General features: G+C 44.9%; 1 long non-coding RNA gene across 1 annotated transcript; it reads right to left on the bottom strand.

Moving 5' to 3' along the window:
- Positions 1-22,700: 22,700 nt before the first annotated feature.
- Positions 22,701-63,326, bottom strand: LOC137377888 (uncharacterized). The gene is made up of 3 exons (XR_010976505.1): positions 63,232-63,326; positions 33,319-33,361; positions 22,701-22,745 (listed from the first exon to the last, which is right to left on the bottom strand). It is a non-coding gene; the product is annotated as an uncharacterized lncRNA (long non-coding RNA).
- Between the last annotated feature and the right edge of the window lie 8,763 nt (positions 63,327-72,089).

Genomic DNA, 72,089 nt, shown 5'->3' with positions numbered 1-72,089 from the left:
GTACCTCTATCTCACGCTCGCTGTTGGGAGGCCTGTAGTACAGCCCCAACATTGTTACCGTACCCTTCCTATTTCTGAGTTCTGCCCATATTGCCTCACTGCTCGAGTCTTCCATAGTGCCCTCCTTCAGCACAGCTGTGATATCCTCTTTGACCAGTACTGCAACTCCTCCACCCCTTTTACCTCCCTCTCTATCCCGCCGGAAGCATCGGTATCCTGGGATATTTAGTTGCCAATCATGCCCTTCCCTCAACCAAGTCTCAGTAATAGCAATAACATCATATTCCCAGGTACTAATCCAGGCCCTAAGTTCATCTGCCTTACCTACTACACTTCTTGCATTAAAACAAATGCACCTCAGACCACCAGTCCCTTTGCGTTCATCATCTGCTCCCTGGCTACTCTTCCCCTTAGTCATGCTGACTTCATTATCTAGTTCCTTACAGGCTTTAGTTACTACCTCCTTACTGTCCACTGACCTCATTTGGTTCCCATCCCCCTGCCACATTAGTTTAAACCCTCCCCAACAGCGTTAGCAAAAGCACCCCCAAGGACATTGGTTCCAGTCCGGCCCAGGTGTAGACCGTCCAATTTGTAATAGTCCCACCTCCCCCAGAACTGGTCCCAATGTCCTAAAAATCTGAACCCCTCCCTCCTGCACCATCTCTCAAGCCACGCATTCATCCTGACTATTCTTTCATTTCTACTCTGACTAGCACGTGGCACTGGTAGCAATCCTGAGATTACTACCTCTGAGGTCCTACTTTTTAACTTGGCTCCTAACTCCCTAAATTCTGCTTGTAGGACCTCATCCCGTTTTTTACCTATATCATTGGTGCCTATGTGCACAACGACAACTGGCTGTTCACCCTCCCCTTTCAGAATGTTCTGCAGCCGATCTGAGACATCCCTGACCCGTGCACCTGGGAGGCAACATACCATTCGGGAGTCTCATTTTCGACCAGAGAACCGCCTATCTACTCCCCTTACAATCGAATCCCCGATGACTATATCCCTTCCACTCTTTTTCCCGCCCTTCCGAACAGCAGAGCCAGCCACGGTGCCATGAACCTGGCTACTGCTGCCTTCCCTTGGTGAGCCATCTCCCTCAACAGTATCCAAAACGGTATACCTGTTTTGGAGGGAGATGACCGCAGGGGACACCTGCGCTGCCTTCCTGCTCTTTCTCTGCCTCTATCTGCATTAATCTTCTGCTAAAGCAAAGTATGTTCATCTCTGTATGCAGATATCAGTCCATGGCTACTAATTAGGGCGGGGGTGAGGGGGCGCACAAAGCAGCTCTCCTACAAGCTGAACTGCCTGTTATCCCTTTATTTTCTTGTTCTACTTCCAAATAGCTCAGATAGGGGAATTCCCATTGGGAAATCCATTTGTGCCAGTCATGGCAAAAATTAAATAATTTACAACAATTAGTACAACAATTCAAGAGTACCAAAGTGCCAGCAGGAAAATATGAAAAATTAAGATAGGTGTTTAAAAATGGCTGAAATATACTTACCATAACAGTAGTGTAACGTTTCCATGACCTTCTATATAAGTATCACTGTCTAGCAACTGTGCGCGATCTCTCTTTATGGATGTGATTCAAATCTATCAATCTGGTGGGAAATGATGTGCAGGATGGGCTTGCTTCAGATTAATATTTAAATGAAGCACCTTCCAGTTTGAGCTCACAGCTTCCACAGCTGCTGATCCTGCTCCCAGATGCAGTGTCAAAGTGAATTAGACCTTCTTACATGTTTTCCACTTTGGAATTCTTGATTTATGCCATAACAATGAAAATACAGGTTTTCTTGTCAAACAGCTGTTCTACTGGATAATGTAGACATCTTCAAATTATAAGAAGATTAAGGTAGAGTTTCATTACAATATCAGGGAGGAGCAATGGAAATTTAATAACAATAAAGGTTACTAAGGAATTTGAACATCAGTGTTTGTATAATGAAACTATTTATTTGTTGTATTTATTACACCTGTCAGAATTTTAAAAATTACTGCTATCGTTTAGCTCATTGGGGCAGGAATTTAAATGGTATAACGGAAGTGCTTCTATAGTTCTTGTTAATTTTTTTTTAGGACGTATATTTAAATTGTGGAGATGGATTCATTGGAAGGCTGAAGATTTTATAAATGCTGGACTTTGTTCTGTTGTTGACAGTTCACTGAAAGGACACTGAGATGATGTTTGAAAACAACCTTTGCTGGAAATCATGTGCTTTAAGCTCAATAAACAACAGAATCCTTGGTGACCAGAGAAGCCACATGTCAAGATTTAAGGAGGTCAAGGGGTTGACTTTCTGTTTGTGGTTTTGCTTCTGAGATATTATTTTGGTTCAGTTGGGGTGTGAACTGTTTTGAAGATAGTTGGAGATCAACTTGCCAAGAAAAAAAAACCCAGCTCACCTTTTCTCTACCTCTCTAAAGAAACCCTGGAAAGATCCAGTGTGGGAAAGCTAAACTTCCTGGTGCTGCATCTCTCCTGAGAAGCTGGAAAAACCTGCCAGATTAAATCTCAACGCCGCCTAAAAACAACTGCTTTAGAAAAGATCCCAGTGACCCGTCACCGTATACCCAGATGCCAGACCGAAAAGGACAACTGACTTCCTTCCATATCTTCTCTTTTTTCTTCAAGAATTAGCAAGTATTTGGCCAAAGTATTTTTTTCTGTAACAGACCACTGCAGCGAGAATTTCTGTATTTTTTCTGTGTGTGTTGGGGGGGAGGGTGGTAGGGTGGGGGAGTGTGGAATTTAAAAAGGGAACTTTCATATTTCAATTTGTATGTTAATGCTTTGCTTCATTACTGGATAAGTCTTGTTTGATAATGAACTGATAATTTTGTTGTTTATTAAATAAACCTGGTTGGTGTATTTTATTCTGGGATAAAAGAGTATATGATTGACCGAATCAGTAACTGGGTAAACATTTTAAAAATATATGTTGTGACCTGTATTCCTCCCACCTCAGTCGTAACAATGGGTTGATTCAGTGCTCACCATCCTTCTGCAGTGTGATAATAAATGATCTCTGAAACCTACAGCAAACCCTGGGAAATCGTCTGTTGGAGGTCCCTGACAGAAACCAGTGGAGCTGTTCCTACTCACAGGATAATATCTGTTTGTCACAGAGAAAATTGTGATTAATTTCCTGAGATTGCTGAATACTACAAAAGCTGACATTAGGTACTTCAGAGAATTGGAAAAAGGTATCTTTCAATGAATTCTTTTACGATCAGGTTGAAAATCATTCTGGAATAGCGTGTGGAATGAATAAATGTTTATTTTATTTTTTTCGAGATACATCACTGAAACAGGCCCTTCGGCCCACCAAGTCTGTGCTGACCAACAACCACCCATTTATACTAACCCGACACTAACCCCATATTCTCTACCACATCCCCACTATTCTCCTACCACCTACCTACACTAGGGGCAATTTACAATGGCCAATTTACCTATCAACCTGCAAGTCTTTTGGAGGTGGGAGGAAACCGGAGCACCCAAAGGAAACCCACGCAGACACAGGGAGAACTTGCAAACTCCACACAGGCAGTACCCAGAATCGAACCCGGGTCGCTGGAGCTGTGAGGCTGCGGTGCTAACCACTGCGCCACTGTGCCGCCCCACGTTGGTGTCTGTAAGGGATTGGGAAGAATATAAAAATAAGGAAAGTTAAGTTTGAGAAGCCATTTGCCTACCCAATATCTTCCCTTTAGTACCCAAGTCTTCTGTTTTAGCATAAACTCCATTTTGAGTATTACTAAGGATGGTGGCATTCGTGGAATGGAAATTAAATGTGATGGCATTTCAGCCTAACTCTTAATGCATGTCCATTTCTGCCTCAACTTCTGTCCCAGTTTAAATAGTCATAGTGAGTTCTGCCACAATATGAGCAGAGTTTGGGAGTTCACATGCCTGTGGCTAGAATTTGAGGATACTACAGCAGATAGTTAAAAGTCTGAAGTTGCCTCCAAAGCAGAGCTGAGCCACGAACAGTAGATTATAAGGTGAAATCACTGAAGAACTTGGCAATGTAGTCCAAATGAAATGGAACATCACAGTAGAAGAACAACCAGATCCTGTGGTGCAGTAAGAGAAGTCCTATTGCATGAAGTAAATGCCAGGTGTGCCACTCCATTGGGAATTCCAGAGCACACGTCCCAGAAGATAACTGGTGCGATCTCTAAGAGGTCAGCAAGAGTTAATGTAGTGTCCAGTATGCAAATAACTTGGATATAAATGAGGATTCAAAGAGAACATTAAAGTTAAGGCATATAAATAAATAAATTCTAATATCTATTTTAAATTTAATACTTCTATTAAATTTATATTTATATCCTTTGGTCACAATTACCTGTCTTAATTTTGAAGTAATATTCTGGCTTTACTATAACTGTACATTTAATATTTTGTATTTCTCAGTAACGTTCCCCCCGCCACCCTGCTAACTATTTTCTTTCTAGACTATAGAACCACAGTTATCATTGGGTCAAAGTCCTGGAACTGCCTACCTAACAGTATAGTGGGAGCACCTTGACCACCACGTTTATACACAAAGTTGTCAAAATGCTGAATGTGAGATTTTCAGTCACAAGCTTTATACCTGAGGTGTTATTGTGAGGCAACACTATAGAGACTGCAGGGGCAGACTTGGTCATTGGGCAGGATGCAGGATGTGGGGCTCCGTTGGGGAACGGTTGGGCAAGGGGTGAGAAGTAGGGATGCCTTGAGAGGAGTCCCTACCATTATGTGCCCTTTATCCATCTTCCCTCTCATGGTCCTCCTCCGTTTCCCTGTTAGCAGAGAGCTGGAGAGCATGTTTCTAGTTTTCAGTGGCGCAGTGGTTAGCACTGCAGCCTCACAGCTCCAGCGACCCGGGTTCAATTCTGGGTACAGCCTATGTGGAGTTTGCAAGTTCTCCCTGTGTCTGCGTGGGTTTTCTCCGGGTGCTCCAGTTTCCTCCCACAGCCTAAAGACTTGCAGGTTGGTAGGTAATTGGCTATTATAAAATTGCCCCTAGTATAGGTAGGTGGTAGGGAAATATAGGGACAGGTGGGGATGTGGTAGGAATATGGGATTAGTGTAGGATTAGTATAAATGGGTGGTTGATGGTCGGCACAGACTCAGTGGGCCGAAGGGCCTGTTTCAGTGCTGTATCTCTAAACTAAACTAAACAAGTCAGGGCTTTGCTCCATCCTGTGTGAAGTGGCCGTCAGAATGTGCAGCCATTGGTCTGGGCCAACATGCAATCATTTGCCTGCTGCATCCGATTCTCCATGCAGGTGGTCACTCTTTCCATGGAGGTGGTCATCAGTGGAAGTGCCTGAGACATCATGACACTCATGCTAGAGATGGACTCCTCCATTCTCTGCCTCTGGAACTGCCGACAGAAGCACAGACATTTCCTATTGCTACTCCACAAGTTCCCTGTTCGTGGTTGACCCCAGAGGCTCAACATCTACATCCAGCTGAGCAAAGCTTGGAGTGCCCTGTGCCCTCCAACAAGGACTCTCCACTGCTGTCTCTGTCTCCAGCATCTATTCCCCTCATATGTGATGTGTGCCTCACCATATGACAACCTAGCTATCTCTACTCCAGTACCCACTGAGGTGTGTGTATCTGCACTGTTGGAAGGTACGCATGAGTTATGTGATGGTGCATCCTCAGTCCTCGCCCTTCTCTGAAGACTCCTCGGCCTCCTCCCATTACTGCTCCTCCATCACCCTTGAAGGACCTGTGGAAGATGAAAGACATGAGTTATTGCTGACATGGGGAAAGGGTTCAAATTCTACATTGTGCACATCATGACATTTCAGCTAGTGGTGACATCAATTCAGCATGAGTGACTGTTATGTGCCAAGTGGCAGTGTGGCATTTAATGCTGTCACCAGGTCTGTGGGTGACCACCCCCCCCCCCCCATCTCTCCATCACCTAGGCCCATGAACTGTGCTACCCTGTCAACCTCTAAAGCATGTTCTTCCACAGCAGTCAATGTGGCTACAACTGTAGGTCCACCCCTGGTTCTCTACCTCTCTCTGGAGTAGTGCACCCACTTATCCTGCAATGAGAGAAAGCAGAAAGTTATGAGTGTGAGAAGTGGAATGGAATGGCAACACTTGTGGGGAGTGATTGTGAGCAATAGGTGTGTGATATTAATATGATGAGGGTGAGTGTCAGATGGGGAGGTGAGGAGGTGCCTGGAGAAAGGAATAAGTGCAGCTCCACAGTGTGCTGGTTTGAGCGGTCCTGTGCAGCAGAATGCTGGGGAAGTCAAAGTGGGGTGGCACCTGAAATTGGTATGCCATTCATCTTTCCTGTCCTTGTTAGGTCATTGAACCTCTTGCGGCACTGTATCCATCTGCAAGAGTCCACACTCCTACAAATCACCATCTCTGATAGGCGGCGCAGTGGTTAGCACTGCAGCCTCACAGCTCCAGCGACCCGGGTTCAATTCTGGGTACTGCCTGTGTGGAGTTTGCAAGTTCTCCCTGTGTCTGCGTGGGTTTCCTCCGGGTGCTCCGGTTTCCTCCCACATGCCAAAGACTTGCTGGTTGATAGGTTAATTGGCTATTATAAATTGCCCCTAGTATAGGTAGGTGGTAGGGAAATATAGGGAAGGTGGGGATGTGGTAGGAATATGGAATTAGTGTAGGATTAGTATAAATGGGTGGTTGATGGTCGACACAGACTTGGTGGGCCGAAGGGCCTGTTTCAGTGCTGTATCTCTAAACTAAGCTCCAGCCACACCTTTTGGTTGTGTGGCTGGCCTCTTGCTCCCATCTGTAGGAAACAGGACCTCTCCTCTGGCCCTCACCACTTCCAGCATTACCTCCAGGGAAGAGTCAGAGAACCAGGGGGCAGCCTTACCAGGTTTTCTTGCCATCATTCTTCGTCCTGCAGCCTTCACAAAGAATGCAGAATACAATCATTCTGATTCCTGCCAGGGTCCCTCCAGATAGAGAACCTTCTATTGACAGCTTCGGGCCACCTTCACACCTGTCCTTGCACTCTGTCCTTGGTCCGGAAACCTGGAGCAGGATGCTGCGTCAAACAGCCACGGCAAAGCCCTCTGCTGAAACAAACAGGTTCCTGACCCGCTGACGCCACCCACTCTGCAAGTGGGTCTGCTGAAATAAAATTGCACCCAAAGAATCTGCAAAGGGACATGGACAGAATATGTGAGTGGACAAAAAGAAGGCAGATGGAGTATGGTGTGGTTATATGTGAGGTTATTCACTTTTGTGGAAGAATAGAAAAACAGAATATTTTTAAACAATGAGAAACTATTAAATGTTGGTGTTCAGAGGGATTTGGATATCCTAGTACACAAGCCACAGGAAGTCAACATGCAGGTACAGCAAGAAATTAGGAAGGCAAATGGTATGTTGGCCTTCATTGCAAGGGGGTTGGAGTACAAGAGTAAGGAAGTCTTGCTATAATTGGACAGGACTTTGGTGGGACCACACCTGGAATACTGTGTCGAGTTTTGGGCTCCACACCAAAGAAAGATATACTTGCTTCAAAGGGGGGTTCAATAAAGGTTCACTAGATTGATTCTTGGGATGAGAGTGTTGTCTGATGAGGAGAGACTGAGTAGGATGGGTCTATATTCTATGGAGTTTAGAAGAATGAGAGGTGATCTCATTGAAACATGTAAGATTCTGAGAGGGCCTGACCCTGTGAGTGCTGAGAGGCTGTTTCCCCTGGCTGGGCAGTCTAGGACTCAGAAGCATAGTCTTAGGATAGGGATCAGCCATTTAGGACTGAGATAAGGAGAAGCTAAGCAAACACATGAGAAAGGAATAGAAGGTTATGCTGATAGGGTTAGACGAAGAGGGGTGAAAGAAGGCTCGTGTGGAGCATGAACCAGTTGGGCTGAAAGTTTCTGTGCTGTACATTCTATGTAATTCTGTGTACTAGTCCTGAGCTCTCTTAGTCCTGATTGCACTCTCAGTGTCACACTCTCCACCATCAGACCTGCTGCTGCTCTGCTCTAGTGGCTTGAACACATGGGCTGATTTTATAGGCCCTGCTGAGGCGGGGTTGGAGGTCGGGGGTCCCATAGAACCACGACGGGAGGCGGCAGGCCCGTTGCTGAGTGATTTTGCCACGAAAGGGCCTCATCACCCCACCGCTGCGATTAAACCAGCAGCAGGGGTGCCTCCATCACACAGGGTGGTCGCCTTGTAATAAGAGGTGCCCTCCCTGTGTGCTTGGGGGTGAATCCCTCCTCTGTGCGAAATCTGTGACCCATGGAGGACCCCCATCAGCAAAACCTCCACCTCCATGGACACCCCTCCCCCTGCACTGCACGCCCACTCTCCCACCCCCAAGCGCTTCACCATGGCCTCCCGGACTGGCCCCAGCGATCTCACCTCATCTACCCGAGGTCCGGGTCTCCAGTGCTGGGCCTGGGTCCAAGACCTTTGCAGGGGAGGCGGTGACATAGTGGTATTGTCACTGGACTAGTAACCCAGAGACCCAGGGTATTCCTCTGGGAACATGGGTTCGAAACCCACCATGGCAGAAGGTGGAATTTGAATTCAATTAATAAAAAATGTGGAATTTTAAAAAAAGCTAGTCTAACGATGACCATGAAACCATTGTCGCAAAGACTCATCTGGTCACTAATGTCCTTTAGGGAAGGAAATCTGCTACCTTACCTGGTCTGGTGTACATGTGACTCCAGACCCAATGTGGTTGACTCTTAAAATGCCCTCTGAAATGGCCTAGCAAGCCTCTCAGTTGTACTTAACTGCTAAAAGGTTGATAAGGATGAAATTGGACAGACCACCCGGCATTGACCTAGGCATCGGAAACGACATCGGCAAACCCAGCCCTGTCAACCCTGCAAAGTCCTCCTTACTAACATCTGGGGGCTTGTGCCAAAGTTGGGAGAGTTGTCCCACAGACGAGTCAAGCAACAGCCTGACATTGTCATACTCACAGAATCATACCTGACAGACAATGTCCCAGACACGGCCGTCACCACTCGGTATGTTCTGTTCCACTGGCAGGACAGACCCAGCAGAGGTGGCAGCACAGTGGTATACAGTCGGGAGGGAGTTGCCCTGGGAGTCCTCAACATCGACTCCGGACCCCATGAAGTCTCATGGCATCAGGTCAAACATGGGCAAGCAAACCTCCTGTTGATTACCACCTACTGCCCCCTTCAGCTGATGTGTCAGTACTCCTCCATGTTGAACATCACTTGGAGGAAGCACTGAGGGTGGCAAGGGCACAGAATATATTCTGGGTGGGGGACTTCAATGTCCATCACCAAGAGTGGCTTGGTAACACCACAAATGACCAATCTGGCCGTGTCCTAAAGGACATAGCTGCTACACTAAGTCTGTGGCAAATGGTGAGGGAACCAACACGAGGGAAAAACATACCTGACCTCATCCTCACCAATCTGCCTGCTGCGGATGCATCTGTCCATGACAGTACTGGTAGGAGTGACCACCACACAGTCCTTGCGGAGACGAGGTCCCGTCTTCACATTGAGGATATCATCCATCATATTTTGTGGCACTACCACCATGCTAAATGGGACAGATTTTGAAAAGATCTAGCAATGCAAAACTGGTCATCCATGAGGTGCTTTGGACCATCAACAGCAGCAGGATTGTACTCAATCACAATCTGTAACCTCATGGCCTGGCATATCCCCCATTCTACTATTACCATCAAGCCGGGGGATCCATCCTCAAGAAGGAGGTAGATATAGCTCTTGGGTCTAAAGGGATCAAAGGGTATGGGGCGAAAGCAGGAACAGGTTACTGAATTGGATGATCAACCATGATCATAATGAATGGCGGAGCAGGCTCAAAGGGCCGAATGGCCTACTCCTGCTCATATTTTCTATGTTTCTATACTGGTTCAACAAAGAGTGCAGAAGGGCATGCTAGGAGCAGCACCAGGCATACCTCAAAACAAGGTGTCAGTCTGGTGAAGCTGCAACACAGGACTACTTGCATGCCAAACAGCGTAAGCAGCATGCGATAGACAGAGCTAAGCGATCCCATAACCTACGGATCAGAACTAAGTTCTGGAGTCCTGCCACATCCAGTCGTGAATGGTGGTGGACAATTAAACAACTAACTGGAGGATGTGGCTCCACAAATATCCCCATCCTAAATGATGATGGCGCCCAGCCCATTAGTGCAAAAGACAAGGCTGCAGCATCTGCAACAATCTTCAGCTAGAAGTGCCGAGTGGATGATCCATCTCAGCCTCCTCCTAAAGTCCCCAGCATCACAGATGCCAGACTTCAGCCAATATGATTCACTCCGCGTGATATCAAGAGACAAATGAAGGCATTGGATCTGCAAAGGCTATGGACTCTGACAACATTCTAGCAATAGTACTGAAGACCTGTGCTCCAGAACTTGCTGCACATCTAACCAAGCTGTTCCAGTACAGTAACAACACTGGCATCTACCCGGCAATGTGGAAGGTTGCACAGGTCTGTCCTATACGCAAAAAGCAGGACAAATGCAGTTCATAGTGGCGGTGCAGTGGTTAGTACTGCAGCCTCGCAGCCTCACAGCTCCAGCAACCCGGGTTCGATTCTGGGTACTGCCTGTGCGGACTTTGCAAGTTCTCCCTGTGACTGCGTGGGTTTTTGTTGGGTGCTCCGGTTTCCTCCCACAGCCAAAGATTTGCAGGTTGATAGGTAAATTGGCCATTATAAATTGCCCCCAGTATAGGTAGGTGGTAGGGGAATTGAGGAAAGGTGGGAATGTGATTAATGTAGGATTAGTATAAATGGGTGGTTGATGGTCGGCACAGACTTGGTGGGCCGAAGGGCCTGTTTCAGTGCTGTATCTCTAAATAAATAAATAAAACCCTACCTGGCCAATTACCACCCCATCGGTCTACTCTCAATCATCAGTAAAGTGATGGAAGGTGTCATTGACAGTGCTATCAAGTGACACTTGCTGAGCAATAACCTGCTCTGAGACGTCAGTTTGGATTCCACCAGGGCCACTCAGCTCCTGACCTTATTACAGCCTTGGTTCAAACATGGACAAAAGAGCTGAACTCAAGAGGTGAGGTGAGGTGACATCAAGGAGCCCTAGCAAAACTGGAATCAAGGGGAAAACTCTCTGTTGGTTGGGGTCATACCTAGCACAAAGGAAGTTGGTTGTGGCTATTGGAGGTCAATCATCTCAGCTCCAGGACATCACTGCAGGAATTCCTCAGGGTAGTGTCCTTGGCCCAACCATATTCAGCTGCTTCATCAATGACCTTCCTTCAATCATAATATCAGAAATGGGGATGTTCCCTGATGATTGCACAATGTTCAGCACCATTCATGACTCTTCAGATACTGAAGCAGTCCATGTAGAAATGCAGCAAGACCTAAACAATATCCAGGCTTGGGCTGATAAGTGGCAAGTAACATTCGTGCCACATAAGTGCCAGGCAATGACCAGCTCCAACAAGATAGAATCTCACCATCTCCACTTGACATTCAATGGCATTACAATCGCTGAAACCCCCACTATCAACATCCTGAGGGTTACCATTGACCAGAAACTGAATTGGAGTAGCCATATAAATACCATGGTTACAAGAACAGGTCAGAGGCTAGGAATCCTGCGGCAATTAACTCACCTCCTTCCCAAAGCCTGTTCACCATCTACATGGCACAAGTCAGGAGTGTGATGGAATACTCTCCACTTGCCTGGATGGGTGCAGCTCCAACAACACTCAAGAAGCTTGACACCATCCAGGACAAAGCAGCCCGCTTGATTGGCACTCTGTCCACAAACATTCACTCCCTCCACCGACGCACAGTGGCAGCAGTGTGTTCCATCTACAAGGTGCATTGCAGCAATACACCAAGGCTACTCGGGCAGCACCTTCCAAACCCACGACCTCTACCACCTAGAAGGACAAGGGCAGCAGATGCGTGGGAACATCACCACCTGCAAGTTCCCCTCCAAGCCACACATCAGAGTTGGAACTATATCACCATTCCTTCACTGTCACTGGGTCAAAATCCTGGACCTCCCTTCCTAATAGCACTGTGGGTGTACCTACCCCACATGGACTGCTGTGGTTCAAGAAAGCAGCTCACCACCACCTTCTCACGGGCAATTAGGGATGGGCAATAAATGCTGGCCTGGCCAGCGATGCCCACATCCCATGAAACGAATAATAATAAGGTACTGGCAGTGGCCACCGCTCTTGGTGGCTCTGCCGATACAGCTGAGCTGCCAGCCCTATGATTCCCATCTATAAAGGGACGGAGATCCTGGTGCCGGGCACTTAAGTTCCCAAATAACAGAAAATAGTGCCGGTGGAACTTGAAAAAGTCGCAGCAGGGCTCCCCCTGCCTTTTCGGCCTGTCGCCGGGAGCCCTGCCGAAACGACAAAGCACAGTTTACTGAAACTTTGATGTTGGTCACACAAGATTCATTAGATGTTTATACCAAAATTTACAAACGTTCTTTTATATTGTGCTGCAATATTTTACAGAACAGCTAAGTGCCACATTTAACTGCCAAAAGTGGAAATCCAAAATATATTCCTTATTTGCTTCTTTCTTCCTATAGGTTTTCTCCCCCAGTGTCCTGAGCAACATTCTCCTCTCAACCAAAACCACAGAAAAAACATTATCTGGCTGTTCATCTCATTGTTGTTGGAGGGATGTTCATTTCATTTCATTTAGGTTGTGTTCATCCACTATACGAAGTAATCATCCTCATGCCTTTTTATTTATCTCTATCTCTTGTTGTTCATACCCATGTTTCCTGGGTCTCCCCTTCTTCTTTTTCCTTTTCTTGGCTGCCACTCCATTGGCATTTTTGTTCACTTGTTATCATTTCTTCAAGCAAACATGCCCGGCACATCTCCATTTTGCTTCTTTTATCTTCTGAATGATGTACTTATCTCTGGTTTTCTGGCTTATTTCATTACACCTAATTTTATCATGAATGGAGATGGGTAACATTTGCCAGTCCATTGCTCTCTGAGGTGTTTTTGTTCTACACATTTTGTAGTTGTCTACAATTTGCATGATATCGTCTGTGTTAAAGTTTGTCATATACTTTGTTTTTGCTCTGCGCATTTTCAGTCCAATATTTTTACTCACTTTATTTAAGTCATTTAGTTGTACTTCCAAGTCTTTAACAGATGAAGTAATTAGTACGACATCATCTGCAAAGTGTAAGTCTGTTAGATTTTCTCCATCAATATTTAATCCTCTCTCCTCTAAGGGTATATTCTTGAATATGTCCTCCATTACTGTGGTAAATATTTTTGGTGAGATTGTATCCTCGTTCAGTATTTATCAATGGTGTTACATCTTTGTCACTGTGTAATGTCACTGTTACATTTCCTCTATGATCTTCACATATCCCTCATTTATTCCTGTTTTCCTTAAAGCAATAAATATATCTCCGTGTTCCATTGAATCAAATGCCTCCTCATAGTCAATAAACACACCGGTTCAACTGTTATTCATTTGCCTTCTCAATAGTCATAGTCATAGAGAGATACAAGTTGGTTCATTGTATTTAGATGATCTGTTGCAGAGTATCCTTCCCCAAACCCCGTCTGCTCTCATGGTTGGTGTTCGTCTAATGTCGTCTTTATCCTATTTTGAATGACTTTAGTTAGAATTTTGTACAAATGAGATAATAGACTGATGGGTCAGTAATTCTTAATGTCTGCTCTGTCTCCTTTTTATGAAGAAGAAGAATTTTTGCTTCTTTCCAACTTTTGTTCTTTGAATATTTGGTTATAACATATATTGAGCTGTGTGATTGTCTCATTACCTCCCTCCTTCAGTATATCACTTGTTAGTTTATCCTCCCTTGGGGCCCTGTTTCTTTTCAGCTGTTTCAATGCATTTTCAACTTCTGCCTCAGTAACACTTGGAATTTCATTTGCGACTAATGACACTATTGTTTCTTTATCTTCAGATCCTTCTGCTTTGGAACTGCATTCGTCCTGGTAGAAGTCTGAACATATGTTAAGCACTTTTCCCCTATGTGTCGTCAAGCTGCCATCTTTTTTTAATTGTTGAATTCTTGTTCTTGTCCTGCTTCTTTTAAAGATTTCCTTTGGCTTTCTTCCTGTTTCTAATATTGTTTTAATTTGCTCCTCTCTTCTCTTCCTGTTGCATTGGCATTGCTTTTTCCTTGTTATTTTAACTGCTTCAGCATATTCAGTTTTCTCCGACACTGTTTTGTGTGGTATTCTCCGAGTACCTTATGTCTTCCATTAATAGCATCAATTTCTTTGTCCTTATTAGTTTTTTAGTTGGTTGTCTTGCTTGGCGGTGCAATTTCTGCAGCTTCTTCCATTATTATTGGAATGACTTTGTTATATCTTGTGTCAAGGTCCATCTCTTCGATTTATAGACCATCAAATTTATTTTTGAGTCTGAGTTGGAATTCCTCCCTCTGTTCTCTAAGCTTTAAGACAGAAGATATGATACAAACTGAAGACCAAGAAATTGAAGAAGTGACTGAATACAAATATCTGGGCCAATTAAGGATGGAGGATTGTACAAATGAAGAGGTACTGAGTAGAATTAGGGCAGGATGGAGTTACATACGCTCCGCCATTCAATAAGTTCATGGCTGATCTGATTGCAACCTCAACTCCACATTCCTGCCTGCCCCAATAACCTTTAACCCCCTTGCTTATCAAGAATCTATCTACCTCTGCCTTAAAAATACTTAAAGACTCTGCTTCCACTGATTTTTGAGGAAGAGAGTTCCAAAGACTCACGACCTTCTGAGAAAAAAATTCTCCTCCTTTCTGTCTTAAATGGGCAACCCTTTATTTTTAAATGGTGATCCCTAGTTGTAGATTCTCCCATAAGAGGAAACGTTCTTTCCACATCCATGCTGTCAAGATCCCTTAGGATCTTATATGTTTCAATCAAGTTGCACTTTACTCTTCTAAACTCCAGCAGATACAAGCCTAGCCTGCCCAACCATTCCTCATAAGAAAATCAGCCCATTCCAGCTATTTACATCCTTCCCTCTTGTTCATTTTCTTTCATGTCTCAGTCTTTTCCTCTTTTGATAATTATCTTTTCAAAGGTAGATAAGGTGGACTGGCAAATAGGTTTTTCTTCTTACAAAGCTTTCTAATGGGTTGTGTCATGCAGGTCATTGAGACAGTGCTTTTGTGCTACCATGTTGGAGGGTCAGTTTTTAAGAGTTTTAACAATTGGGCAAATGACACGCCATCTCTCAACCTGACTGATGTATGATTGTATTCTAGGAAGATGAGCTAACAAAGGGAGTTTCTGATTTCATGTAAATGTGTGACTTGAAGCCTGAGCACTAATTAGTGCTCCAAAATGCTACTTTTAACAGGAAATTCTTTCAATTCATTCCTTTGTAGTTAAGCATGTTGACCTCACTAAAAATATCAAGGTCCCTGATATCCGCTGGGAAATGGTGACGGATTGCTGCTTGCTGCTTCATTAACACTGGACAGTCCCTTTTCCTTTTGCTATCCGCCTTATTTTATTTACAGAAAATAAATTTTGAAGTTAACAGGATACATATCCTAACCAGCTGTTGCAGTTCACATCATCTGTAATGAATGTCTCACATTATATCAGCAGATCACACACCAGAGCTCCAAGACTGCAATGCATTGAAAGGATAGAACTTTGGTCAGTGCTGGTGTCAGAAGCGCAGTTTTCTGTAGGACCAGCAAATTAGTTGATTTTCTTTTCCTTGAAGGCTTGTACAGTATAGCAGTTTTTCTCAGAGGTGGTGTTTAATGTCAGGATGAGCCAATTAATGTGGAATAATTGTGTGGTGTTTTAGAGTAAATAATCCAAATAACCTGCAGTACAATCAAAAACAGTAATGCCTAAGTGACTTTGTGTGGTACCATTTAGTCTTGAAGCCATGGACGAATGGACCATTTTGTGTTTTGCTATATAAAATGTTTAAGTTACTGTTCTCATTAATATGAACATTTTATTGCTGGAATTGCAGAGCAATTCAATAACCATGAGGAGAATTGGCGCAGTTAGGCTAGAGAAGCATCTTCTCTAGGATTGATATGGATAAACCAAGATAAGCACAAGAAGTTAAAAAGGAACATGGGAACATTTTGTGTATTCTATTATTCACCAAGTAATGATCTCTGTATATGCACACAAAGGGCTCCCTGCTCCTCTACTCTATTTAAAAACTCGTCATTTAATGGTGACTACTTTCCCTATTCTCATTTCCAAGATATATTTCTTCACTTCTCTTTAGATAGATGTTGGCGTTGGCTCAGTAGTACCACTCTGGCATCTGATTTAAAAGGTCATGGACTCAAGTCCCACAGCTGAGACTTGTGCATATAATCCAGGTTGACACTTTAGTATTGAGGGAGTGCTGTGCTGTTGAAGGTACTATATTTTGGATGAGATGTTAAACTGAGGCTCTGTCTGCCCTACCTTACAACAGTGACTACAATTGAAATGTACTTAATTAGCTGTAAAACACTGAGGTCATAAAAGGTACAATATAAATGCAAGTTCTTTCATTTGAACTACATCTGTGTCCAGCTGCAGTCTTTCAGAACCCTCTTTCCAATTTGCCACCTGCCCCCTGCCAATTTGGTGCCATGAGCAAATATCTGTATTATTTCCTCAATTTCTAAATCCAGCTCATTTATGTATACAGTATATTAAATATAAGTAGCTGCAATGCAAGCACCTGTAGAACAACGCTGACCAAATGTTTCCAGTGTCTGAATTTAACTTTTACCCCTATTATTTGCTTCTGCTGTCCATTCATGTGGTCATATAAGTAACATAAAGAAGAAAATTGTAAAATAGGTGGTGGTACAACATCATGTTGGAACCCAAATACTCATGGTCTAATGGTCATTTTTGTATTTTGGATATGTGTTTGAAAGTTCCTATGTATGAAGTCACCACTGTCAGTTTCATTGAACAGAAGTAGGGTAGTGTCCCCAGCGAGGAAAATAAAAATGTGTCCCCTAGGCTGGAGGTTGGTTACAGAAATGCACTGGCAAAGGCCACCTAAACAGCCTCTTGCCTGAAAAAAGAGCTTTACAGAGTTTAGAAATACACTCAAATAAAAAGGTTCTCTAATGGCAAAGTTGGTAAATTCACTGTTTGGTGTGGAACTGACCCACACAGAACAATAAAGTCCTAGGCTTAATCCCTGATTTGAGCTGAAAATCACTATCTAATGACTCCAGACTGGAAAATTTCCAGATGTGGATAAGACAAGATTAGGATAAAGTTACGATAATCAAATAGCCTGTCAATACTCAGTGTTTAGATGCATTAAGAATGGCCCTTGAGCGAGATACTGGATGTATGTCGTATCCATACAACCGTACCTCAGCAAGATTCAGCACCTTCAGAAGAAAAATGGAAATAAAGGATCAGTCAGTGAAGTTGACTGAAAATATTACACAAACTTCACTGTTAGGTTTCTCCCATTTGTACAAGTTAGAAATTCTCAATTATTTTCTGTATCCATGATAACGGCCACAGGACTTCCATGAATGTTTTAACCAGGAAATTATATTGTGCAAGAGGATGTTAATTTCGATGCAGCATTGGCAAAAGATTTCGTTATGATGCACAGATCTCTGGAAATTTCCTCTCGTTTGTTTGTATGAGAAAGGAATGTCAGTGTTATTACTGTTCTTTTGACAATAACTTCAACATTTTCAATCACATTCCAGAAGGACATACTCCTTTGTGCAGCTGTTTCAAAAGAAGCATAGCCAAAATACTAGCCTGACTGTAAACTTCCTGTTTGTCTGTAGAGTAAGTATATGCTCCTGAAATTAGTAATTCTATTGTGACAAAAATTGGGGATTCAGCATACAAAAAAAAACTATTTTGTGGGGGAAAAAATTCAACAACGTTTATTTTGTACCTTCAATATGGTAAAGCATGCCAAGACATTTTACAAGAACACTGTCACACAAAAGTTTGACACTGAACCACATAAGGAGATATTAGGACAGATGACCAAAAGCTTGGTCAAAGAGGTAGGTTTTAATTAGCATCATAAAGGAGAGAGATAGAGAGGCAGAGAGGTTTAGGGAGGGAATTCCAGAACTTAGGACCTAGGCAGCTGAAGGCACAGCCACCAATGGAGGAGTAATTAAAATTGGTGAGGTCAGATTGGAGAAGTGCAGTGATTTCAGAGGGTTGTAGGTGAGGAGGCGGTTACAGAGATAGTCAGGGACAAGGCCTTTGATGGATTTGAAAAGAAGGATGAAATTTTTTAAATTGAGATGTTGCTGGTCCAAGAACCTATATAGATCAGTGAACACAGTGTTGATAGGTGAACAGGACTTTGTGCAAGTTAGGTTACGAGCAGCAGAGTTTTGTATGAGCTAAAGTTCATGAAGGATGAAAGATAAGAGTTCAGCCAGGAGGGGACTGGAATAGTCAAGTCTAGAGATAACAAAGACATGTGAGCTGATTGAGAGTGGGATGTGGGGTGGGCAGGAAATTGGAGCAGATGCTGGTTCTGCTGGGTTTCTACCCCTCACTCACTTCCAAGACAAAGTCTAATGAGGGAAAGAGTGGCACATCTTCTATCTTCCCCATTTTGTCTCAATGCACCAGTATTAATCAATATTAATCTGTATTAATGTATGTAGCTTCCAGTGCATGCAAATGTGCTACTCTGTGAGCCCTACTGACAATCTTAAATTGGTAACATTAAATTAATACACAGGGCCCTGTTCTTTGCAGACAGAAAGAACATGTACAAACATTGCGCCTGTTTCAGCTAAACAAAATAAGTGACAGCCATTCACTGGTTCATTCTTCAGGGCAATGCCTTGACCAATCAGAGTCAAGATGCCTGGTTTAAATTTCAAACAAAGCTTGTCAGCTAACTGTCAGTCACCGTAAACTGGTGCATTCTCCATGGCAATGCCTCTACCAATCAGAGTTCACTTGTCAACCAATCATCAATCTCTTCTCAGACAGCATAAGGTTGTTGTTTTCCCTTACATTGGTATTCTTGCAGATTGTCCTGATGAATGCAAGAAGAAAAGCTTCGACAACATGTCTCTATTTTCAGCAATAAACACACTCTAATTCTAAAAACAAATATGATATTTTTCCAGCTCTTTCAGCAATAGTATAACCTAATCTGGTCATAACACCCTGGTTTAGGCAGCAAGTATCAGAAATCACAAGTGACCATTAATATGCATCTCTGAATGAGCAGGCTGTTCATTGTCCAAGTAGAGTGCCTTTTCCCCAAGGCAGGACTGTATTTTAAGGGGTTTTAGGAGTATAGGGATTTAAAATTTTTTGAAATACTAATTAGTTGGACTGTTCTGTGCTTCACTTTGTTGCTACTTCAACCTAGAGATTCTTTTTCCACCTGATTTTCTGGTCTCCTGTTCCATTCTGGACTCTTCACCTTTCAGATCTTGCTTTTCTACCTAAGTTTTCAGGTTCAAGGTAACTGCTTTAGACTCCATTGCCTATCTCATACCCTAATACTTTACATTGTCCTTTATCTTTATATTGTTTTCACCATTAGATCTTTGCTTTCACCTGATCTCTTGAAGCTTCGGCCATAAAGACTTTTCTGCTGCCAAGACTCTACTGTGCCATCATAATGCCAATGGTTACCTGCCTGCCTACAAAAGGTAATCCTCTTTTATTCACTAACCTACATTATTTGCCAGCTCCTTAAGCCTCAAATGTAAAATTCTCATCCTCATGTTTAAATCCCTCCATAGCCTTACCCTCCCCATCTCTGTAACTTTTTCCAACCCTACAAAACCCTCTGCCCAGTCCAAGAATTCTGCATTTCTCCCATGCTGATCTTGTGTACATTGCTCCCCTCTCTTTGTTCCACCATGCCTTCAGCTGTCTAGGCCCTAGGCTGTGGAATTCCCTCCCTAAATCCCTATCAATTCTGAAGCTATGCTTTTGTTTCTGTTCCTTAATCCCAGCATAAAAGCCCTGGTGAGGGAGCAGTCTAGTGCAAACAGCCTATGCACTTTGAATGGACTGCCCCTCCTACAGATGCAGAGCACCTCAAATCCTGTCTGGCATTTGGTGTGGGAGTGGGGACATGGGCGATCATGAAAATGAAAATGAGCAATATAATCCCTTGCCTTTGTTGTTTCCACCTGTATTTCTTCTTCATCTGCCAATATTTTTGGCCTCGCTATCTCCTTAAATGGAACTCCCAGGTCTCCTGCATTGTTAATGCAGTCTTCAAGGATCTCAGTTTTTTCTTTTATGACAATAAATAAATAAATTTCAACATTTCAATCTCCAAGAAACCCAAATCCATTTAAAATTTAAATACTGCCCCCATATCTGGGAAGACATTTCTATTGCACTCCTAGAAAAAGACAAGCTTATCATCTGATAGTTGATCTCTAAACTCACCTCTGGCCTCCAACCCCTTTCTCTCCAATGTGTCTTTTTTGTATTTCTGTATTTTATCAAAACATGATGGTCAATGCTCCTTTACACTTCCCTCGCTTGTTCAGTTATGTTCCTTCATATTACCCCAAATTTCCTGCCCAAATTATGCTTTCCTAAGAGCTCAAAACTCCTGGAATTCCTTATCTTACAAAGTCGTCCCTTTTTCCGATGATGGACAGAATTTACAAATTTAAGCCTGGTGCCATCTAACTACTACTTCTTGTTGTTTCACGAGTTGCAAAATCCCAGATTGTGGCCTCTCATGCCCTGTTAGCAAATTTAGGAAATGGTTTAATTTGCAACTGTCCATGAATTTTTACCTGGGATTCTAATATAATTGCAACTTTACCCTAACTTGTTCTCATTATATAGTCATGTTTTTCCTGCTCTTTCACTGATCTGAGATTTTCCCTTCAGCTGTTTTGCTAAACATACAGCCTCACTTAATGAAAAGACTTGCAGCTGCTTCGGAAACTTTGAAAATACTCTCAGAATCACCAATAACTTCTTGTAATTTGTGCTGTACAGTGCCAGTTTTTGATTTCTAACCAATATCTGTGAGTGTCTATATGCCATAGTTTCAGCCTGTGCTGTTTCTAGCCGATAATTAGACAATAAAACTCTATGGAACTGCTGTATCCTCTTTGCAGGGGTTTTAAAACTATTGCCACGGTAAACATCCTTTAATCTGTTTGTACATAACAGGATGTGGGATGTTTTCTACTACCTGTTGTCTGCCTTACATAACTCTATGTTGCAGTAATATTTCATAATAACACAGACAGGCCTCAAAGATAATTGTAAAACACTCATTTTAAAACATATATGTATAAAGAATCATTCTCAGTATGTTTATAATCTACACTGGACCTACAATTTATCTTGGCATTAAATGCAATTTAATTTTACTTCCTTCCAGCAGTGGTTCCACTGACCTCTGATACCCTTCAGCGATAAGACACTGCATTGTTTTCAGCTGTGAGTTTATTTTATCAATCTGTAAATTATTAATCTATGGACTGAGGCATCATAATGGTAGCACATGATTGAGTTTCATTGAACTGTGCTTAGTAGGTGTACATAAGCAGTTTCACATGACTTCTTAAGCATTATCACACAATTGTGAGGAGACAGCAAGCCCAGACCATACACTTATACACAGGAGAGAGTAATCCTAAACCATTGTCATGCTTCTCCTGGTACCTAGTTAGACAACAGCACTGGCAGAGGTTTAGGATCCCCTGGCTCCACTCTAGAAGACAAAAAGAACAGTTGGTGATTGCTAACATTAAAGGTGTGTGTGCACTACTTAACGTGGGACTGGCCAGGAAAGGCCCAGATTCCAGCACAGTCCGAGCTAAATTAGTTGACCTCAGTAAAGGTGGTGGAAGGGATGATGCAATTAGCCTCAGCAATCCTGGGGGTAAATAAACAATTAAGGTTTACTTATTTCTATCCAGAAAATCAAGCTGGAAGGTATGCAGGTTTAAAGGTGAAGACCAGTCTTCAGGTGAAGACAGGCTTAGCTTTACCCGAGATGATTCGAGTCTAATTGCCTGCTGACGTTCACTGTCAAGGCTGATATATGAAGAACCACCATTTGGGTAGGCATCGGAGGGTAGTTAGCTTCAAAGCTGGAGCTGGGTAAAAAATGGAACAAACCTAGCACAAAAGAAAAAGTTGTGGTTGTTGGAGGCCAATCATCTCAACCCGAGGATATTGCTGCAGGAGTTCCTCTGGGTCGTGTCCTAGGCCCAACCATCTTCAGCTGCTTCATCAATGACTTTCGCTCCATCATAAGGTCAGAAGTGGGGATGTTCGGTGATGATTGCACATTGTTCAGTACCATTCGTGCCTTCTCAGATACTGAAGCAGTCCGTGTCCACATGCAGAAAGACCTGGACAACATTCAGGTTTGGCTGATAAGTAGCACATAACATTCACACCACACAAGTGCCAGGCAATGATGATCTCCAACAAAAGAGAATCTAACCATATCCCCTTGACATTCAATAGCATTACCATCGTTAAATCCTGCCCACAAATCAGGAGTGTGATGGAATACTCTTCACTTGCCTGGATGAGTGCGGCTCCAACAACACTCAGGAAGCTCTTCACCATCCAGGACAAAGCAGCCCGCTTGATTGGCAACCCATCCATCAGCTTAAACATTCACTCCCTCCACCACTGACGTACAGTGGCAGCAGTGTGTACTATATAACAGATGCACTGCAGCAACTCACCACGCCTCCTTCGACAGCACCTTCTAAACCTGCAACCTCTTCCACCTAGAAGGACAAAGATAGCAGATGCGTGAGAACGTCACCAACTGTAAGTTCCCCACCAAGCCTCACACCATTCTGACTTGGAACTATATCACTGTTCCTTCACTGTCGCTGGATCAAAATCCTGGAACTCCCTCCCTAACAGCACTGTGAGTGTACCTGCCCCAGAAGGACTGCAGCGGTTCAAGAAGGCAGCTCACCATCACCTTCTCAAGGGCAATTAGGGATAGGCAACAAATGCTGGCCTTGCCAGTGATGCTCACATCCCATGAAACAAATCAAAAAAACCTCTATTAACAGGACCAAAGCTGAAAAGTGGTTAAGATTAACACACGGAGATAAATAATATGATCACACTACTGTATCAGCTTATTGCTCCTCAGACGCCTGTACCCCACATAATAATCTCACCAATCATGTGTGGCTAATTCAGTTAAGCATTTTTTATAATGCTTGTCTTATTGAGTGAATCCAGCTATGTGGGATAGAGATGCAGGCAGCTCCTGAGGAACAGCAGTCCTGTGCATGATGCTTAGGGAGTTGGATGGTGTTCGAGGCAGATTATCAACTATCAGCAGCTATTAAAGTGCTGCTGGCTGACTTAGTGGCTCAAGCAGTTTCTGGAGAGAAAAGCTTCCTCTGGAAACTAAGCAACAGGAGGTGCAACAATAATGGAAAAATTAGCTTCAGGCAGCTGTATCTCCATAACTAATACACAAAATTGTTCGTATAACCACTAGCAGTAATCAGAGACGTCTATCCAAAACAGATTTTGTTTATGTCACCTCGTCTACTCAAAACTGAACCTAAAAGTTCCTTAATGTCTAGCACTAGTTGTTTAATGTGTTAACATACTGGGGTTATCAAATCATGAAATAGGCAAATTCAATTACTCTGATCGCTAAACCATTAAAGCAGGAAAACAGTACCACCTAGACATTAACACTCCACCTTGCTAGCTGTGAAAACTTACTTCAAAGACATGTCTCTAACTCAAAAAGCTTCCCATAGTATTAAAATTACAACACTTCATACTTAATATATAGCTCTGTCTGGAGAGATGGGGCTGAACTTTCATTCCTGGGTTGGGAACCCTGCAGGATGCTATTTTCAAATGAAAAGTGCCTAATTCGCCCAGGGGCGAGTTTGGAGCCCAATTAGAGATGTCAGAAGCAGCCTGGAGGTGGGACCTGGAAACTGAGGGTGATTTCAAAAGGCAAACACCAGCCATATCTAGGCTTCGCATTGCCTGAAGATATGGAGCAGCAGGGAGCTCAGAGGGCCAGCACAGGCATGGGCATGTGTCCCCAGGTGGCGCCATGATTTTCTGATGCAGTATCCAGGCAATAGGTCACCAACTCCGTGAACACCAGCATGCATCCGAACTGACCTCACAGAATGTCCATAGTTCTCCCTAACATTGTCAGATCAAGTGTCCAGTCGCATCACTGAGACGGCAGCCACCCTCACATACAGGGCACTATTGAGAAGGAGACATCAATGAGGAGAACATCAGCTCACTTGTATGTCATGCTGGAAGCACTGAGGGAGGGTCGCTTACTCATGAATCATTCCCCCCTCATCCTGCAGGAGAAGCGAGCCCATAACACTGGGGAAATGGCCAGAATGGGTGTTGGTGTGGCTCAGCTCCATACTCTGATGCCAATGGAGGAGGTGGTGCTAGAGATCACCAGGGCTCCTATGAGTCAGTCAATGGGGAATATTGAGACAGGTGGCCATGAACAGCAGGGTAATTTGGTTGCTCTATCTTGAGATGACGGGCATGGAGGTGACTCCTGCCCAATACCTGCTGTGGATCTTTGACCACTGTTATCTAAGAGGATGGTTGTGCTGGGGCGATTGTTGAGTAGGAAGAGTTGCCAGTTGCAGAGACGGACCAGAGTGCACAAGCACAATCAGCACCGTCCTCCTCGACCGGGGGAGACTCACCGGAACCAGCGCCATCTCATCATACCTCAGCACCCTCCACCAGCACAGACACACTCACATCAGTTGGGCCACAGAGTAGCGTTGAAAGGGGAGCACTAGTGAACCTCGCATCACGTGTGAGCAGGAGGGGGAGGGTGAGGCAGAGTCAGCTTTGGGAAGTTCCTCTCGGAAGATGGAGGACAGACACAGTGATGCTTCGCTGGATGAGGATGCTGGGCCTCAGGTGTCACAGACAAGATGGGCCTTCCTTAAGAACCAAAAGCAGATAAGTTCCCTTTCGTCAGAATTTCCTGAGGGCTTGAGGTGCCATGGACAGGAAATGGAGGAGTCCATGCAGCACATGTGTTCTGTTATGACTCAGGGATTTGATTGCATGAGCTCCTTCATTGAGCAACCTTTTTATTTTTTTTTTTAGAGATACAGGCCCTTCGGCCCACCAAGTCTGTGCCGACCAACAACCATCCATTTATACTATCCCTACAGTAATCCCATATTCCCTACCACCTACCTACACAAGGGGCAATTTACAACGGCCAATTTATCTATCACCTGCAAGTCTTTGGCTGTGGGAGGAAACCGGAGCACCCGGCGAAAACCCACGTGGTCACAGGGAGAACTTGCAAACTCCGCACAAGCAGTACCCAGAATCAAACCCGGGTCCCTGGAGCTGTGAGGCTGCGGTGCTAACCACTGTGCCAAATGCAGCACCACTCTGAGTGGGTGCAGGAGCAGTGTGCTGATGTGCACAGAAGGAGTGAGACTCTCTGTAGCGTAGATCGCTCAGTGTCGCTGATGGCACTGAGATGCTTGGAGTGGATGATAGCTGCTTCCCAATCGATGGTCTCATCCAGTATCCAAGGACGCCAGGAAAGGGCTGAGAAAATCAAAGAGACAGCTGAAGGAGCCACCCCTCAGGGGGCACCGGCATCACCCTTCGGCCCCTCAACCCCTCCAATTAAAGAACCAAGGCAGCCCCTGCAATGACGCAGGTGTGGCAATCTGTGTAAGAGCCCCAACGGGCACCTCCAAGATGAGGACAGAAGCCAGGACATCTCAGCCACGACAGAGACTTGGGAGTAGGCTGCCTCTACTTCATCCTCCACCACAGGGAGAGCACACCATAGAAGTGGTAGAGAAATAAAGGCGCCACGCCTTTGATTTCACTTAATAAATCACCTGGGTGCTGTTCTCCACATTTGTATGCTGTTTTGTTTTCATTGCAGTATCACTTGTTTATGTTATTAATCTGCTATGTGTGTTATTGATGTTTCATGTTGAAAGAGGGATGGAGTTTTTTGGGGTGGACGTGGGGGTCGTGGGGCCCTGGAATTGCTGTATTTTCATGTTTTGTGATGTTGAAGGGTGTTGGAAACCTCATTCTCCATGGTCATGGCTGGCAATGGGGCTTCACAGATGTGAGTCTTTGAGGATGATAGCTCTCCAGCCTGGAAGGTGAATTCAGGTTTCTTCGGTCATTAGGGCTTGGAGGCCATCAGGTGAAACGCTGTTAAAGCAGCGTGGCCCTTCCAGCCATGACAGTCTGCAGTTCACCCTGAGGTCAGGGACAGCATGGCCAGGTGTCCTCCGCTGCCTGATCACTGGCCAGCTCTTGAGAAAACCCTACCTCTACCTCTTCATCCTCTACTTCCTCATCCCAGTCCTCCACTGAAGTGCAGTGGCATTCCAAGTCCTCCTCCTCATCCATCTCCAGGCCTCTTTTCAATGTCATGTTGTGCAGGGCGCAGCAGATGACTATTATACAGGACACACTGGCTGACTCGTATTGGAGGGCACCACCTGACCAGTCAAGGCAATGGAAGTGCATCTTCAAGAGGTCAATGGTCTGTCAATGCAGGTCCATGTTAGTAGATGGCTCTGGTTGTAGCGCCTCTCCCCATCTGTGTCTGGGTTTCAGACAGGCATCAGGAGCCACTTCTTTAGGGAATAACCCTTATCTCCCTGCAGCGACCCACAGAGTCTGGATGTGGGCCTGAAGAGTTGTGGCACCTGGGACTCTCACAGGATAAAGGAGTCATGACAGCTACGTGGGAATCGGGCATAGACCTGCAAGATTTGCTTCCTGTGATCACAGACCAGCTGGAAATTCAATGAGAGGTAGCCCTTTCTGTTCAGGAATCTGACTGGCTGGTGTGTCGGTGCCTTGATGACTATGTGGGTGCAATCGATGACCCAAGGCACCTGAGGGAATGGATCGATGGCAGCAAAGCCCAAAGCCTTATGTGCCTGCGCAGGCCCACCTGTGTCAAAATGGTTGTAGTTCCCCGCCTTCTGGAACATGGCGTAATGAGCTGCCAACTGCAAGATGCCACCTAGGTCCAGAGCTGATCCCTGGATCGACCCGGCTGCATAAAAATTCAGGGCGAAAATTCAGGTAGCTAAATTTGTAGATGGCACAAAGATAGGTAGGAAAGTAGGTTGTGAAGACATAAGGCGTTTGCAAAAGGGGAGGCGGTGGCGTAGTGGTATTGTTAATGAACTAGTAAACCAGAGACCCAGGGTATTACTCTGGGGACATGGGTTCAAATCCCACCAGAGCAGAAGGTGCAATTTGAATTCAATTCATAAAAAAAACTGGAATTAAAAAGCTATTGTCGATTGTCGACAGAGGCTAGGAATCCTGTGGCGAGTAACTCATCTCCTGACTCCCCAACGCCTGTCCACCATCTACAAGGCACATGTCAGGAATGTGATGGAATACTCTCCACTTGCCTGGATGGATGCAGCTCCAACAACACTCAAGAAGTTCGACATCATCCAGGACAAAGCAGCCTGCTTGATTGGCATCCCATCCTTCCACCACCGACGCACAATGGCAGCAGTGTGTACCATCTACAAGATGCACTGCAGCAACGCAGCAAGGCTCCTTAGACAGCACCTTCCAAACCCGCGACCTCTACCAACTAGAAGGACAAGGGCAGCAAGTGCATGGGAACACCACCACCTGCAAGTTCCCCTCCAAGGCACACACCATCCTGACTTGGAACCATATCACTGTTCCTTCACTTTCGCTGGGTCAAAATCCTGGAACTCCCTCCCTAACAACACAGTGGGTGTTACTACCTCACATGGACTGCAGCGGTTCAAGAAGGCAGCTCACCACCACTTACTCAAGGGCAATTAGGGATGGGCAATAAATGGTGGCCTCACCACCGACGCCCACATCCCATGAATGAATAAAAAAAAGTTCAATAGGTTGAGTGAGTGGGCAAAAATCTGGCAGATGGAGTATAATGTGGGAAAATGTGAAGTTGGTCACTTTGGTAGGAAGAATAAAAAAGCAGAGTATTACTTAAACAGAGAATGACTACAGAATTCCAAGGTGCAGAGGGATCTAGGTGTTCTAGCGCATGAGTCACAAAATGTTAGTATACAGGTACAGCAAGTAATAAAGTAGGCTAATGGAATGCTATCCTTTACTACGAGAGGAATTGAAAATCAAAGTAAGAATGTTATGCTTCAGTTATACAGGGGATTGGTGAGACCACATCTCGAATAGTGTGTGCAGTTTTGGTCTCTTTATTTAAGGAAGGATGTAAATGCATTGGATATGGTTCGGAGGAGTTTACAAGATTGATACCTGGAATGAGCTGATTGTCTTATGAGGAAAGGTTGGACAGACTGGGCTTTTCACTGGAGTTTATAAGAGCGAAGGGAGACTTGATTGAAGTATATAAGATCCCGAACGATCTTGACAAGGTGGATGTGGAAAGGATGTTTCCTCTTGTAGGTGAGTCCAGAACCAGGGGGCACTGTTTGAAAATTAGGGGTCGCTCTTTTAGAACAGAGATAAGGAGAATTTTTTTCTCTCAGAGGGTTGTGCGACTTTGGAATTCTCTGCCTCAGAAGGTGGTGGAGGCGGGATCATTGAATATTTTAAGGAGGAGGTAGATAGATTCTTGTTAGGCAAGGGAATCAAAGATTATCGGGGGTATATGGGAGTGTGGAATTCGAGTCAGAAACAGATCAGCCATGATCTTATTGAATGGCAGAGCAGGCTTGAGGGACCGAATGGTCTACTTCTGCTCCTAATTCGTATGATTGTATGGACGGTAACCTTGATGACTGCAGGTAGGGGGCTGCCATGGGGGCCATAAGGCCTCAGATTATTGTGCATCAGAGTAGAAATATCCAAGACCGCCTGGATAGGTGCAGCCTCCTCTGGCACTAGCACTCTATCATTTGCAGCTAGCTGACTCTTGGGCATACAGCCAATGTCTAGGATAGTGCCTTGTTCCCTTTGCACCCCCTTCCCCAACCCCCCCACGCCCCCCCCCACCCACCCTCCTCCCAACCCCGCTGTGCTCCTCTGGGCTCCTCTTGTCCAAGAGGTTGCATCTGCTGAAGTTCATCCTGGCTGCTCTGTCCAATGTCAGAATAGCCTGTTCCCATTTGACCTCCCTCAGCTGGCACACATTTGCTCATGAGGCCTTTCATAAGAACAGATGAAATAGGAGCAGGAGTAGGCCATTTGGCCCCTTGAGTCTGCTCCACCTTTCAATAAAATCATAGCTGTTCTTATTGAGGTCTTAACTCCACTTTCCTGCCTGACCCCCATAACCCTTGACTCCCCTGTAAATCAAAAATCTGTCTCGCTCAGCCTTGAATATATTCAATGACCCAGCCTCCACTGCTCTCCGGGGTAGAGAATTCCAGGAATTAATGATCCTCTGAGAGAAGAAACTCCTCCGCATCTTTGTCTTAAATCGGAGACCCCTTATTTTGAAACTATGCCCCCTAGTTCCAGATTTGCCCACAAGGGGCAACATCATCTCAGCATTTACCCTGACAAGCTCCCTCAGAATCTTATATGTTTCAATAAGATCACCTCTCAATCTTCTAAACTCCAACAACGATCGGCCCAACCTGCTCAACCTATCCTCATAAGAACAAAGAACAAAGAAAATTACAGCACAGGAACAGGCCCTTCGGCCCTCCAAGCCTGCGCCGATCCAGATCCTCTATCTATACCTGTCGCCTATTTTCTAAGGGTCTCCATCTCTTTGCTTCCTGCCCATTCATGTATCTGTCTAGATACATCTTAAAAGACGCTTTCGTGCCCGCGTCTACCACCTCCGCTGGCAACGCGTTCCAGGCACCCACCACCCTCTGTGTGAAGAACTTTCCACGCATATCCCCCCTAAACTTTTCCCCTCTCACTTTGAACTCGTGACCCCTAGTAATTGAATCCCCACTCTGGGAAAAAGCTTCTTGCTATCCAACCTGTCTATACCTCTCATGATTTTGTACACCTCAATCAGGTGCCCCCTCAACGTCCATCTTTCTAATGAAAATAATCCTAATCTACTCAACCTCTCTTCATAGCTAGCACCCTCCATACCAGGCAACATCCTGGTGAACCTCCTCTGCACCCTCTCCAAAGCATCGACATCCTTTTGGTAATGTGGCGACCAGAACTGCACGCAGTATTCCAAATGTGGCTGAACCAAAGTCTTATACAACTGTAACATGACCTGCCAACTCTTGTACTCAATACCCCGTCTGATGAAGGAAAGCATGCCGTATGCCTTCTTGAACACTCTATTGACCTGCATTGCCACCTTCAGGGAACAATGGACCTGAACACCCAAATCTCTCTGTACATCAGTTTTCCCCAGGACTTTTCCATTTATTGTATAATTCACTCTTGAATTGGATCTTCCAAAATGCATCACCTCGCATTTGCCCGGATTGAACTCCATCTGCCATTTCTCTGCCCAACTCTCCAATCTATCTATATTCTGCTGTATTCTCTGACAGTCCCCTTCACTATCTGCTACTCCACCAATCTTAGTGTCGTCTGCAAACTTGCTAATCAGACCACCTATACTTTCCTCCAAATCATTTATGTATATCACAAACAACAGTGGTCCCAGCACGGATCCCTGTGGAACACCACTGGTCACACGTCTCCATTTTGAGAAACTCCCTTCCACTGCTACTCTCTGTCTCCTGTTGCCCAGCCAGTTCTTTATCCATCTAGCTAGTACATCCTGGACCCCATGCGACTTCACTTTCTCCATCAACCTAACATGGGGAACCTTATCAAACGCCATACTGAAGTCCATGTATATGACATCTACAGCCCTTCCCTCATCAATCAACTTTGTCACTTCCTCAAAGAATTCTATTAAGTTGGTAAGACATGACCTTCCCTGCACAAAACCATGTTGCCTATCACTGATAAGCCCATTTTCTTCCAAATGGGAATAGATCCTATCCCTCAGTATCTTCTCCAGCAGCTTCCCTACCACTGACGTCAGGCTCACTGGTCTATAATTACCTGGATTATCCCTGCTACCCTTCTTAAACAAGGGGACAACATTAGCAATTCTCCAGTCCTCCGGGACCTCACCGTGTTTAAGGATGCTGCAAAGATATCTGTTAAGGCCCCAGCTATTTCCTCTCTCGCTTCCCTCAGTAACCTGGGATAGATCCCATCCGGACCTGGGGACTTGTCCACCTTAATGCCTTTTAGAATACCCAACACTTCCTCCCTCCTTATGCCGACTTGACCTAGAGTAATCAAACATCTATCCCTAACCTCAACATCCATCATGTCCCTCTCCTCGGTGAATACCGATGCAAAGTACTTGTTTAGAATCTCACCCATTTTCTCTGACTCCACGCATAATTTTCCTCCTTTGTCCTTGAGTGGGCCAATCCTTTCTCTAGTTACCCTCTTGCTCCTTATATATGAATAAAAGGCTTTGGGATTTTCCTTAACCCTGTTTGCTAAAGATATTTCATGACCCCTTTTAGCCCTCTTAATTCCTCGTTTCAGATTGGTCCTACATTCCCGATATTCTTTCAAAGCTGCGTCTTTCTTCAGCCGCCTAGACCTTATGTATGCTTCTTTTTTCCTCTTAGCTAGTCTCACAATTTCTCCTGTCATCCATGGTTCCCTAATCTTGCCATTTCTACCCCTCATTTTCACAGGAACATGTCTCTCCTGCACGCTAATCAACCTCTCTTTAAAAGCCTCCCACATATCAAATGTGGATTTATCTTCAAACAGCTGCTCCCAATCTCCATTCCCCAGCTCCTGCCGAATTTTGGTATAGTTGGCCTTCCCCCAATTTAGCGCTCTTCCTTGAGGACCACTCTCGTCTTTGTCCATGAGTATTCTAAAACTTACGGAATTGTGATCACTATTCCCAAAGTAGTCCCCTACTGAAACTTCAACCATCTGGCCGGGCTCATTCCCCAACACCAGGTCCAGTATGGCCCCTTCCCGAGTTGGACTATTTACATACTGCTCTAGAAAACCCTCCTGGATGCTCCTTACAAATTCTGCTCCATATAGACCTCTAACACTAAGTGAATCCCAGTCAATGTTGGGAAAATTAAAATCTCCTATCACCACCACCCTGTTGCTCCTACATCTTTCCATAATCTGTTGACATATTTGTACCTCTATCTCACACTCTCTGTTGGGAGGCCTGTAGTACAGCCCCAACATTGTTACCGCACCCTTCCTATTTCTGAGTTCTGCCCATATTGCCTCACTGCTCGAGTCCTCCATAGTGCCCTCCTTCAGCACAGCTGTGATATCCTCTTTGACCAGTAATGCAACTCCGCCACCCCTTTTACCTCCCTCTCTATCCCGCCTGAAGCATCGATATCCTGGGATATTTAGTTGCCAATCATGCCCTTCCCTCAACCAAGTCTCAGTAATAGCAATAACATCATACAACCAGGTACTAATCCAAGCCCTAAGTTCATCTGCCTTACCTACTACACTTCTTGCATTAAAACAAATGCACCTCAGACCACCAGTCCCTTTGCGTTCATCATCTGCTCCCTGTCTACTCTTCCCCTTAGTCACGCTGACTTCATTATCTAGTTCCTTACAGGCTTTAGTTACTACCTCCTTCCTGTCCACTGACCTCCTCATTTGGTTCCCATCCCCCGCCACATTAGTTTAAACCCTCCCCAACAGCGTTAGCAAAAGCACCCCCAAGGACATTGGTTCCAGTCCGGCCCAGGTGTAGACCGTCCAATTTGTAATAGTCCCACCTCCCCCAGAACCGGTCCCAATGTCCCAAAAATCTGAACCCCTCCCTCCTGCACCATCTCTCAAACCACGCATTCATCCTGACTATTCTTTCATTTCTACTCTGACTAGCACGTGGCACTGGTAGCAATCCTGAGATTACTACCTCTGAGGTCCTACTTTTTAACTTGGCTCCTAACTCCCTAAATTCTGCTTGTAGGACCTCATCCCGCTTTTTACCTATATCATTGGTGCCTATGTGCACAACGACAACTGACTGTTCACCCTCCCCCTTCAGAATGTTCTGCAGCCGATCTGAGACATCCCTGACCCGTGCACCTGGGAGGCAACATACCATTCGGGAGTCTCGTTTTCGACCAGAGAACCGCCTATCTACTCCCCTTACAATCGAATCCCCTATGACTATTGCCCTTCCACTCTTTTTCCCGCCCTTCTGAACAGTAGAGCCAGCCATGGTGCCATGAACCTGGCTACTGCTGCCTTCCCCTGGTGAGCCATCTCCCTCAACAGTATCCAAAACTGTATACTTGTTTTGGAGGGAGATGACCGCAGGGGACACCTGCGCTGCCCAAATATATAGGATTTACTTACCCAGCTGCCACCTCGCTCTCCCTGTCGCCGCTGCTAAAAGAAACTGCCGAAACAAAAAGGTAAGTTTATATAAGTTGTAAACTCACTTATCCAGCTGCCACCTCGCTCTCCCTCTTCATCCCAGGAATCAACCTAGTGAACTTTCTCTGAACTGCCTCCAAGATAAGTATATCCCTCAGTAAATAAGGAGTCCAAAACTGTATGCAGTACTCTAGCTGCAGTCTCACCAACACCCTCTACAGTTGTAACAAGATTTCCCTGCTTTTGTACTCCATTCTCCTTGCAATAAAGGCCAACATTCCATTTGCTTTCCTAATTACTTGCTGTACCTGCATACTAACTTTTTGTGATTCATAGGACACCCAGTTCCCTCTGTACCACAGCATTCTGCAGTGTCTCTTCATTTAAATAATATTCTGCTTTTATTCTTGCCGCCACATTTTCCTACATCATACTCCATCTCCCACTCACTTACCCTATCTATAACCCTTTGCAGACTCTTTGTGTTCTCTTCACAACTCTTCCTGCAACCCCAGCTGCCCAGGTGATGCCAGGGGCCTCACATATCTCTCCAGATTCCTACCAGTCACCAGTGCCGAACGCATGTCTTTCAGGTCCAACAATGGCTACTCTCTGTCACTTTTTAAGCAGGTGAGCTTTATTCTGGGCTTCTACACTATGTTAGACAGCCCTTTCAATAGCCCTCCTGGCCCTCCACAGTGTTCATGACTTCTACACACTGCCGTGCTGTTTTCCCCATGCCCTCCTAGTGAAACTTGCAAACTGCTCCTGACAAGCCTTTCAATGAGCTCCTCAATGAGCTCAGCTCCCAATTAACTGGAGGCATTCATACTTCTTTTCCCCTCCCTTTCGGCATCCCTTTAAAAATGCCAATTTTCAAATCGTACATGCACTTACTCCCGCACCCACCACCATTTCAAATTTCAGCCCCTGTACTCTATAGATTTGAAACTATCATCCACATGTAAATAAACATCATAAAGCTCTATGAAAGAGTATGTCACACCAAAAACCTGTTGCTTGTCAAGTCATGTAAAAAATACATTCAAAAAAATCATATTTCAATCCCTTGCGGATTGATTCAATCTTTCTTGCTTTCTAAGTAATTTAGTTTATATACTTGCCAGTGTTTCACTGCTTCTGAATATTATAATACCCATAAATATAAATGATTGCTAGTTTTATAAGTGTATTGGTATGAGGAAGTTAAAGAGGAAATATGAAATGAAAATATCAATGAATAGAAAAAGAAACAGCACTCTATTGTCACATAAGTAACAAAGGAGAATTAGGATAGGCATAGGACCACAAAGGGATGAGCAACATAAAAACATAGGAGATTATATTGAAATGGCATGGATAATGAATAGATACTTTGCCTTAGTTTTCAATGAAGAGGCTAACAAAGAGGAAATTATAACAGTAGATGTCAAGAGGCTTATTGCAATAGTTAAGAAAGAAGGTACGCGGCAATCCAGTCACACTTAAGGAGCACAAACCCAGGTCCAGATGGATTTCACTCACAAATACTTAATGAAGCAAGGAGAACATTGCAGAAGAGCTAGAAGCCATATATAAAAAGGTACAAAACTGAATGAAGTAGAGGAGCAAAGAGCTCTCAGTATATAGATACATAAATCACTAATACTAGCAATGCAATTTAATAAGACAGTAAAGAGTGCAAACAAAGTACTGGGGTTTCTTTCCATGAGAATAGAATGCAAAAGAAGGGAGGTGATGTTAAATTTCTATAGAACTTTGGTTACACCACGCTTAGAGTACTGTGTGCAGTTCCAGTCATCATATTCGAAAAAGGATATTGAAGCACTGGAGAAAGTCAGAAAAGATTTATAAGGATGTCACATGAGCAGGCTGGACCTCCTTTCTCTGGAAAAGAGAAGACGAAGAAAATACCTGACAGAGGTCATTAAAATTATGAATGGGGTTCATAATAGAGCTATGTGGAGAAACAGTTTTGATTTGTGGATAAGTTTAGAAACATAGATACATAGAAACAGAAAATAGGAGCAGGAGTAGGCCATTCGGCCCTTTGGGCCTGCTTCGCCATTAAAAAAAAGATCATGGCTGTTCGTCTAATTCAGTACCCTGTTCCCACTTTCTCCCCATATCCCTTGATCCCTTTGGCATTAAGAAACATATCTATCTCCTTCTTGAATATATTGAATGAATTGGCCTCCACTGCCTTCTGCGATAGAGAATTCCACAGGTTCACCGCCCTCTGAGTGAAGAAATTTCTCCTCATCTCGGTTCTAAATGACATACACTGTATCCTGAGAATGTGACCCCTGGTTCTGGACTCCCCAGCCATCGGGAACATCATCCCTGCATCTAGCCTGTCAATTCCTGTTCAAATTTTATAGGTTTCTATGAGATCCCCTCTCATTCTTCTAAAGTCTAGTGAATATAGGCCTAGTCGATCCAATCTCTCCTCATATGTCAATCCTGCCATCCCAGGAATCAGCCTAGTAAATCTTCTTTGTACTCCTTCCATGGCAAGAACATCTTTCCTCGGATAAGGAGACCAAAACTGCACACAATACTCCAGACCTTGGTGGGCTCGCCAAGGCCCTGTATAACAGCAGTAAGTCATCCTTGCTCCTGTACTCAAATCCTCTTGCAATGAAGGCCAACATACCATTTGCCTTCCTAACTGCTTGCTGCACCTGAATGCTTGCTTTCAGTGACTGGTGTACAAGGACACCAAGGTCTCATTGCACCTCCCTCTTTCCCAATCTATCACCATTCAAATAATGATATGCCTTTCTGTTTTTACCACCAAAGTGGATAACCTCACATTTATCCACATTACACTACATTTGCCATGCATTTGCCCACTCACCCAACTTGTCCAAATCACATTGGAGCCTTTTTGCATCCTCCTCACAGCTCACAATCGCCAACCACCACCACCCCACCCACCCCCCCACACCCCCCCCAGCTTTGTGTCGTCTGCAAACGTGGAGATGTTATATTTAGTTCCCTCATCCAAGTCATTAATATATATTGTGAATAGCTGGGGCCCAAGCACTGATCCCTGCGGTACCCCACTAGTCACAGCCTGCCACCCAGAAAAAGACCCATTTATTCCTCCTCTCTGTTTCTTGTCTGTCAACCAATTCTCAATCCAAGCCAGTATACTACCCCCAATCCCACGTCCTTTAATTTTGCACACTAACCTCTTATGTGGGACCTTATCAAAAGCCTTCTGAAAATCCAAATACACCACATCCACTGATCTATTATCTATTCTACTAGTTACATCCTCAAAAATCTAGAGTAGATTTGGGAAGTATGATTTCCCTTTCGTAAGCCCATGCTGACTTTGCACAATCCTGTTTATGCTTTCCAGGTGTTCTGGTGCAAATCACATCCTTTATAATAGACTCTAGCATTTTCCCCACTACTGATGTACGGCTAACTCATCTGTAGTTCCCTGTTTTTTCTCTCCCTCCTTTTTTAAATGGTGGGGTTACATTTGCCACCCTCCAATCTGTAGGAACTGCTCCAGCGTCTATAGAATTTTGGAAGATGACCACCAATGCATTCACTATTTCCAGGGCCACTTCCTTTAGTACTCTGTGATGTAGATTATCAGGCACAAGGGATTTGTCAGCGTTTAACCCCATTAATTTCCCTAGCACTTTTTTCTTACTAATACTGATTTCCTTCAGTTCCTCCCTCTCATTAAACCCTTGGTTCCCTAACATCTCTGGGAGGTAATTTGTATCCTCGTTTGTGAAGACAGAACCAAAGTATGTGTTTAATTGCTCTGCCATTTCTTTGTTCCCCATTATAATTTCCCCCATGTCTGACTGTAAGGGCATAACATTTGTCTTCACTAATCTTTTTCTCTTCACATATTTATAGAAGTTTTTAGAGTCAATTTTTATGTTCCCGCAAGTTTACTCTCATAATCTATTTTCCCCTGCTTAATCAACCTCTTTGTCCTCCTTTGCTGAATTCTAAACTGCTACCAATCCTCAGACTTGCTGCTTTTTCTGGCAATTTAAATGCCTCCTCTTTGGATCTAATACTATTCCTAATTTCTTTTGTAAGCCACGGTTGTGCCACCTTTCTGGTTTTATTTTTGCACCCCCCAGACAGGAATGAATAATTGTTGTAATTCATCACACGTTATTTAAATATTATTCATTACCTATCCACCGTCAACCCTTTTAGTAAATTTCCCCAATCTGCCATAGCCAACTCACGCCTCATACCTTCGTAGTTTCCTTTATTTAGATTCAGGGCCCTAGTTTCGGATTTAACTACTTCACTTTCCATCTCAATGAAGAATTCTATCATGTTATGGTTGCTCCTCCCCAAGGGACCCCACACAATAAGATTGTTAATTAATCCTTTCTCATTGCACAATAGCCTGTTCTCTAGTTGGTTCCTCAGCGTATTGGTCTAAACAAAATCACGTACATACTCCAGGAAATCCTCCTCCACAGTATTATTGCTAATTTGGTTTGACCAATCTATACGTAGATTAAAGTCACCCATGATTACAGTTGTACCCTTATTGCATACGTCTCTAATTTCCTGTTTAATGCCATCCCTTGCATCTCCACTACTGTTTGGGGGCCTATAGACAACCCCCACCAACGTTTTCTGTCCCTTGGTGTTTCTTAGCTCCACCCATACAGATTGCACATCATGATTTTCTGAGCCTATATCCTTCCTCACCATTGCATCGATTTCCTCCTTTCCCTTTTTGCCTGTCCTTCCTAAATATTGAATACCCCTACATGTTCAGTTCCCATCCTTGGTCACCTTGCAGCCATGTCTCTGTAATCACTACGATATCATAACCGTTTATATCTATTTGCGCTGTTAAATCATCCACCTTATTACAAATGCTCCGCACATTAAGACACAATGCCTTTAGACTTGTCTTTTTAACATTGTTAATCATCTTACCTTTATTTTGCACTACAGCCCCATTTGTTTCTCACCCTTGTTTTCTCTGCCTTCCACTTTTGCTTCTTACTTTTCTGTCTTTCATTTCTATCTTTGTTTCCCTCTCCTCTGTCTCCCTGCTCAGATTCCCATCCCCCTGCCATTCTAGCTTAAACCCTCCCCGACAGCTCTAGCAAACATCCTCCGAGGAAATTGCTCCCGGTCCTGCCCAGATGCAACCCGTCCAGCTTGTACTGGTCCCACCTTCCCCAGAACTGGTCCCAATGTCCCAGGAATCTGAATCCCTCCCCCCCTACACCATTTCTCCAGCCACGTATTCATCTGATATATCCTGCTGTTTCTGCTCTCGCGAGCACGTGGCACTGGTACTAATCCTGAGATCCTACTTTTCAATTTATGTCTTAACTCCCTATATTCAGCTTGTAGGACCTCATCTCTTTTTTTTTATCTATGTCGTTGGTACCGATATGTACCACAACAACTGGCTGCTCATCCTCCCCCCCCCCCCCCCGCCCACCCGCCCCTCAGAATGCCCTGCAGCCACTCAGAAACATCATTGACCCTAGCACCAGGGAGGCAACACACCATCCTGGAGTCTCTTTTACGAACAAGGATGTTTAAATATAAGATAGTCATTAGCAGATCAAATAAAGAATTTAGGAGGAAATTTATGCAGAGAGTGGTAAGAATGTGGAACTCACTGCCACATGGAGTGGTTAAAGCAGATACAAGATGTATTTAAGGAGAGGCTTGATGCATAGGTGAGGGAGAAGGGAATAAAGGGCAGTCTGGGAAGAGGTCAATAGACTGGAAAGAGGCTTTTATGGGGTAGAAACACCAACATAGACCAGTTGAGCCAAATGGCCGGTTTCTGTATTGTGGTCTCTATTTCCCACTTTCAGACAAGACAGAGAATGGGTGAACAACCCAATTGGCCTTCAATGCATTTTGTAAGCAATTGCTATTCCTATGGCAGCTATCCCAATCACAGTATGTATAAGGGTGCAGGTTTTGCTTCTGTAGTGGACTTGTTCTGCTTCTAGGAATTTACCTTGGAAGAAAGCGCAGATCGTAACATCATAAACTATTCAATTTCTTTCATAGTTCATGAACATTTCAATTGAATTTCTGCTTGTAGTCACTGGCTGAGAAGATTTCCTCTTTGCAGTAGTGAAGTTGTCAATGTTATCTTTATAATTGGATTTTTACAGTTTTGCATCCAAGAGGAAAACTTTTCCCTAACCCTTTCCCCTTGTTATCCATTATGTGAGATGTACCTCACAACCTGGAATGTGTTGAACACATGGAATTCAGCAGGTGCCCAATTTTGTATAGTTCCAGCAAGTCAGCTGAATTTGCCAGCCAGTGAGTCTTGCATTAAATATTTTTAAGTGATTTATACAACATTAATAATGTTTGTTTCTTTGTCAACAAGATTAAATATAGTTAACATATAAGAACCAATGCTCCACCCCAATTACATGCCATTGACATTTTGTGTCCTGAAAAAGATTTGTCAACAAATTCCACAATATTTCTGGAATTTCCTGACATCTGCTGAAGGCATGAAGCCAGGAAACCTGATGACTAATATATGCCACAAACAAAATCTGGAGATTAGCTGAATGACTGTTTCCATGTTTTATTATCACAGTAGGGATGCAGAGGGATTTGGGTGTCCTAGTGCATGAATCGCAAAAGGTTAGTATGCAGGTGCAGCACGTAATTAGGAAAGCTAATAGAATGTGATTGTTTATTGCGAGGGGAATTGAATACAAAAGTAGGGAGGTTATGCCTCAGTTAGACGGGGCATTGGTGAGACCACATCTGGAGTGCGTTGGAGGCAGCACAGAGAAGGTTTACTAAACTAATACCTAGAATGGGCGAGCTGTCTTACGAGGAAAGATTGGACAGGCTAGACTTGTATCTGCTGGAATTTAGAAGAGGCGACTTGATTAAAACATATAAGATCCGGAGGGGTCTTGACAGGCTGGATGTGGAAAGGATGTTTCCCCTTGTGGGAGAATCCAAAACCAGGGGTCACTGTTTAAAAATAAGGGGTCGCCCATTTAAGACAGAGATAAGGAGAATTTTTTTCTCTCAGAGGGTAGTGAGTCTTTGGAATTCTCTTCCTCAAAAGGCAGTGGTAGATAGATTTCTGATAAGCAAGAGGGTGAAAGGTTATCAGGTTTAGGTGTAAATATGGAGTAATCAATTCAGCCATGAACTTATTGAATGACGGAGCAGGCTCGAGGGGCCGAGTGGCCTACTCCTGCTCCTAATTCGTATGTTTGTAGTAGAAGGACAAGAAGTCAATTTTTTTCTCAGTAAATTGTATTGACTAGTTTATTGATATTATTTGTATTACAAGTTCAGTCATGCTGACAAATTAATAATTATTAAACCAAGTTCAGCCTAATTACATAATTTAAATAATTTGTGTTAAAAAAGAAAATTAATGGATAAACTGGACAAAGGGAGGCTTTTCACTGTGCAATTATACTAATTGAATCTGCAGTTAACAATAAATGAGAAAGAACATTATCTACCTACAATCATGATCAGATCAGAGCTCACACATGAATAATAATCATATGGGGGAGCTACCAGAGGGAAAACACCACAGGCTGAACTTTCACCCTGGAAACAGAAAACAGGAGCCAGGTTTGTTTTTGGACCAGAAACCCAACTCCTGTGGGAAACTGATTTAAGGTTCAGATTTTCACATGGGGAAGGCCTTAATTGGTATGGAGACAGTTTTCCTGTCCACTTAGAGTTAGAGGGTGAGAATGTAGGTGGGTCAGATGAAGCGTGGGACTGATTTAAACTCCCTACAGCAGTCATTCCTGAGGCTGCTGGTTATCCTGAGGGAGAGATATGGGGTTTGTGCCAAAACTTTCCACTGCACAAGAGGGATGCGGGATGTCACAGGACAGCCAGAGGCCTGGCACCTCCACCCATTGGGGATTGGAGTAAAGATCTGAGGGAGCCTGGATTGGCGCAGGATAAAAGAGTCATGGCAGCTGCCACGAAAGCGAACGTACACATGGAGGAAGGTCTTGTTGTGGTCAAAGACCAGTTGGACATTGAGGGAGTGGAAAAGCTCTTCCACGTAATAAATCGAAGTGAGCAGTTTCTCGGTGCCATGATGGCCTCATGGGTGCAGTCAATGATGCCCTGCACCTGGTGGAATCCAACAATGGAGGCAAAACCTAATGCCCTTTGTCACTACGAGGACCTGGCCATCATCAAATGAATGTGCTGTCCAGCTCTGCCTAAGGGGGCATCATTGACTAGCAAGATGCAATGGTGTGCAGCTTTTTGCCAGATGCAACAAAGGTTCGCAGCTGAGCCTTGGAAGGAGCCAGAAGTAATGATGTTCAAGGCCACAATGACTTTGACGGTTACTCGCAGGGCATGGCGACCAATGCTGCGAGGTGCGAGATCTCCGGTGACGAGGCACAGCTGTCTGTGATCATCTGCCTGGAGAGTCACAGTCTCCTGCCACACTGGCTCTCAGTCATCTCTAGGTAGCTCTGTCTTCGGTAGTATATCCTGTGGTGAGGGTATGGCCTCCGTTGCCTTCCGGCCCCTCTTTCCTCTCCCATGCCATCCTAGTACCTGGGGTTCTGCCCTTCCTGCAGAAGGTTTTGCCCTTCATCGCCACTCGGCCCAAAATCTGACAATTGTGCCCCCAATGCCAATTGCAGCCTTCCTTTAAGACAGGTGGTTGCCCTATTGTGATAGACAGTCTTGCCCCCTGCTGATCTGCCCCCACAACGCCAGGGGGTTGACGACCTCTTTCGGTGCCCGAGCACTGAGTGCTCTTTCTCCCTGCCACCTGCACAGTGCCAAAGGCACCTACTTAAGTGCCGAGTCCCCCTTTGCCTTGTTGACCCTTTTAAGGGGCCAGGGTGATGCCCTGGGGCAGCCTTGACTTGCTCCCTACGCTGTATGATGACAGGTTCTAAAACCCGTTTGTCACTTTAAATATTCCACCCTCCCCCTTCAACAAGCTCGCAATGAGCTTTTTAACTAATTCAACTGCCTTCAATAGGGAGGAGAGTGGGATTCCTATCCCACCTTCCCTCCACCCTGATGATTATTGTTGGCACCAGGATCCGTGCCTTGAAATTGACAGCCGCCACAGGCCGGTATTTTCGGTCCCCCCACCCCCAATATCCGTTCCTGACTGCGGTGGGCCACGGCAATTCAGCCCCACCTGTCAAACCAACTCCAGAGAGGGACTCACTGTCTTCAGCAAAGGAAGGGAGGTTCATAAGTCCAGATGTTTCTAGTGAGGAATGACACATCTTTCTTTAATTTTGCTCACAGAATCAACCTTTATTGTTGCATTCAGATCAAAAATTGAGTCTCATGATCATTTCTGCCTTGAAGAATTGAACAATCACAAAAGAATATTAACTTTTACATGCTTTTATTTAAACAGTGAATGTTGATAAAAATCAGCACTGAGCCTGATGTAGGCAGCATGAGGAAGCTGTAGCATAATCAGTAGATATATTAGGACTATCTCCCTGTGTGTTAATCCTAAAACCATTCTAACTGTGGTAGAAAATGCTGCTTTTAGGACTAGGAGTCTTTTTGACAGAATTACTGCCACACTAAGGGTTTAATTTAAGGATTAGTGCTGTTGGATTTAAAATATAATTAAGCCAATTAAAGAGGAAGAACTTATTTAATAAAGCAGATTTTCAGATTTTAAGGTTATTAACTTTACCAGCAGTGTAAGTTCAATTGTAACAAGATTTGTATTGCTCAGTATGAAGAATTTCCACAAAATTGTCCGTTGGCAAATCTAAATGTAATTCTAATTTAGAGCGTTAGCCCTGCAATATTTTACATCGTTTGCCCATTGCAACTAAAGAAAATAAAATCCCAATTGTACTTCTAAATAAAAGTGGAACATTATGCAATAGGAAAGAGAACTGATGAAAATTTCCCAATTGAAATAACTGAATTTAAAGCACAAGTGACCCTGGAACTTATAGGCTGAATTTTCCAAGCGTGTGAGAGGTGAGTCAGGAGACAGGATGATGTCTGGTAAAATAATGACTGAGGCCTCAGAACTGAAGTCCGATGCCTTGATATCAGTTCCGGATTTCCCAAAGGATGCTGGCAGAAGGAACCGCCGCTTTGACGTGGCGGCAAAGTAATTAAGCCTGTTAATCAGGCAATTGACTAAAATTTTACAGGGTAAATGGAATTTTGTAAGGTGCACCCGAGGATCAAGGGGCAAGTTATATGGAGATGGTGAGGGGGGGTGGTGTGGGAGATCAAGGCTGGCTGCAGATGGCAGTAGTGAGAGCCTTGTACTGAGGGGAAGGTGAGACAGTGTGGGCACTGCCATTGACACCCGGGAGGTCAGAAATAAATTTGGGTGTCAGGAGTTGGCTGGCACAGTGTTAACCTTCAAGTGGCACACCAGGGACTGTAGGAAGGTTAGAGGGGTGGGGAGCATGGAGGGGATGGTATCGATTTCATGTGCTGCAGTGCCTTTCAGCATTCCCTTTGAGGGACCCAGAGTGCCCTTGAAGGTCAAGTAAGTTCTGGCTCCAGGTGGCAGCCCTTGTGAATCCTAGCATGGCTTAGGGGAGAGGGTGGAATAGTGGGGGAATTGGCACTGTCAGGAGAAGAGGAAAAGTCGCTAGAACTGTAGTGACATACTGCCAGAGTGCCATCTGGGAGCTGGCACTTGTGTGGGCAAAGCAGGGGTGGTAAGAGCCCCTGGAGACTGATTGAGCCGATGGCATGTAGGTTCATTCACTCAGGTTTCAGTTTCTCCAGTGAGGAGGGGGCAAAGAGGAAGAGAGCTACAGCCACAGTAGAGGGGCAGCAGCCTCAGGGGGTGGTGGGGGGGGGGGGGGGGGTAACGGAGGTGCACGGAGGGACACACACCCAGCTTCCTGTGCAAATAAGAGGTTACCCACCACAGAGGGTCTACCGTCCGAAGCTCAGCTACTTTCAAATGTTGGATGATCAATGTCACTGAAGAAAAACAAGAAATGCTGGAAATACTCAGGTCTGGCAGCATCTGTGGAAAGAGAAGCAGAGGTAACATTTTGGGTCAGGTGACCCTTCTTCAGAACTGACAAATATTATAAATGTCAAAGGTTATAAGCAAGTGAGGCAGGGGTGGGGCAAGAGATAACAAAGGATAAGGGGTAGATTGGACAATGCCACATAGCTGACCAAAAGGTCATGGAGCAAAGGCAAACAATATGTTAATGGTGTGTTGAAAGACAAAGCATTTGTACAGATAGGGTGTTAACGGACTGAAGATTGAACAACAGCAAGTACAAACATGAAAAAAAAAACAGTGGGTAAGCAAACTGAACAAACTAAGATGAAATGAAATAAGCATTAAAAAAAATTGTAAAAAATGTAAATATGAAAAAACTAAAAATAAAAGTAAAATGGGGGGCCAGTCATGCTCTGAAATTATTGAACTCAATGTTCAGTCCAGCAGGCTGTAGTGTGCCTAATCGGTAAATGAGATGCTGTTCCTCAAGCTTGCGTTGATGTTCACTGGAACACTGCAGCAAGCCCAGGATAGAGATATGGGCATGAGAGCAGGGGGGTGGCAAGTGTTGAAATGGCAAGCAACCGGAAGCTCAGGTTCCTGCTTGCTGACTGAGCGGAGGTGTTCCGCAAAGCGGTCACCCAGTCTGCGTTTGGTCTCCCCAATGTAGAGGAGACCACATTGTGAGCAGCGAATACAGTATACTACATTGAAAGAAGTACAAGTAAATTGCTGCTTCACCTGAAAAGAGTGTTTGGGGCCTGGGATAGTGAGGAGAGAGGAGGTAAATGGGCAGGTATTACACCTCTTGCGATTGCAGGGGAAGGTGCCATGTGACGGGGAAAATGTGGTGGGGGTAATGGAGGAGCGGACCAGGGTCTCGCGGAGGGAATGATCCCTTCGGAATGCTGACAGGGGAAGGGAGGGGAAGATGCGTTTGGTAGTGGCATCACACTGGAGGTGGCGGAGGATATGAAGGCTGATGGGGTGGAAAGTGAGGACAAGGGGAACCCTGTCACAGTTCTGGGAGGGAACTGAGGCACTCCGTTCTCCCAGGTCTAACCCCGACATGGTCATCAAACTGCAGACAAGGGTGGTGCTGTTGTTGTATGGCGTACCGACCTCTACATTGCAGAAGCTCAACGCCAACTCAGACACTTCTTCCTACCTCCCTCTGGACCATAACCCCACCACCGAACATCAAGCCACTGTCCAAAGGACTATCACTGACCTCATCTCCTCTGGAGATCTTCCCTCTACAGCTTTCAACCTCATAGTCCCGCAACCCCGGACAGCCCGCTTCTACCTCCTTCCCAAAATCCACAAACGGGACTGTCCCGGCAGACCCATTGTGTCAGCCTGCTCCTGCCCCACTGAACTTATTTCTTCCTATCTTGACTATCTTTTCTCCGCTGGCCCACTCTCTTCCCACCTACATCCGTGACTCTTCTGACGCCCTACGTCATTTTGACAATTTCCAGTTTCCTGGTCCCAACCGCCTCCTCTTCACTATGGGCATCTAATCTCTCTACACCTCCGTCCCCCACCAGGATGGTTTGAGGGCTCTCTGCTTCTTTCTTGAACAGAGGCCCAACCAGTCCCCATCCACCACCACCCTCCTCCGCCTAGCTGAACTTGTTCGCACATTGAACAACTTATCCTTCAACTCCACTCACTTCCTTCAAGTAAAAGATGTTGCTATGGGTACCCGCATGGGTCCTAGTTATGCCTGTCTTTTTGTGGGATATGTCGAGCATTCTTTGTTCCAGTCCTACTCAGGCCCCCTCCCCCAACTCTTTTCACAGTACATTGATGACTGTTTATGTGCAGTTTCCTGCTCCCGCCCTGAACTGGAAAACTTTGTCAACTTTGCTTCCAATTTCCACCCTTCTCACCTTTACATGGTCCATCACTGACACTTCCCTTCCTCGACTTCTCTGTCTCCATCTCTGGGGATAGGTTGTCTACTAATATCCATTATAAGCCCACCGACTCCCACAGCTACCTTGACTACGCTTTTTCACACCCTACCTCCTGTAAGGACTCCATTCCATTCTCCCACTTTCTCCGTCTCCAACGCATCTGCTCTGATGATGCTACTTTCCATAACGGTGCTTCTGATATGACCTCCTTTTTCCGCAACCGAGGATTTCCCCCCAGTTGTTGACAGGGCCCTGAACCGTGTCTGGCCCATTTCCCGCACCTCTACCCTCACCCCTTCCTCCCAGAACTGTGATAGGGTTCCGCTTGTTCTCATTTTCCACCCCATCAGCCTCCATATCCAAAGGATAATCCTCCGCCATTTCCACCACCTCCAGCGTGATGCCACTACCCAACGCATCTTCCCCTCCCTTCCCCTGTCAGCATTCCGAAGGGATCATTCCCTCCATGACACCCTGGTCCACTCCTCCATTACCCCCACCACATTTCCCCGTCCCATGGCACCTTCCCCTGCAATCGCAAGAGGTGTAATACCTGCCCATTTACCTCCTCTCTCCTCACTAGCCCAGGTCCCAAACACTCCTTTCAATGTAGTATACTGTATTCGCTGCTCACAATGTGGTCTCCTCTACATTGGGGAGACCAAACGCAGACTGGGTGACCGCTTTGCGGAACACCTCCGCTCAGTCCGCAAGCAGGAGCCTGAGCTTCCGGTTGCTTGCCATTTCAACACTTCCCCCGCCCCTGCTCTCATGCTCCCATCTCTGTCCTGGGCTTGCTGCAGTGTTCCAGTGAACATCAACGCAAGCTTGAGGAACAGCATCTCATTTACCGATTAGGCACACTACAGCCTGCTGGACTGAACATTGAGTTCAATAATTTCAGAGCATGACTGGCCCCCCATTTTACTTTTATTTTTAGTTTTTTCATATTTACATTTTTTTTTAATGTTTATTTCATTTCAGTTTGTTCAGTTTGCTTAGCCACTGGTTTTTTCTTCATGTTTGTACTTGCTGTTGTTCAATCTTCAGTCCGTTAACACCCTATCTGTACAAATGCTTTGTCTTTCAACACACCATTAACATATTGTTTGCCTTTGCTCCATGACCTTTTGGTCAGCTATGTGGCATTGTCCAATCTACCCCTTATCCTTTGTTATCTCTTGCCCCACCCCCGCCTCACTTGCTTATAACCTTTGACATTTATAATATTTGCCAGTTCCAAAGAAGGATCACTGACCCAAAACGTTAACTCTGCTTCTCTTTCCACAGATGCTGCCAGACCTGAGTATTTCCAGCATTTCTTATTATTTCAGATTTCCAGCATCCGTAGTATTTTGCTTTCATTTTAATATCACTGAAGACTTTGCCTCTCCAGGAAGGTGACAAGCTGAGTCCAATGAGAAGTGGCAGCCACCCAATACTGTGGTGAAGGTCACCACTGCACTGAATTTCTACACCTCAGGATCATTCCAGTGCTCCACTGGAGATATATGTGGGATCTCCCAGTCTGTGGCTCATCGCTGTATCAAAGATGATCACCAATACAACCTTCAAGAGTGCCAGTACATGCACGTTCATACTGATGCAGACAGCCAGCATGAGGGGGCTGTAGGGGCCATTGCTGGATTCCCCCAGGTGCAGGGTGTAATCAACTGCATGCATGTGGCCATCAAGGCTCCCAAGACCAGGCCTTCATCAACAGGAAGGGCTTCCACTTGCTCAGTGTGCACCTGATCTGTGACCACTACAAACGCTTCCTGCAGGTGTGTGTACTGTTCCTGGGAAGCAGCCACGACACCTACGTGCTAAGGCAGTCTCAAATACCAGACCTTTTCAGACCCCCGTGCACCTTCAAGGTTGGATACTGGGTGACAAGGGTTACCCATTGTAGACATGGCTACGGACACCTATGAGGAATCCCAGCACTGATAGAGAAGAAGTACAACACCTACCACAGCACAACTCAAGCAGCCATCGAGCAGGCCATGGGACTTCCAAAGATGCGGTTCAGATGCTGAGATCAATCCCTTCAGTGTGCTCCAGCAAGACTCTGGTTTTTCGTTGTGGTGTGTTGTGCTCTGCACAACCTGGTGTTATAGGAGAACACAATTGTACTGTAAGGATATCATGCAGTACGACACTTCCTCCAATAATGAGGAGATGGAGAAAGATGACCAAGCGCCGGATATTGAAGAACCCCAAGACCACAGGCAAGGCGCCTTGAGATAAGAGCAGGCAGGCTCGGGATGTGTTAACATAGGCACAGTTCACATGATCCTTAGTGACAGATCCAGGCAATTCAAAAAAGCTTCAGCACTCTTCAGCCCTATTGCTGCCTCCTTCTCTGATCTGGTGAGTCACCTGAATGCAGTAATGGGGAGTGCCTGGACCTCATCCCTTCCATCAAACCCTTTGATGATTCCAGGTTACTCCTGAATTCCCAGCGGCCCATAAGAAATGTTAGGAGACCTCATGCTTTGCCACAACATACATTTATTGGCAGACAAAAAAAATTGCAAGGTTACATGCTTCAAATAAACATTAACAGAAACTTTTTCCCCGGGTGGAGCAAAGCGTTACAAGGGGTCATAAATTTAAGGTGAAGGGTGGGAGATATAAGGGGGATGTCAGGGGAAGGTTCTTTACCCAGAGAGTGGTCGAGGCATGGAATGCCTTGCCCGGGGAAGTTGTTGAGTCAGAAACTTTAGGGACTTTCAAAAGGCTTTTGGATAGGTATATGGATAAAGGAGAATGATGGGGTATAGATTAAATTGTCCTTGACAGAGGACAAAGGATCGGCACAACATTGTGGGCCGAAGGGCCTGTTCTGTGCTGTATGTTCTATGTTCTATGTAACCCAGAATGCAGCTAGGTGCTCTTCTTAAATCTCTTACGTGTGCTCCTACGTGGTGCTCCCCCTGTGCCATCAGCTGAGGTGGAGGCAGGCTGCTGACCTTGCTGCCCCATGGCTTAGGATGGCCTTGATAATCATCCTATGGCTGCCTGAAGCCTGGATGGCCCCAGCATATTGAGGGCCGCCTGCACAGGTGCAGAGGCCTCCTCTGTTGTTGCAGCTAAGTGAGGCACTTGTGTCATTCTCAGAGGAGCCAAGGGCAACAATCCATTCTAGGAGTGAGCTGAGAGGAGCTCCCCGATGCATCGGCCAGCTGCTCCTTTGCCCTTTCACAGCACACCTGTACCTCACCTGAGAAGTGAAAGGATCTGGCAGTGGGCCTCACCCCTCACCCCACCTCTTGCTCAGCCTTTGCTGCACAAAGCTCATGGAGTTAGCAATGCCATGCATGTTCACACACAGCTCCGGCATCTACTGAGTGGTTTACTGGATATGGCTCTCCATGAGGGACGCTAATTTCTCAATAGAGGAAACCAAACACGCACATGCCAGACACAATATAGCACTCATGGCCTGGATGGACCCGTCCATCATCCGTACCAGGGTGCACATAGCCTGGGGAAGCTCAGACAGATGTTTTCACACTGCAGTTCCAGCATCTACCACCTTGCAGATGACTCCAGAGGCATGTTATTAGCCTGTGGCTCAGCATCACTGGGCCCTCTCACACTCCTCCAAGTATCAGTGGCCTCTGTGGTCACAGCCTCCATCACACGCTTGAGCACATCTATGGTGTGCTCACCAGATTGTGGTCCCAGATCTACTCACAAACAGATACGCACTGACACACTGACATGAGAGTATATGCACTATTGAAGGGTGTGGGGGAACAATGCGACGGTGCATCCACTGAGACATCCACCTCCTCGTCAGAGGTGAGCGGCTGCCCCCTGTTCTCAGGAGCTGTCTGCTCTTGCCTTTGACCTGCATGAGAGAGATTAATTGGAGGGTGATGCACATTCCATCACTCCGTTCAGACTATTCCTAGTGTGAAGTTCCATGTGACCTGTGGTGGACACATAAGCACTTTGCCTCATTCACCAGAGGATATCCTGTGCCCATCCATGTGGAAGCTCACTCTCATATCTCCACTCCTGTCTCACTATCTGTGATGGAACAGCCCTCAAGCTATCCTCCACCTTCTAGTGCCTCCTCCTCCATGGGGGTCAGGATTGAGGGGAATGGGGGGGCCACTGCTAGTCTTTACCCTTTCCTTTGCATTGTGGGCAGTCTTCTCCTGCAAACACATACATGAGCATTGTTAATCACCCAACAAAGACAGTCAATGCCTGTGCTGGTGGCTGCCTGACTGTCCATGATAGTGCCACTGAAATGCGTCCTGCATGCAGCCACTCAGAAGCGGCAATGCAGGAGTCAATTCTGATGGACTGGGGCCATTCACCGAAATGCTGCCTGCCCCATTGCCAGTGACAGGGTTGGCATTCTTTTTCGAGCAAGCTCAGCCTCATGCACATCCACCTGCCAGTCCCCTGAAGAAAGCAATGTATGGTACACCCCTTGGTAGATTGCATGAAGTAATTTACTTGCTTGCGATACTGCAGCCAGGTTCTAGGGACAATCTGAAGTTTGCTGACCTCCTTTGCGAGCAGGTCTCCTCCTCCTGTCCTGGGGGAAGAGGACCTCCCACCTTGCCCGAGCAACCTGGAGGAGAACCATCGCCAAATGATGATGCCACCTGGGATCTTACCTCTGCCATTCTTTCACAGGCCTTCCACTCAGGCTTCTTTATGGCTAAACCAATTTAAAAGAATGCTGGTGGCCCTTTAAATATAGCACCAGCACTTCCAGCTGAGTGATCTCACGTGCCACTGATGCCTTACTGGACACCTCTTCTGCCAATTGACTTTGCCGAAAATTTCAGCCCAATGAATTTATATGATGCCCTTCCTGACATCAGCTTTAAAGTAGAGTTTGCCCAGTTTTGATCTGGATGTATTTGTCCTACTGCCGTACTTTAACTTGAAGTAATGCTTCAGATTTGTCTTCCTAAATATTGGGAAGATCAAAGCCATTGTCTTCGGCTCCTGCCACAAGCTCTATTCCCTAGCCACCAACTCCATCCCTCACCCTGGTAACTGTTTGAAGCTGAACCAGGCTCTTTGCAAGCTTAGTGTCATATTTGACCCAGAGATCAGCTTCTGACCATGAATCCAGTCCATCACCAAGACCACCTACTTCCACCTCCATATCATCACCTGTCTCGGTCACAGCCTCAGCTCATCTGACCGAGCCCGAAAGGACAGAGCTGCTAGACTGGGTCTGCAGCAGGTGGAGAGAACCAACGAGAGAAAAACATACTTGACCTAGTCCTCTTAAATCTGCCTGTCGTAGATGCATCTGTCCATGACAGCATTGGTCGAAGTGACCACCGTACAGTCCTTGTTGAGACGAAGTTCCATCTTCACATTGAGGATACCATCCATCGTGTTGTGTGGGACTACCACCGTGCTAAATGGAATAGATTTTGAACAGATCTAGCAACTCAAAACTGGGCATCCATGGAGGTGCTGTGGGCCATCAGCAGCAGAACTGTACTCAACCACAATCTGTAACCTCATGGCCCAGCATATCCCCCACTATTACCACCATTACCAACAAGCTGGGGGATCAACTCTGGTTCAATGAAGTGTGCAGGAGGGCATGCCAGGAGCAGCACCAGGCATAACTCAAAATGAGGTGCCAGACTGGTGAAGCTATAACCCAGGACTACTTGTGTGCCAAAAGCGTAAGCAGCATGCAATAGACAGAGCTAAGCGATCCCACAACCAAGTCCTGTCACATCCAGCCATGAATAGTGGTGGACAATTAAACAACTAAATGGAGGAGGTGGCTCCACAAATATCCCCATCCTCAATAATGGGGGAGCCCAGCACATCAGTGCGAAAGATAAGGCTGAAGCATTTGCAACAACCTTCAGCCAAAAGTGCCAAGTGGATGATCCATCTCAGCCTCCCCCTGAAGTTCCCAGCATCATTGATGCCAGTCTTCAGCCAATTCGATTCACTCCACATGATAAAGAAATGACTGAAGGCACTGGATACTGCAAAGCCTATGGGCCCTGACAACATTCCAGAAATAGTACTGAAGACCTGTGCTCTATAACTTGTCATGCCCCTAGCCAAGCTATTCCAGTACAGCTACAAAACTGGCATCTACCCAGCAATGTGGAAATTGCCCAGGTATGTCCTGTACACAAAAAACAGGACAAATCCAACCCAGCCAATCACAGCTCCATCAGCCTACACTCGATCAGTAAAGTGACGGAAGGGATCATCAACAGTGCTATCAAGCAGCACATGCTTAGCAATAATCGGCTCAGTGACGCTCAGTTTGGATTCCACCAGGGCCACTCAGCTACTGACCTCATTACAGCCTTGGTTCAAACATGGACAAAAGAGCTGAACTCAAGAGGTGAGGTGAGTGTGACTGCCCTTGACTCAAGGCAGCATTTGACCAAGTATGCTATCAAGGAGCAAAACTGGAGTCAATGGGCATCGGGGGACAACTCTGCTGGTTGCAGACATACTTAGCACAAAGGAAGATGGTTGTGGTTGTTGGTGGTCAATCATCTCAGCTCCAGGATATCACTGCAGGAGTTCCTCAAGGTCATGGTCTTCAACTACTTCATCAATGATCTTCCTTCAATCATAAGATCAGAAGTGGGGATGTTCGCTGATGATTGCACAATGTTCAGCACTATTTGTGACTCCTCAGATACTGAAGCAGTCCGTGCAGAAATGCAGCAAGATCTGGACAACATCCAGGCTTGTACCGATAAGTGGCAAGTAACATTCACGCCACACAAGTGCCAGGCAGTGACTATATTCAACAAGATAGAATCTAACCATCTCCCTTTCAACAGCATGATGATTGCTGAACTCCAACAATCAACATCCTGGGGGTTACCATTGACCAGAAATTGAACTGGAGTAGCCACATAAATACCATGCCTACAACAGCAGGTCAGAGGCTAGGAATCCTGTGGTGATTAACTCACCTCCTGATTCCCCAAAGCCTGTCCACCATCTACAAAGGACAAGTCAAGAGTGTGATGGAATACTCTCCACTTGCCTGGATGGGTGCAGATCCAACAACACTCAAGAAACTCGACACCATCCAGGACAAAGCAGCCCGCTTGATTGGCACCCCATCTGCAAACATTCTCTCCCTCTACCACTGACGCACAGTAGCGGCAGTGACTACCATCTACAAGATGCACTGCAGCAATGCACCAAGGCTCCTTAAACAGCACCTTCCAAACATGCAACCTCTACCACCTAAGGAGGACAAGGGTAGCAGATGCATGGGAACACCACCACTATCAAGTTCCCCTCCAAGACACACACCATTGGAACATCACTGTTCCTTCACTGTCGCTGGATCAAAATCCTGGAACTCCCTTCCTAACAGCACTGTGGGCATACGTACCCCACATGGACTGCAGCTGTTCAAGAAGGTGGCTCACCACCTTCTCAACGGCAGTTAGGGATGGGCAATAAATGCTGTCCTAGCCTGCAATGCCCACATCCCATGAACAAATAAAAAATAATCTGCTGCTGAAACCCTCATCCATGGCTTTGTTACCTCAAGACTTGACTATTCCTGTTCTCTCCTGGCCAGCCCCCCCCTAATAAGCATCTTATGTCTGATTTTATGGTGAAGTTTAAAGTGGAAAATATGGAAAACCTACTACTAGAAACAAATAACCAAAAAGACACTGGATTAATAATAGAGGGTATATTCCCTGGAAATACTGAAAGTAGTTAAGGAGATAACAAAGACACTAACTATAATTTTTCAAAACATTTTGGGAATATGAATTGTGCCAAAAGACTGGAGGAAAGCCATTATTACAACCCTGTTCAAAAAAGGTCGAAATGACACAACAGGAAATTATAGGCCTCTTTGTCCTGCCTTGATTGTTGCACAAGTGTAAAGTGAGATTGAATGCAAAGAGGTTGAGTGTTGTATAATCCCCATTCCAATCAATCCCCGTTCTTCTGACTCCAATCTGACAATTGAAATCATTCTACTTTAGTTTCCTAAAATTCATGCAAATGAAGAAGGCTGCTTGGTTCTTCTCAACACATCTTGCCAATAAAAAAAAAACTTAGTCCTCCCATTTCAGCATTCAACTGTCCTTTAAATGATTCAAAGATTGCTTTGCCGTCAGTCCTCTACTCAGAAGTCCACCTCATGTGTGAAGAACAAATTCTTCTTCCTATTTTATCTGAAGCATCAATTTTTAAAATGATTTCTCAATTACTCTATGTATTCTTAAACTCAACTGTCTGACAGTGGAACTGCCTGGAATGCACTTTGATATCAGGTTATTGCCGAATGAAAGGTTCTCATGGCAACCACCAATCGGAATGTGCCATTGAAACTAGCCAGCTCACATGCCTAAGGAATCTGACAGTCATCAATAAGTTACAACTTGCTTTCCTCTTTAACTGCATTTATCCAGCAAATTCTACTCATCTTCTCCATTATGTGTCTCACGAGCATGAAGGAAGTGATTTTCATTTTGCAGCTGTAAAACTAGGATGTAGAAATAATAGTTGCGTCACTATAAATGTCCTGTTTTTGTTTGTACGCAGGTGAATAAACGAATTGCTAATGCGCAAGATTTTTCTCAAATTCCTTGCATAGTTTGTGTTGTATAAAAAAAAAATGAAATCTTTGCTGCAGCTGTTGACAAAGCTGACATTATTTTTAATTTCCTGTGCTTGGTAAGGAAATTAAACAGTTACTCCTATGCATCTGACACTGGAGATTAAGCGGTACTGACCTTGATGTTTTCATAATGACTGACAGATCTTTCCTTTACAAGTTTCTGATAGCAAGCCAACAACAGCCTGGCACCAAATGCCATCAAAAAAATTTTATACATCTTAAAACATTGTTGAAAAAATTAGTTAAGAAATGTTCAGTTTAAATTGCAAACCTGCCATGGTGCCAGTATTACAGCTAACTCTGCCAGATCTGCACGTGTCAATACTAGGGATCATGTTACCACACAGGTACTAGTATCAGTATCAGTGCCAGTATTGGTATAATGCTACCAGATCTGAATCTATATCATTATTTGGGTAACTAGTAATCAACAGTAGTTGTATAATATCTGTACCAGCAACATTATTATATTGATGATAGTACTGGGGAAATTGTGAAAGACCTCCACCTATGCAGTTGTAATGATACGGATACCAGACATGTGCTGACAGTTGGAAAAGGTGATCTAATTTTTCAAGGATATGAAAGAAATGAAGAATATTGATCTAAACAGTATTGTTCACTCTGGGGAAAATTTCAAGTACACAGATAAAAATTAGGAAATCTGGATAAAAAAGTAGTCAGATGGAATTTACTTACCCCAAACAACTTATGGAATAAGTTACCAGGCAAGCGGGATGAGCTCAGCACTGCTAATGCCAGATCTCCACCCCGAACTGCAGGTACATGGGGAGACAGTAGTTTTGTCTGTCCATTGGAAACTTGATGTATGAAAAGGAGTTTTGGCTCGCAGGATGGCATCATCCGCTAGAATTCAGTGTTCTAACTGCCTCTGCCGCAAATGAATGGCAAGATACTAGCGTTTTAGGACGGAGCGGTGTACCTAGGGAGCGCAGGAGTTTTCAGTTCAGAGTCCTGACCTGGAACACCACAAAGAATAAATGGTAACCCAAGTGAAACTGGCCCTCTTATAAAAATGAGCTGACATCTGACATGTATAGTACTTGCATACTGTTAATTGAATACTATTTAGCCCTCTGATGGGGGCAAGCATATTGGAGTAATTGCACCCCAGGGGTCCTCTGACATTGGCCCGGATTTTGCGGTTGTAATTCCGGCAAAACTGTCAGTGTTCGCCATCATCACCGTGTTAGAGGTCTAGATGGAGCAGAATTTGTAAGGAGCATCCAGGAGGGTTTTCTAGAGCAGTATGTAAATAGTCCAACTCGGGAAGGGGCCATACTGGACCTGGTGTTGGGGAATGAGCCTGGCCAGGTGGTTGAAGTTTCAGTAGGGGACTACTTTGGGAATAGTGATCACAATTCCGTAAGTTTTAGAATACTCATGGACAAAGACGAGAGTGGTCCTAAAGAAAGAGTGCTAAATTGGGGGAAGGCCAGTGGCGCAGTGGTTAGCACCGCAGCCTCACAGCTCCAGCGACCCAGGTTCAATTCTGGGTACTGCCTGTGTGGAGTTTGCAAGTTCTCCCTGTGTCTGTGTGGGTTTTCTCTGGGTGCTCTGGTTTCCTCCCACAAGCCAAAAGACTTGCAGGTTGGTAGGTAAATTGGCCATTATAAATTGCCACTAGCATAGGTAGGTGGTAGGGAAATATAGGGACAGGTGGGGATGTTTGGTAGGAATATGGGATTAGTGTAGGATTAGTATAAATGGGTGGTTGATGGTCGGCACAGACTCGGTGGGCCGAAGGGCCTGTTTCAGTGCTGTATCTCTAAACTAATACCAAAATTCGGCAGGAGCTGGGGAATGTAGATTGGGAGCAGCTGTTTGAAGATAAATCCACATTTGATATGTGGGAGGCTTTTAAAGAGAGGTTGATTAGCGTGCAGGAGAGACATGTTCCTGTGAAAATGAGGGATAGAAATGGCAAGATTAGGGAACCATGGATGACAGGTGAAATTGTGAAACTAGCTAAGAGGAAAAAGGAAGCAAACATAAGGTCAAGGCAGCTGAAGAAAGACGAAGCTTTGGAAGAATATCGGTAATGTAGGACCAATCTGAAACGAGGAATTAAGAGGGCTAAAAGGGGTCATGAAATATCTTTAGCAAACAGGGTTAAGGAAAATCCCAAAGCCTTTTATTCATATATAAGGAGCAAGAGGGTAACTAGAGAAAGGATTGGCCCACTCAAGGACAAAGGATGAAAATTATGCGTGGAGTCAGAGAAAATGGGTGAGATTCTAAACGAGTACTTTGCATCGGTATTCAGAGGAGAGGGACATGACAGATGTTGAGGTTAGGGATAGATGTTTGATTACTCTAGGTCAAGTCAGCATAAGGAGGGAGGAAGTGTTGGGTATTCTAAAAGGCACTAAGGTGGACAAGTCCCCAGGTCCAGATGGGATCTATCCCAGGTTACTAAGGGAAGCGAGAGAGGAAATAGCTGGGGCCTTAACAGATATCTTTGCAGCATCCTTAAACACGGGTGAGGTCCCGGAGGACTGGAGAATTGCTAATGTTGTCCCCTTGTTTAAGAAGGGTAGCAGGGATAAGCCAGGTAATTATAGACCAGTGAGCCTGATGTCAGTGGTAGGGAAGCTGCTGGAGAAGATACTGAGGGATAGGATCTATTCCCATTTGGAAGAAAATGGGCTTATCAGTGATAGGCAACATGGTTTGGTGCAGTGAAGGTAATGTTTTACCAACTTAATAGAATTCTTTGAGGAAGTGACAAAGTTGATTGATGAGGGAAGGGCTGTAGATGTCATATACATGGACTTCAGTAAGGCGTTTGATAAGGTTCCCCATGGTAGGTTGATGGAGAAAGTGAAGTCGCATGGGGTCCAGGGTGTACTAGCTAGATGGATAAAGAACTGGCTGGGCAACAGGAGACAGAGAGTAGCAGTGGAAGGGAGTTTCTCAAAATGGAGACGTGTGACCAGTGGTGTTCCACAGGGATCCGTGCTGGGACCACTGTTGTTTGTGATATACATAAATGATTTGGAGGAAAGTATAGGTGGTCTGATTAGCAAGTTTGCAGACGACACCAAGATTGGTGGAGTAGCAGATAGTGAAGGGGACTGTCAGAGAATACAGCAGAATATAGATAGATTGGAGAGTTGGACAGAGAAATGGCAGATGGAGTTCAATGCAAGGTGATGCATTTTGGAAGATCCAATTCAAGAGTGAACTATACAATAAATGGAAAAGTCCTGGGGAAAATTGATGTACAGAGAGATTTGGGTGTTCAGGTCCATTGTTCCCTGAAGGTGGCAACGCAGGTCCATAGAGTGGTCAAGAAGGCATACGGCATGCTTAGCTTCATCGGACGGGGTATTGAGTACAAGAGTTGGCAGGTCATGTTACAGTTGTATAAGACTTTGGTTCGGCCACATTTGGAATACTGCGTGCAGTTCTGGTCGCCACATTACCAAAAGGATGTAGATGCTTTGGAGAGGGTGCAGAAGAGGTTCACCAGGATGTTGCCTGGTATGGAGGGCGCTAGCTATGAAGAGAGGTTGAGTAGATTAGGATTATTTTCATTAGAAAGACAGAGGTTGAGGGGGACCTGATTGAGGTGTACAAAATCATGAGGTCTAGACAGGGTGGATAGCAAGAAGCTTTTCCCCTCCCCCCCCCCCCCCCCAGAGTGGGGGATTCAATTACTAGGGGTCATGAGTTCAAAGAGAGAGGGGAAAAGTTTAGGGGGGATATGCGTGGAAAGTTCTTTACGCAGAGGGTGGTGGGTGCCTGGAACGCGTTGCCAGCGGAGGTGGTAGACACAGGCACGATAGCATCTTCTAAGATGTATCTAGACAGATACATGAATGGGCAGGAAGCAAAGAGATACAGACCCTTAGAAAATAGGAGACATGTTTAGATAGAGGGTCTGGATCGGCGCAGGCTTGGAGGGCCGAAGGGCCTGTTCCTGTGCTGTAATTTTCTTTGTTCTTTTTTCTATATCATTGACCGTATCGGTAACTGGGTAAACATTTAAAATATATGTTGTGACTTGTGGAGAAGTGAAGTGGAACCAGAAAAGACCGTGCACTCCTCCTACCTCAGTTGTAACAATATTAGTGGAATGCCAAATTTCTCCATTATGATTAAAATTCCAGGGGTTTTCAAAATAATGAAATTATTTTTTATAAATGTTTGTTTCACATTTCAGTTTCTACCTTAATCCTGTGCGTATGTCCCAATCTTTATGTTGCTTTCTGTAAAATTTATAAAAAAAGTGAATGATAAAACCTATTTGTTACTTCTTGGTTTGCTGTCTGAGAATTCTTCAATGTTTAATGACACCACTTTTGCTGGATGTGGGAAAAAGTTTTTCCTCATGTCACTTTTGCTTCTTTTACCAACTACCTTAAATCTGTGCCCTCTTGTTCTTGACCCTTTCATGAGTGGGAACAGTTTCTCTCTATCTACACTGTCCAGACCCCTCATGATTTTGAATACCTCCAACAAATCACTTCTCAGCCTTCTCTTCTCCAAGGAAAACAGTCCTAACTTCTCCAATAATAATAAAAAGAAGAAATGCTGGAAATACTCAGCAGGTCTGGCAGCATCTGTGGAGAGAGAAGCACTGACCCGAAACATTAACTCTGCTTCTCCCTCCACAGATGCTGCCAGACCTGCTGAGTATTTCCAGCATTTCTTCTTTTTATTTGAGATTTCCAGCATCCGCAGTATTTTGCTCCCAACTTCTCCAATCTATCTTCATAACTGAAATTCCTCATCCCTGGAACCATTCTCGTGAATCTTTTTTGTACCCTCTCCAATGCCCTCAGGTCTTTCATAAAGTGTGGCATCCAGAATTGGATGCAATACTCCAGCTGAGGCTGAACCAGTGTCTTATACAAGTTCAACATAACTTCCTTGCTCTAGTACTCTATGCCCCTATTAATAAAGCCCAGGATACTGTATGCTTTATGAACTGCTCTCAACCTGTCCTGCCACCTTCAATGACTTATGCACATATACACCCAGGTCCCTCTGCTCCTGCACCCCCTTTAGAATTGCATCCTTTATTCTATATTGTCTCTCCATGTTCTTCCAACCAAAATGAATCACTTCACATTTATCCACATTGAATTTCATCTGCCACCTGTCTGCCTATTCTACCAACTTGTCCATGTCCTTTTGAAGTTCTACACTATCCTCCTCACAGTTCACAATGCTTCAGAACATCTGCAAACTTTGAAATTGTGTCCTGTGCACCAGGGTCTAGGTCATTAATATAGATCAGGAAAAGCAAGGGTCCCAACACTGATCCCTGGGGAACTCCACCACAAACCTTCCTCCAGCCCGAAAAACATCCATTAACCAATACTCTTTGTTTCCTGTCACTCAACCAATTTTGTATCCATGTTGCTACCATCCCTTTTATTCCATGAGCTACAAGTTTGCTCACAAGTCTGCTGTGTGGCACTGTATCAAATGCCTTTTGAAAGTCCATGTACATCACATCAACTGCATTGCCCTCATCAACCCTCGGTCACCCCCTCAAAAACTCCAGCAGGTTAGTTAAACATGATTTTCCTTTAAGACATCCATGCTGGCTTTCCTTAATTAACTCGCATCTGTCCATGTGACCATTGATTTTGTCCTGAATTATTTTTTCTAGAAGTTTTCCCACCACCGAAGTTAAACTGACTGGCCTGTAGTTGCTGGGCTCATCTTTACACCCTTTTTTGAACAAGGGTGTAACGTTTTCAATTCTCCAGTCCTCTGGCACCGCCGAGTCTAAGGAAGACTAAAAAATTATGGTCAGTGCCTCTGCAATTTCCACCCTCATTTCCCTCAGTATCCTTGGATGCATCTTATCCAGCCCCAGTGCTTTATCCACTTTACATACAGACAGCCTATCTAATACTTCCTCTTAATCAATTTTAAGGCCCTCTAGTGTCTGACTTACCTCCCCTTTCAACATCACCTGGGTTGCATCTTCTTCCTCGGTAAAGACAGATGCAAAGTATTAATTTAATACCTCAGCTATGCCCTCTGCCTCCATGTGTAAATCCCCTTTATAGTCCCTAATCAACCCCACTCCTCCTTTTACCACCCTTTTACTATTTATATGCCTGTAGAAAACTTTGGGATTTCCTTTAAGGCTAGCTGTCAGTCTCTTTTCAGACTCTCTCTGCTTCTCTTATTTGCTTTTCCACTTCCCCTCTGGATATTCCATATTTGGCCTGGTTCTCAGTAATATTTTCTACCTGGCATCTGTCATAAGCACACGTTTTCTTCTTTATCTTAATCTCTACCTCTTTTTCATCCAGGGAGCTTTGGATTTGTTTACTCTACTTTTCCCCTTCGAGTGAATGTACCTTGACTGTGCCCGAACTATCTCTTCTGTGAAGGTTCATCTACATCATTGTTCATCTACCAGTTTTCCTGCCAGCTTTTGACTCCAGTTTATACACCCAGCTCCATTCTTACCCCACTGAAGTTGGCCTTCCCCCAGTTAATTATTCCTTCTCTGGATTGCTCTTTGTCCTTTTCCATAGTCAGCCTAACCTTTATGATACAATGATCACTATCCTCTAAATGCTCTCCTACGGACATTTGATCCATTTGGCCCACCTCATTCCCAAGAACCAGGTCTAGCAGTGCCTCCTTTCTCATTGGACTAGCAACATACTGTTGTAGAAAATTTTCCTGAACACACTCTAAGAGCTCTTGCCCCTCACTGCCCTTTACACTACTATCATCCCAGTCTATGTTTGGATAATTAAAGTCCCCCATTCTCACTACCCTATAATTTTTGCACCTCTAATTTCCTTGCAAATTTGTTCCTCCACATCTTTCCCACAAGCTGGTAGCCTATTGACAACTCCGAGCAATGTAACCGCACCTTTTTTGTTCCTTAGCTCCAGCCAAATTGGAGCTGTCCTTGACCCCTCCTTTTTCACCAGCACTGCAATGCTCTCCTTAATCAATACTGCCACCCCTCCCCTTTTTTCCCCCCTTTCCTAAACACCTTGTATCCAGGAATATTTAACACTCAGTCTTATCCTTCTTTGAGCCAGGTCTCTATTATAGCCACAACATTATATTTCCACATGGCAATCTGCACCTACACCTCACCAGTCTTATTAACCACACTCCATGCATTCACATACATGCACATTAACCCTAATTCAGACTTTATTACTTTCTCCCTTACTCTGACCTCACCTGATAACATACTATTCCCTACTCTCATGCTATCTATTTCCCCCAGTATTCTGTGCACCTTGGTATTCCTCTCTAATATTTGCTCCTGGTTCCCACACCCCTGACAAGTTACCAGTTTTGCTTCCCTCCAATCTGATCTCCCTCTCAATCTGATCTCTCCCCCTGACAATTTAGTTTAAACCCTCCCTAACAGCACTAGCAAATCTCTCTGCGGTGATATTCGTCTCAGTCCTGCTAAGATGCAACCCATCCATCTTGTACAGGACCCAACTGCCCTAGAACCGTTCCCAATGTCTCAGAAATTTGATGCCTTCCCTCCCACACCAGTTCTCCAGCCAGGTGTTCAATCGCTCAATTCTCCTATTCTCACTTGCATGTAGGACTGGGAGTAATCTTGAGACTACAGCTTTTGAGGTCCTGCTTTTTAATCTCCTTCCTAGTTCCTTAAAATCTGCTTTCAAGACCTCATCCCCCTTCTTACTTATGCCATTGGTACCAATGTGGGCCATGACCTCTGGCTATTCACCCTCCCCCAGAAGAATGTTCTGCAGCCACTCCATGACATCTTTAACCCTGGCACCAGGGAGGCAACACACAACAGTCACATTTACTGCCACAGAAACACCTCTGTTCCCCTAACTAATGAATCCCCTATCACTACTGGTCATCTACTCCTCTTGCTCCCCTCCTGTGCAGCTGAGCCACCTGTGACACCACAAACTGGGGTCTGCCTGCACTCCTCTGAGGAACCATCACCCTCACCAGTATCAAAAATGGAAAACCAATTAGCAAGTGAGATCATATCAGGGGACTCCTGCACTACCTGCCTGGTTCTCTTGGACTGCCTGGCAGTCACCCATTCCCAATCTGCCTGTATGCTCTTAACCTGTGGTATGACCATCTCCCCAGATGTACTATCCACATAGTCCTCCACCTTGTGGAGGCACAACAGTGACTCCAGCTGCTGCTCTAGTTCCAAAACCCAGTGCTCAAGCTTCTACAGCCAGCAACACTTCCTGCAGATGTGTTTGTCAAGGACACATGGTGTGTCCATGGCTTCCCACATGCCACAGGCTGTACATTCCACTTGGCAGAGCTGCCCTGCCATACCTTAACTTTACAAACTATTTATTAGAAGTAGAATAGCTTACCAGGTACTCAGCAACCAGCTCCTTCCACTGCACCAAAGCAAAAACCCAAATACTGGAGGGTGAAAAAGTAGAAAAAAGGCACATCTCCTCACCACCAAACTCACATCTCTACAGTTTTGGAGGCTGCACCCAGACCTCTGTATTTATACCTTTTGAAGCTAAACCTGCAGCAACTAGATTTGACTGGTCAGCTACTTAACTAATCAGGTACTCTGCAGTGGAGCCTATTAATCCCTGCCTCAGACCATAAGAAACTTACTTTACTTTCTTAACCCTACTTTACCCAGAGAGTAAATCCCAGTTAAATGCTAAAAATAATGAAGATTTTCTTTGTTCTATTTTTATTGCAACATGCAGAAGTGTAAGTTAGATACCCTGGTGTATGTTTTTCTCATCTAATTTTAGCAAGAAAGTAAACATGAGCATAAAGTGGTGTCCTTCATGGCAACTAATATCTTGTTTCGTGCTATTGGCAGTGAACAGGGGAAAATACAGCTAGAGGCACATCAAAATGGTTAACAGAGTAATAAAGTCTGCTTGACAGCATTTTTCATATCAAGCTCAGTAAAATTACTTAAAATTTAATGTTCAGCAATTTCCCTTCGAAAGTGTTTACAAGGTTTGATTGGACCATCAGCACCAAGTAGAGCTGTGATGCCTCGGTAAATGAAGGAAGCGATCCAGACTGACTTTCCACAGGCACATGCCAGGCACAGAGATTGTGGAAGAACATTGGCAGACGCCATGAACAAATTCTCCCATGGGCATGTGCTGAGAGTACAGGAAGCTTGAGTCAATCTGTGGCAATTGCTCCAATTAGACATTGGTTGAAAAATGCTGAATTAACTGCCAATGGTGTGTTTGTGGTTCAAAATTAATTCAGTCACTTTGGGCTGTTCCTCAGGTGCCACTATTGTGTTGTATTGCTGTTAAAAAGTGTTATTTATTTGCTCTACACCATTATAAATATATTATAAAGAATAAAGAATGATGCCATTGATTCTCTAGCCAGCGGAAAAGCCCCTGGGAAGGATAGCATTACCCCTGAAATAATCAAGAGTGCCAAGCCTGTTATACTCTCAGCACTACATGAACTGCTATGCCTGTGCTGGGACGAGGGAGCAGTACCTCAGGACATGCGCGATGCCAATATCATCACCCTCTATAAAAACAAAGGTGACCGAGGTGACTGCAACAACTACCGTGGAATCTCCCTGCTCAGCATAGTGGGGAAAGTCTTTGCTCGAGTCGCTCTAAACAGGCTCCAGAAGCTGGCCGAGCGCGTCTACCCTGAGGCACAGTGTGGCTTTCGTGCAGAGAGATCGACCATTGACATGCTGTTCTCCCTTCGTCAGATACAGGAGAAATGCCGTGAACAACAGATGCCCCTCTACATTGCTTTCATTGATCTCACCAAAGCCTTTGACCTCGTCAGCAGACGTGGTCACTTCAGACTACTAGAAAAGATTGGATGCCCACCAAAACTACTAAGTATCATCACCTCATTCCATGACAATATGAAAGGCACAATTCAACATGGTGGCTCCTCATCAGACCCCTTTCCTATCCCGAGTGGCGTGAAACAGGGCTGTGTTCTCGCACCCACACTTTTTGGGATTTTCTTCTCCCTACTGCTTTCACATGTGTTCAAGTCCTCGGAAGAAGGAATTTTCCTCCACACAAGATCAGGGGGCAGATTGTTCAACCTTGCCCGTCTAAGAGCGAAGTCCAAAGTACGGAAAGTCCTCATCAGGGATCTCCTCTTTGCTGACGATGCTGCTTTAACATCTCACACTGAAGAGTGCCTGCAGAGTCTCATCGACAGGTTTGTGGCTGCCTGCAATGAATTTGGTCTAACCATCAGCCTCAAGAAAATGAACATCATGGGGCAGGACGTCAGAAATGCTCCATCCATCAATATTGGCGACCACGCTCTGGAAGTGGTTCAAGAGTTCACCTACCTAGGCTCAGCTATCACCAGTAACCTGTCTCTCGATGCAGAAATCAACAAGCGCATGGGAAAGGCTTCCACTGCTATGTCCAGACTGGCCAAGAGAGTGTGGGAAAATGGCGCACTGACACAGAACACAAAAGTCCAAGTGTATCAAGCCTGTGTCCTCAGTACCTTGCTCTATGGCAGCGAGGCCTGGACAACGTATGTCAGCCAAGAGCGACGTCTCAATTCATTCCATCTTTGCTGCCTCCGGAGAATACTTGGCATCAGGTGGCAGGACCGTATCTCCAACACAGAAGTCCTCAAGGCGGCCAACATCCCCAGCTTATACACACTACTGAGTCAGCGGCGCTTGAGATGGCTTGGCCATGTGAGCCGCATGGAAGATGGCAGGATCCCCAAAGACACATTGTACAGCGAGCTCGCCACTGGTATCAGACCCATCGGCCGTTGGCCGTCCATGCCTCCGCTTTAAAGACGTCTGCAAACGCGACATGAAATCCTGTGACATTGATCACAAGTCGTGGGAGTCAGTTGCCAGCGTTCACCAGAGCTGGCGGACAGCCATAAAGGCGGGGCTAAAGTGTGGCGAGTCGAAGAGACTGAGCAGTTGGCAGGAAAAAAGACAGAGGCGCAAGGGAAGAGCCAACTGTGTAACAGCCCCGACAATCAAATTTTTCTGCAGCACCTGTGGAAGAGCCTGTCACTCTAGAATTGGCCTTTATAGCCACTCCAGGCGCTGCTCCACACACCACTGACCACCTCCAGGCGCTTACCCATTGTCTCTCGAGACAAGGAGGCCAAAGAGAAGAAAAGAAGAGAACAAAGAATCCTGATTAAATAGAGAATAGACTATTTCAAGGTCTTAAAGAGTCAAGAAAGGACCAACAAAACCACAATAAATCCTAAGTATGTGAACACCTTGATTTGTAGGATTCATAGCAGATAGATTGGAGTGTTAAGCTACACTGGAACTTGATCTGCCAAACACATAAGAGAAGTACCTGTTATCACAGCAACCGTAACTAATTTTTTTTCTCACTAGAAAGTTTTTTGTAATCATTATTAATTTGAGGTTACCAATCTCCTATATAGGTTCAAATCATTAATCTCTAATGCTGTTCAGTGACAATTAAATCTCAGTCTCTCAGTGGTGCATGTTCTGTATAGGGTGAAGTTAGAACCAAAATGTTTAACTAACAAATGAAGAGGAGCAACACAAGTCAGCTTTGACTCCTAGGGTTCAAGAGAAATCTGTCAACAGCATCCATACATATTTCCCACTTTGTCCCACTTCCACTGGCGGAGAATGTGCTACTGACCTCCACTCCTGACACAGGCAGAGTGTCTGAGGTCAGAACGGGGGCCATTTAATTTAAGTGCCATCAGCAGCCCTCATGACAATGGGCAGGAATAGCCAAAAAACCTTTATGAGAGGGCCAAAAAGATCTTTGTGCCAGAATTCTCCAGAAGTGTGCGGAACAGGACTGATGCTTGGACCCCAAGATGGGCCCCACTTCCACCTGCAGTGAGTTCACTTGACATCCAAGTCACTTGGTAGTAGGGATGGTGGGCTGAGGAAATTCTTGGCATGTGATTTCACTTGGTCCTAGCAGCACCACCTCTGATGTCAGGGGTTATGTTTGGGGCAGATAGATGTTCCACCTATCCCAGGTCTCTATACAAAGTTAGACACAGCTGGAATATGAATGGCGTTCCCTGATGGTGTCAGAATTGCCACCTCTTTCAGCTTCCCTGCGCCCAACGTGTGCTCCAGGGCCACCACTGGGGCCAAGGATTTTTAGGCCCATGATCTGTGTGGGAGAAATTCATTAGCCCAATGATCTTATTTGTAAAATCTGGTTATACAACAAATATAGACATATTAGCAATAAACAGTCAGCTTTCTGGGGGAGCTGGAAACGTTTTACAATAGGGAACTTCATAACATTTGGAGTTAAAGATAAGAATATACTGCCACCTAATTGCCAGGGGCACCAACTGAATCCCATATTAATATGAGACCACTAAAAATTCAACATACGTTAGTGAATTGCTCACCAGAGGTGGAAAATGTTCATTCGAAACAAAACAAACCTCCCCCATATACCTGCTATAGAGGGACCAGATTCCCCAAACAGATTTTGGCATTATAAGGAAGATCACAGTAAATTATTTCAACATCTCTAAACAAGAAGTAAGCTTTTATATAATACATCTTTTTGTGATATGAACAGTGGTCTCTCACCTGTAAGCTGTTATTTCAGTATCAAGGGATATTTCTGCTGTCAGCAGCTCCTCATACTCAACTTCATTAATACCCTCATTAAACAGATACAGTTTTTTTTCCAGCTCATGAATCTGATCCTAAAATATAGCAACAAGTACAAAGAGAGGTGTTAGGAAGCACTGAATAATTGATGAAGATTTGCTGGTGTAGCAGAACATTTTTATAATTTACCACATTTCACTGTATCAAGAACTGGTTGATTAAGTATTGCAGACTGATGAGATATAAAAAGTAGCAAGTTAATCATTATAAAGCCATGGAGGAGTTTATTCATTCAGGGTCTGTTGGGCTCCGCAGGCACTTGCTTTTCACTTCTTTAATACCTTGCAGGTGAGTATGGTCCTATCAATGATACTGCAATGTAAATCTTAACACTTTTGATTAGCTAGAAATCCAGCCTTTAGTTTTATTCAATGAAAACACCATTTTTTGGAAGTTACTCCAACCATTAAGTTGGACATGAGTGCCAGAAGATGGCAAAATCAGGGATGCCAGCCACTGGCCCAAGCCAAATTTGGCTTCTGGATTCATTTAAATGCGGACAGCGAGCTGTGGGCACTAAACAGGCACCGTGTTGCAACTTGCCTAGGTGGGTGGCTAATCGGCCTGCCCCAGAGTCGAGCCAGCCCACAGGTTGGACCTGGCGAGGAAGGGGAGGCCATCCACAGGGACCTCAAGCATGCCAACTGCAAGTCAGAGATTTATGAGTGCCAGGGGTCACACCAGGGCAATGGGTCACACTTGTGCCTAGAATTCCTTTGGACGTACAATTGGCTCAGGAGAAGAAAGATTAGGGCAGTTAGCTCCCCACAGGTGTGGTGCATTGCAGGCCTGCTGCACCTGCCATCATTATTTTTGAAGTGCAGTATTTTTTAAGTGCTGCTTTTCATAACCATAGTGATGAAGATACTCCTGTTACGACCGACCACTCCAGTCAAAGCACCCAATCAAAATATACAATTCTGATTGTGGCAGGAGAAATGCACTGTTGATTCAATCCCATCCCTCCACAGATCGCCTAACATATCATTTTAAACTTTCCAAATTAAAGAAAGACCCAGCCAAATTGTATTATCTATGAACCCCCAAATGAGGCTAACCACATCAGGTGTCTTTAAATCATCAAATTAACTGTTTAATTAGAAAAACTAAATTCTTAAACACTACTAAGATATAAACAACATTTAAAATAGAAAAAATTAGAGTCCTTGCAGATTTATGCTCCTGCCTGATGTGGACCAGTCCAAGGTTGTTTGAAATCCTCACAGCTGTCCGATGAGGGGAGAAAAGGGTTCTTCAACAGTAGGAACAGTCCGTAGTCTAATTGAGAAGTCGCAATTGTTGCTCCTTCTCTAGTGGTGAATTCCAACAATTAACAACTTGCAAACACTTTTTAATGAATCAATTTGGCTTTAGAATTTTTGAGGGATACAAGATTGTCAGTCTAACTTCCCTTCCTTCAGTTTAAATTGTCAGAGATCTCTGTTTTGGCTTGAATTTTTAGAATTTTGAGAAAGAATAATAAAATAAACAGACTAAATTCTCTTCCTTCAGTTTAAATGGTCTGAGAGCCCTTCTTTCAGGTGCTAATGCACAGCTGTCTGTCTGTTTCTCTTAACTGTCTCTCAAAAGCCAGCTTTTCAATTAGCTTCAAATGTCATTTGGCAACAACGTATCTTTCGATGCTCAGTCCGAATGGTTGTATCCCAGGCAACGAGAATGCACTCTTTGAATCACAGTCTCCAAATGGCTGTATCCCTGTCAATGAGAATGCACTCTTTGAATCAGTTTCTGCGGCTTGCTGCCTTAAAGCAGTATGTTTTCCCAAAAATAAACTACAGGACCATAACTCCTGACATCTGCTCAGCTAAAGATGTTGTGGTACACATCGGTATCAACAACATAGAGAGAGCAGGTATTGAGGTCCTCCAGTCAGATGTTCAGGAGCTAGGGAAGAAGTTAAAAAATAGGAACCTGGAGATAGTCGTCTCCACATTACTCCCAGTGCCACGCTCCAGCGAGAGTAGAAATAGGAAGATAGAGAGAGTCAATGTGTGGCTTGAGGCATGGGTCAGGGGTGGGGGGGGGGGGGGTGGGGGACTTCAGATTCTTGAGGCATTGGGACCAGTTCTGCATCAGGAAGCACCTATTCAAAAGGAACAGGTTCCACCTCAATAGGACAGGGACCAATGTGCTCGCGGGGAGGTTCATTAGTATGGTCGGGCAGGGTTTAAACTAATTTGGATGGGGGTGTGGGCATCAGCAAATGGAAGTAGAAAAGAGAAATAAGTACATAAAGGAGTTTCTTTTGGGCCTCCTTATCTCGAGAGACAATGGATACGCGCCTGGAGGTGGTCAGTGGTTTGTGAAGCAGCGCCTGGAGTGGCTATAAAGGCCAATTCTGGAGTGACAGGCTCTTCCACAGGTGCTGCAGAGAAATTTGTTTGTTGGGGCTGTTGCACAGTTGGCTCTCCCCTTGCGCCTCTGTCTTTTTTCCTGCCAACTACTAAGTCTCTTCGACTCGCCACAATTTAGCCCTGTCTTTATGGCTGCCCGCCAGCTCTGGCGAATGCTGGCAACTGACTCCCACGACTTGTGATCAATGTCACACGATTTCATGTCGCGTTTGCAGACGTCTTTATAACGGAGACATGGACGGCCGGTGGGTCTGATACCAGTGGCGAGCTCGCTGTACAATGTGTCTTTGGGGATCCTGCCATCTTCCATGCGGCTCACATGGCCAAGCCATCTCAAGCGCCGCTGACTCAGTAGTGTGTATAAGCTGGGGGTGTTGGCCGCTTCAAGGACTTCTGTGTTGGAGATATAGTCCTGCCACCTGATGCCAAGTATTCTCCGAAGGCAGCGAAGATGGAATGAATTGAGACGTCGCTCTTGGCTGGCATACGTTGTCCAGGCCTCGCTGCCATAGAGCAAGGTACTGAGGACACAGGCCTGATACACTCGGACTTTTGTGTTCCGTGTCAGTGCGCCATTTTCCCACACTCTCTTGGCCAGTCTGAACATAGCAGTGGAAGCCTTACCCATGCGCTTGTTGATTTCTGCATCTAGAGACAGGTTACTGGTGATAAAGGAGTAAGAATGGTGAATAGTACTAGAGAAGGAAGTAGTATCATATTAGATAGGAATGGACTAAGAAGGACTTTGAGGAATATAAAGACAGATTTAGAGTGCATGTATATAAATGTACAAAGTGTTGTGCATAAGGTGGCAAGCCTACAAGCACAAATAACCATGTGGGAGTATGATGTAATGGCAATAATGGAAATGTGGCTTAAAAATGGTGAGGACTGGGCACTTAATGTTCACGGGTACAAAGTTTTCAGAAAAGATAGGGAAAAGGGAAGTGGGGTGACAGTACTGATTAGGAAAGACATTGTAGTGTAGAAAGAGAAATGTCTTTAAGGGGGCAAGGACAGAATACATTTGGTTAGAGTTGAGAAGTAAAAAGGGTATGATCACACTACTGGGGGTATTCCATAGGCCTCCAAATAGTGAGAGAGAGATAGAGGAGCAAATCTGCAGAGAAATCTCAGAGATGTGCAAGAAGTATAGAGGGGAGCTTTAATTACCCAAATATTAGGATAATGTTAGAGGAAAGGGAAAGGAGTGGGAGGAATTTCAGAAATGTATTCAGGAGAACTTCCTTGACCTGTATGTTCTTGGTCCAACTAGGAAGGGGACATTGTTGGGTCTGGGACTGGGGAATGAAGTGGGCCAAGTGGACCAAGTATCTGTGGGAAACACTTAGGTTAGAGTGATCATTGTATCATAAAGTTTAGATTAGCAATGGGGAAGAGTAAGGTACAATCTAAAGCAGAATTTCTAAATTGGAAAAATTTTAACTTTAACGGAACATGAAGGGATCAAACCAAGGTAAAATGAAACCAAAGTTTGACAGGAAAAATTGTAACGGAACAATGGGTGATCTTTAGGGAAGAGATGTTTACGTACAGGCTAGGTACATTCAACAGAGAAACAGGGAAACAAGAGGGAAAGGTAAAGGAACCAAAGTCAGGGCTCCTTGGATAATGAGGGGGATAGAGGATGGCACACTGTGAGAGTGGCGGCCTTCCAACATGGAAGAGCCGCCGCACAGCCATCGTGATATTATGCGCGGGAGCTGATTTAAATAGAAGGGGCGGGGCGGCCGCCCCCGATGATGTAGAGGGGGAGGCTGCCACGTCCCCGGCAACGGCATCCGGTGCCACTGCACAGGCACCGGTGCCATTTTTAAAGGGCTTTAAGCCCTTACCAGAGATTTTAATTTTCAAACTTACAGTGGTGCTGATTTTTTTAAGATAAATAATTATGATATGGAGGCCCTTCCCCAAACCCCTCATTGTTCTTTTAATTGGCCCTCATTGACATAACTAACTTTATTCCCTACTTGAACTTTCCCCCAACCTTCTATCATTTGCCCTTCAACCTCTTCCCACCATTCCCACAGCCAATTAAAATTGTTTTCCCCACTCGCCCACCAGGTTCTCACCTCAGAACTCCATATGAAGTTCCGAAGGTGAGCGAAGTATGAACGGGGGCTGTCAAGTCGGGACGGTTGCTGCCTGCAGGTAGGTCAATTTACATATCATTACT

Source organism: Heterodontus francisci, chromosome 15, assembly GCF_036365525.1.
Source record: "Heterodontus francisci isolate sHetFra1 chromosome 15, sHetFra1.hap1, whole genome shotgun sequence".
Classification (NCBI taxonomy): Eukaryota; Metazoa; Chordata; class Chondrichthyes; order Heterodontiformes; family Heterodontidae; genus Heterodontus; species Heterodontus francisci.
Note: the sequence above shows the minus strand (reverse complement) of the source record. Positions and strands in the feature narration are given on the sequence as shown.